Source organism: Mustela nivalis (genome assembly GCF_964662115.1).
Source record: "Mustela nivalis genome assembly, chromosome: 3".
Taxonomy (NCBI): Eukaryota; Metazoa; Chordata; class Mammalia; order Carnivora; family Mustelidae; genus Mustela; species Mustela nivalis.
The window spans coordinates 127876270-127948358 of NC_139022.1; the positions used below are offsets into that span (position 1 = coordinate 127876270).

General features: G+C 37.7%; 3 protein-coding genes across 3 annotated transcripts in view; 1 reads left to right on the plus strand and 2 right to left on the minus strand.

Annotated features, from left to right (window-relative positions):
- Positions 1-4101: 4101 nt before the first annotated feature.
- On the minus strand, positions 4102-43774 carry HMMR (hyaluronan mediated motility receptor). The gene is made up of 18 exons (XM_082724544.1): positions 43603-43774; positions 38367-38465; positions 37839-37918; positions 33551-33598; positions 33196-33384; positions 31927-32013; positions 31737-31837; positions 30053-30127; positions 29738-29916; positions 29150-29298; positions 25386-25600; positions 21148-21264; positions 14295-14441; positions 13856-14008; positions 13677-13776; positions 12213-12389; positions 5839-6001; positions 4102-4920 (listed from the first exon to the last, which is right to left on the minus strand). Exons 1-18 carry the CDS (start codon positions 43646-43648, stop codon positions 4901-4903), a joined length of 2145 nt encoding a protein of 714 aa, XP_082580670.1. The 5' UTR covers positions 43649-43774; the 3' UTR covers positions 4102-4900.
- A 174-nt stretch (positions 43775-43948) lies between these two features.
- Positions 43949-51167, plus strand: NUDCD2 (NudC domain containing 2). The gene is made up of 4 exons (XM_082724550.1): positions 43949-44485; positions 46506-46554; positions 46780-46931; positions 50675-51167. The coding sequence occupies exons 1-4, from the start codon at positions 44297-44299 to the stop codon at positions 50756-50758; spliced, it is 474 nt and encodes a 157-aa protein (XP_082580676.1). The 5' UTR covers positions 43949-44296; the 3' UTR covers positions 50759-51167.
- A 16142-nt stretch (positions 51168-67309) lies between these two features.
- CCNG1 (cyclin G1) overlaps positions 67310-72089 on the minus strand; it is a 7808-nt gene continuing 3028 nt past the window's right edge. The window contains exons 3-7 of the mRNA XM_082724549.1: positions 70871-71124; positions 70186-70264; positions 70008-70106; positions 69401-69595; positions 67310-68612 (exon numbers count right to left, since the gene is read on the minus strand). Of these exons, the coding sequence (XP_082580675.1) occupies positions 69404-69595; positions 70008-70106; positions 70186-70264; positions 70871-71124 (624 nt within the window). The 3' untranslated portion in view covers positions 67310-68612; positions 69401-69403. The remainder of the gene's footprint in view (positions 68613-69400; positions 69596-70007; positions 70107-70185; positions 70265-70870; positions 71125-72089) is intronic.

The following is a 72089-nucleotide window of genomic DNA, read 5'->3' on the forward strand; positions in this document are numbered from 1 at the left end:
AAAAAAGCAAGAAATACCCCCACATCTGGCTCCCTGCTAAGAGGAAGCTGCTTCTCCCTCTCCTTCTCTCCTTGCTTGTGTTCCCTCTCTGTCTCTCTGTCAAATAAATAAAATCCTAAAAAAAAAATGCAAGAATGCAACTTAATTTGATTTAAAACATTATTAACAAAAAATAACACATACAAAAATAAACAAGTCTTCATAAATAAAGCCATTTTAAGCCAGTAGTCCAAAAAATAATCCCAACATTAAGACTTTAGTTTGAGAATAAACTACTTAAGAGCTTTATTGAGGTATAAGTGACATATATTTAACTGACATGTATATATTAAAGATATACAATTTGATGTTTTGGCATATATATACACACACACACACCCATGAAACCATCACCATAATTAATGTAGTGAATATATTCATCACAAAAGCAATACCTTTTTTATTCCTAATATTGGCAGTTTTTCCCCTGATTAGTCTAGCTAGAGGTTTATCAATTTTATTGATCTCAATAAATAAACTTTCATTGACTTTTCGCTATTATTTTTCTGTTTTCTAGTTTATTGATTTCTGCTCTGATCTTTAGTTTTCTTTTCCTCTACTTAGTTTGGGTTTAAGTTGCTTTTCTGTTTCTCATTCCTAAATTAAAAGCTGAGGGCAGGGCACCTGGGTGGCTCAGTGGGTTTAAAGCCTCTGCCTTCGGCTCAGGTCATGATCCCAGGGTCCTGGGATCAAGCCTTGCATCGGGTTCTCCACTCCTTGGGGAGCCTGCTTTCTCCTTTCTCTCTCTGCCTGCCTCTCTGACTACTTGTGATCTCTGTCAAAAAAAAAAAAAAAAAAAGCTGAGGGCATTGAGACCTTTCTTCTTTTGAAATATAGGCACTCAGTGAGATAATTTTGTTCTAAATCTGCATTAGTAGATTTAGATTTAGCAGCATTCCCTATATTCTGATACACTGTGTCTTCATTTTGATTCTCTTCGGAATAGTTTCTAATTTCCCTTCTGATCTTTTCATTGACCCATGGTTTATTTAGAAGTGCATTATTTAGGGACGCCTGGGTGGCTCAGTTGGTTAAGCAGCTGCCTTTGGCTCAGGTCATGATCCCAGGACACTGGGATCGAGTCCCACATGGGGCTCCTTGCTCAGCAGGGATCCTGCTTCTCCCTCTGCCTCTGCCTGCCTCTCTGCCTGTGCTCGCTCGCTCTCCCTCTATCCCTGACATATAAATAAATAAAATCTCAAAAAAAAAAAAAAAGAAGTGCATTATTTAGTCTCCCAACTATCTATGTGTTTCCCAGAGATCTGTTATTTCTCAATAAATTCTATTGTGGAATAGAATATACCAGGTATGACTGGAATCCATTTACACTGAGAACTGGTTTTGTGGCCTAGGATACAGTCAATATTGGTAAATTTTGTATATTTACATAAAAAGAATGTATATTCTACAGTTGTTGGGTAGTTTTTATAGATGTCAATCTAATCAGGTTGGTTCAGAGTATTGTCCAAATCTTCAATATCCTTTCTGATTTTCTATATATTTATTCTACCACTTATTGAGTGGGGCTCCCCCCCTCGCCCCCCCCCCCCAACACAGGGCTTGAACTCACGAACCTGAGATCAAGAACTGAGCTGAGATTAAGAGTCAGACACTTAACCAAATGAACCATCCAGGTGCCCCAGAGAGAGGGTATTGATATCTCTAATTATAGATTTTTCTGTTTCTCCCCGCAAATCTATTTTTGATTTACATATTTTGAAACTATGAGTGGGTGCTTTGTTTAAATTTTGTCCTCCTAATGATCTGACCCATTTATCATTATGAGATTAACTTTATATTCCTGGTTATATTTTTTGCTCAGAAATCTGTTTTATTTGTTCTTAATATAGCCACTCTAGCTTTTTGCTTTCAATTGGTTTACATTATCCTGCCCCATCTTTTTTTTTTTTTTTTAATTTGTGGTAAGACTACTTAACAGATTTACTCTCTTAATAAATTTTAAGTGCAAGATACAGTGTTTTAAACCATAGGCATGATATTGTAGAACACATCATTACAACTTACTCACTTAGCATGACTGGATTAAACATTCTCCATTTCCCCCTTCACCCAACCTCTGGCAACCACAGTTCTACTCACTGCTTCTATGATTTTAATAATTTTAGATAACTCATGTAAGTAGAATCATATGTATCATTTGTCTTTCTTTGATTGACTTATTTTACTTAGCATAATATCCTCAGAGTTCACCCATGTTGTTGCATATGGCAGGATTGCTTGCTTTCTTTCTTTTTTTTATTTTTTTGAGGCCAAGAAATATTTCCTACGTTTTCTTTATCCATTCATTTGTCTTGGACATTTGTTTACACACCTTGGCTACTGTGAAAAATGCTGCAATGAATATGGAAGTGCAAGTACCTCTTGGTGATTCTCATTTCAGTTCTTTTGGATAAATACTCAGGAGTGGAATTCCTGATCATATGGTAATTCTCTTTTCAATTTTTTGAGGAACCCCTATACTATTTCCCATAGTGGCTGCTCTATTTTACATTCTCACCAACCATGTACATGGATTCCAATGCTTCCATATCCTTGCCAACACTTTTCTCTCTCTCTCTCTTTTCTTTTTCTGATAATAGCCATCCTAGCAGGGTGAAGTGACAGATCTGTGTGATTTTGATGTGCAATTCCCTGACAACTAGTGCCTCTGAGCATCTTTTCCTATATCTGTTTGACACTTGTATGTTTTCTTTGGAGAAGTAGCTATTCAAATTCTTTGACCATTTTGTAACAGAGTGCAGTTCCTTATACATCTTGGAAATTAACCCCTTTGATATAGAGTTTGCAATTATTTTCTTGAACTCTGCAGGTTCTTTTCACTGTTGTTAGTTTGTTATGCAGAAAAAAACACAAAGTCCCACTTGTCCAGTTTTGGTTTTGTTGACTTTTAGTATCATAACCAAGAAATCATTGCCAAGACCAGTATCATGAAGCTTTCCTGTATTTTCTTCCAGTTTTATAGTTTAAGGTCTTTGAGATTATTTTTTTGTGTGTGGTTTGTTTTGCATTTAGATATCCAGTTTTCCCAACACTATTTGTTGAAGACACTCTCTGATCCCTACTTATATTCTTGGCACTCTCAAACTAGTTTCTGGATTGCTCACAAAGGGAATTTGTCTCTGCATTATCGCTATTTCAGTACGTTTATGGGGGAGAGGAGGGTCCAAGGTTTCTATTCTGCCATCTTGCTGATGTCATGTCTCAGCACGGTATATCTTTTAACACTCAACGTTTTATGGGGCACCTGGATGGCTCAGTCAGTTAACCATCTGACTTCAGCTCAGATTATGATCCCAGGGTCCTGGGATTGAGTCCCATGTTGGGATCCCTGCTCAGTAGGGAGTCTGCTTCTCCCTCTCCCTTTGCCACTGCTCTCTCCTGCTTACTCTCTCAAATAAATAAAGTCTTAAAAAAAAAGTTTTAGTTTTCACCTATTTTTGTCTTTATATTTGAAGTGCATTTTTTTCTAGTTTCTAATTTTCTAGTTTTCAAATTTCTAGTTTCTATATCATATGATCTCCCTGATGTGAGGAAGTGGAGATGCAACGGGGGGCGGTGTGTGTGGTTAGGGGGGTAGGAAAAGAATAAATGAAACAAGATGGGATTGAAAGGGAGACAAACCAAGAGACTCTTAATGTCACAAAACAAACTGAGGGTTGCCGGGGGAGGGGTGTAGGGAGAGGGTGTTGGGGTTATGGACATTGGGGAGGGTATGTGCTATGGTGAGTGCTGTGAAGTGTGTAAACCTGGAGATTCACAGACCTGTCTGTACCCCTGGGGCTAATAATATATTATATGTTTATAAAAAAATTTTAAAATTAAAAAATAATTCTAGTTTCTACATTTCTTCTGAACTTGTGGCTTATAGTAGCATACCAACTTTGTAAATCAGTTATTTTAGATGAAGAATCACCATTTTCTAAATAATATACTACCATATATGATTCTGGATACAAGGTAGGGAGGGCAGAGCAAAGAAAAGAAATATACCTTAAATAAAACCATTAATGTAATTTTATATAATACCAGTTGAATAATGCATAAATGACTAATGTGTGGTTTTATTTCCTATTACACAAATATTAATCAAGCAGCCAGTTGTCAGAAGCCAAGCACACTAAGACAAATTCTCTTGAGGATAGTTTCTTAGATTTTTAGTGTATCTAAGAATTGACTGCACAGTTTATTAAAAATGCAGATTTTCAGGCAAAACTCTAGATTTTAATTCAGGAGGAATCTGCAAATTACTGACCAACTCAGTGTCCCTGGTAAGAGACAGAGATTACTGTGGAGTTCGGCATACCCTTTTTTCTTATTTCAACTGGATAAATGGATGATGGGTATGACAGAAGGAGCCTTATTAGACGATCCAAGTAGAGGCAGGAACAAACCAAGGTGTTTTAGCCTAGCTTTAGAGGTTCAGCTTAGAAAAGGCCTCCGGTATCCAGCTAAAAACCTATGATTAGAATCTGGAAACCATCTAAGGTTTCAGAGTAGGGGGATAATAATCTGAAAATTTTTTAAAGGAATATTGATTGGATGAGATGAGTTGTAAGTTGGAAAGCCTGTGAGAAGGTGTAGGATAAGGTGATAAAGGTAAGCATCGAGGAGGAGGTACAGACAATACAAAATAAAATATCAGAAGTCATGCTGGTAAATATTGAACTTCCCTTCACATACTTAAAAATAGGAAGTTAACATTAAATACATTAAAAACATTCATTAAAAACATAGTAACAGCAACAAAAGCAATAACAATAATAAAAATAGTAAGAATAAAATAATTTTTAACAGGTCTTTCTGATGTTTACTTGCATCATTCTTAAAAGTCCATAGGAGCTCAAGAGCAGTTTGTATTGCCTGGAAGAATCATCAGAAAGAGGTATTAGTCTTCTAAGTTAAAACTAATGCATCAGTCATTATAAATTAAAAATAGGCATTTCTTATCTTCTATAAAGTAGGTGAAGCAATGTTTGCGTTCTGTAGCATAATTATATTTCTATTTGAAAAATTTTTTAAAAGTTTTATTTATTTATTTATTAAAAAAAGATTTTATTTATTTATTTATTTGACAGACAGAGATCACAAGTAGGCAGAGAGGCAGGCAGAGAGAGAGAGAAAGGGAAGCAGGCTCCCTGCGGAGCAGAGAGCCTGACGCGGGGCTCGATCCCAGGACGCTGAGATCATGACCTGAGCCGAAGGCAGCGGCTTAACCCACTGAGCCACCCAGGCGCCCCTAAAGTTTTATTTATTTAAGTCATCTCTATACCTAATGTGGGGCTCAAACTCATGACCTGAGATCAAGAGTTGCATTCTCCTCCAACTGAGCCAGCCAGGTGTCCCACATAATTACATTTCTTCATTCACTATTTCAACCGATGTTAATTTATTGTCAAAGATAAAAAGATTCATAGTCAAAAAAGAAAACTTTACTTCTTCACACCTACAAATTCAACATTTAGGTTAAAATTTTGCGGGAATGAAAGAGGGAACAATTCTGGGGGTAGGTGGGGTTGGTGGGTAGGTAGAAGCAAAAAAGTCAGACAAGGCTTCAAGGAAGATGGGACATAACTGGGTTTGAAAGTGGGACCTAGACATGAGGAAAACTGAGAGTAAAAAGGAGGAAAGAAAAGGCATTTATACAAAAATCTTAGTATGGATTTAGTACTTCAGAAATTGTCAACAAATTCTCACAGTTCATAAAAAAGGAGAACTTGGGAAATGCTGTCAAAGCAAACCCAAAGGAAGATGTCACTTACACATTTATTCATTTCTTACCTTCTTTCAATGGTGTTTTGAGAGGAAAATTTTCTTTGCTTTCATGAAGAAAAGCCTTTGAAGGATCAAAATGTTTGATACCAAGAACTTTATTCAATTCCTCCTGAAGTTTTGTCTCATTTTGTTTTCTTTTAGCAAGCTGAGAGCGGAGTTTTGACACCTCCTATTAAGAAAAATATAGACAGTAAATAATTAAAGTTCATGTTGGTGAAGTGTGTTATCCACTTTACTGACGAATTCCAAAGTTGTTCTTTTACCAAATTAAAAGGCAAAAATCACTACTAGATACAGGCTTTAAGAATATAAAATAGGGGCGCCTGGGTGGCTCAGTGGGTTAAGCCGCTGCCTTCGGCTCAGGTCATGATCTCAGGGTCCTGGGATCGAGTCCCGCATCGGGCTCTCTGCTCAGCAGGGAGCCTGCTTTCCTCTCTCCCTCTCTCTGCCTGCCTCTCTGTCTACTTGTGATTTCTCTCTGTCAAATAAATAAATAAAATCTTTAAAAAAAAAAAAAAAAGAATACAAAATAAAAATGACTCTGAAGGGCTGTGACAAAATGAGACATTTAAATCTTCTTGTCACTCTACAATGACAAAGCTATGTTTCTGATAAAAGTTCATCTCTAAATTAAATGCAGAGATCAACCACTGGAACGACAGCTCCACTAACCTGCTTCCCAGTGAAACCAGGAGAGGCAAGCTGAGAGAACCGCAGGCTGTTCCCCTTTCCCCCAAGTCCACCAAATACTCAGTTCCTATGCCAGATGTGTCACTCAGAGAAAAGCTGGTCATTTTCTCCAACTTCAGCTCCAGAACCCTGTCTCAGAGATTTTTTCTGGGGGCCAGGGCCGGAGGGGAGAAAGTAGGCTATAAAACACATAGCTCCTAATTTCTTGCCAAAAGGGCTGATTTTACTTGGAATAGAACTGAGAGAAGTTCAAGCTGAAGGGTGCTGTGAATTATCACAGAGCTGGTGGTCAAAGGGAACTGGGTGGTGATTCAAAATGTAGGCTAAGGGGCACCTGCGTGGCTCAGTGGGTTGGGCCTCTGCCTTCAGCTTGGGTCATGATCTCAGGGTCCTGGAATCCAGCCAGACATCGGGCTCTCTGCTCAGCAGCAAGCCTGCTTCCCCTCTCTCTCTTTTTGCCTGCCTCTCTGCCTACTTTTGATCTCTGTCAAATAAATAAATAAAATCTTTTAAAAAATAATGTAGGCTAAATTGTAGGTTTAAAACTGATGAACAGGGGAGCCTGGGTGGCTCAGTGGGTTAAGCCGCTGCCTTCGGCTCAGGTCATGATCTCAGGGTCCTGGGATCGAGTCCCGCATCGGGCTCTCTGCTCAGCAGGGAGCCTGCTTTCCTCTCTCCCTCTCTCTGCCTGCCTCTCCGTCTACTTGTGATTTCTCTCTGTCAAATAAATAAACAAAATCTTAAAAAAAAAATAAAAATAAAACTGATGAATAAGACAGCTGGGAGGAGCCCTTCTAAGTCAGAACATAATCATTGACCTCAGATACAATTCCAATGAAAGAGCAAGAATTTAATTGGGTTAGTTTGAAGAGCAGTTATATACCAGGACACTGCTGAAGATAATAGAGCAATACCAACTAGTAATCTAGCAACTAGCAAGAATTTAACAAGTGATCAGGGAAATAGAGGAAGACAGCCCTACCAAAATCAGTGTCATGCCAGGATGATCGTGTGCATGTTCTAAACTAAACTGTCCTGAGTAGTAACATCAGAGGGACAACACTACTGGGGGTGGAGAGAAGGAACAGAATTCACTGGTATAATCCACCAATTATCAAACAAGTGAACAAGAAAATAACAGGCCTGGAAGGAGAGGGCTGTAACCAGAAGTGCTATAATATGTAACCTAAAATATCCACTACCTGACAAAAATGTACAAATACACAGGAAAGCATGACCTATACAATGGAAAAAAGCAGGTGACCAAAACTGCCTGCAAGAGTAACCAGATACTGGAATTATCCAAAAAAGATTTTAAAATAGCCATTACAAATATATTCATAGAGGTAAAGAAACATAAATAAACAAATAAATAAACAAAATGAGAATATTCAAATTATTAGACTCCGAAATGAAAGAAGGGATATGATACCTGACCTTACCAAAATTATAAAGATTATAAAAAAGTACTATGAACAGTTATATATCCATAAATCAGATAACTGAAATGAAATGGACAAATTCCTATAAAGACACAAACTACTGAAACTGTCTCAAAAAGAAAGTAAATCTGAATAGATTCATAGTGAAAAGACTGAATAGTAATCAAAAACTACCCACAAAGAAAAGTCAAGGTCCAGATGGCTTCACTATTGAATTCTACTGCATATTCAGTGAAGAATTAATACCAATTATTCACAAACTATTTCAAAAAGTAAAAAAGACAAAATTTTTCCCAACTAATTTTATAAGATCAGCATTATCTTGATACCAAAACCAGACAAAGATATTACATAAAACCTATAGACCAGTATCTGTTGGGAATATGGATGAAAAAAATCCTTAGCAAAAATTAGCAAAGTGAATCCAGCAACATAAAAAGGGAATTCTATACCATGACCAAGTGAAATTTATCACAAATGCAAGGTTAATTACATATCCAAAAATCAATTAATTTAAGAAATCATATCAATAGGGGCGCCTGGGTGGCTCAGTGGGTTAAGCCGCTGCCTTCGGCTCAGGTCATGATCTCAGGATCCTGGGATCGAGTCCGGCATCGGGCTCTCTGCTCAGCAGGGAGCCTGCTTCCTTCTCTCTCTCTCTGCCTGCCTCTCAGTGTACTTGTGATTTCTCTCTGTCAAATAAATAAATAAAATCTTAAAAAAAAAAAAAAAAGAAATCATATCAATAGAATGAAAGTCATGTGATTATGTTATAGACACAGAAAAGGCATCTGAAAAATTTAACACACTTTCATGATAAAAACACTAAAAAAACTAGTAATGGAAACTTACTCAACTTGATAAAGAGTATCTATAACAGACGCAAAGCTAATAGCATACTTAATGGTGAAAGTGTGAAAGCTTTCCCCCAAATCAGGACCAAAACAAGGATGTTCACTCCTATCACTTCTATTCAACATTGTCTTGAGGTCCTTTCCAGGGACTTAGGCAAGCAAAAGTAATCAAATGCATTGTTAGAAGTAAAACTACCTCTATTTATGAAAGACCTTCTATACAGAAAATCCTAAGGAAGCCACTAAAAAAACTCTTACAACAAATAAATGAGTTCAACAAGATTGGAGAATACAAGACCAGTACACAAAAATCAATTTTATTTCTATATACTTGCAACGAACCATCTAAAAATGAAATTCATATATAACTTCACATACAATATCATTAAAAAGGATAAAATACTGAGGAATAAATTCAACAAACGGAGTGTAAAACTTACATTTTGAAAATGCCAAAACATTGTTGAAAGAAATTAAAGATCTAAATAGTTGGAAAAACATCTGACTTTCATGGATCAGAAGATGTAACATAGTTAAGATGGTAATACCTCATGCCTATCTACACACTCAACATAATTCCCATATGAATCTTAAATGACTTCTTTGTAAAAGTTGAATAGCTGGTTCTGGAATTCATATGGAATTGCAAGGGACCCAGAATAGTCTTGAAACAGGAGAAAGTAGGATGATTCATGCTTTCTGGTTTTAAAATTTATTACAAACCACTAGTAATCAAGACAGTATGGAAGTACAAGGATAGATCAGGGAATATATTTGAGAGTCTAGAAATAAACTGTAAATAAACGGTAAGTTGATTTTCAAGAGGATGTTAAGACTATTCAATAGGGAAAGAATAGTATCTTTTAACAAATGGCAAGGGAACAACTAGAGGGGTGCCTGGGTGGCTCAGAGGGTTAAAGCCTCTGCCTTCGGCTCAGGTCATGATCCCAGGGTTCTGGGATTGAGCCTTGCATTGGGCTCTCTGCTTGGCGGGGAGCCTGCTTCCTCCTCTTTCTCTGCCTGCTACTCTGTCTATTTGTGATCTCTGTCTGTCAAATTAATAAATAAAATCTTTGAAAAAAAAAAAGAAAAGAGAACAACTAGATATCCACATGCTAAAGAATAGTTAGACCCTTACTTCACACTGTATATAAAAACCTCAAATGGATCAATGACCTAAATGTAAAAGCTAAAACTGTAAAACTCTTAGAAGAAAACAGAGATAAATCTTCATGACCTAGGATTTGGCAAAGGATTGTTAAATGCCAAAGAACAATAGACAAATGAAAAAAGAGACATGTTGGGCTTTGGCAAAAATTTTGTGCTTCAATCAACATCATTAAGAAAGTGAAATGACCGGGTACCTGGGTGGCTCAGTGGGTTAAGCCTCTGCTTTCAGCTCAGGTCATGATCTCAGAGTCCTGGGATAGAGCCCCACATTGGGCTCTCTGTTCAGCTGTGAGCCTGTTTTCCCTTCTCTCTCTGCCTGCCTCTCTGCCTACTTGTGATCTCTCTCTCTGTCAAGTGAATAAATAAAATCTTAAAAAAAAAAAAACCCAAAGTGAAATGACAATGTACAGAATGAGAGAAGATAGTTTCAAGTTTCAAGTAATAAATCTGATAAGGAACAAACACATATAAAGAACCCTCATAATTTAATTAAAACAAACAAACAAACAATAATCCAATTAAAAACGGGCAAAGGACATGAATAGATAGTTCTTCCAGGAAAGAGATACAAATGACTGATAAGCACATGAAAAATGGTCAACATCATTAGTCATCATGGAAATGCAAGTCAACCATAATTAGGTATCCTTTCACAACCACTACTATGGTCAGAATGAAGAAATAAGGTAACAAGAAGTGTTGATAAGATGTGGAAAAACTGGAACCCTCATATATTGCAGGTGGAATACAGAAAGATATAGTTGCTTTGGAAAATAGTTCTTCAAACCAACACAAAGTCACCAAGTTACCAAGCAATTTCACTTTTAAGTATTACCCAAGAGAAACCAAAATATGTCCACACAAGAACTTGCATATGAATGTATATAGTAGTGAGTTATACAATAGCTCAAAGGTGGAAACAAGTAAAATGTCTATCAACTGAAATGGATAAATAAAATGGGAGATATTCACAAAATGAAGTATTATTTGGTCATAAAGAAGAATGAATTACTGATACACGCTACAACATGCATGAACTTTGAAAACACTGTTAATCAAAAGAAGCTAATCACGAAAGACCTCATATTATTTGAGTGCACCAATAGAAAATATCCAGAACAGAGAAATTTATGGAGACAGAAAGTAAATAAGTGATGGGAGGGGTGAATGAGGAGATGGGGAGATGACAGTTAAAAGGTAAACGGTTTGGGGCGCCTGGGTGGTTCAGTGGGTTAAAGCCTCTGCCTTGCGCTCAGGTCGTGATCCCAAGGTCCTGGGATCGAGCCCTGTATGGGGGCTCTCTGCTCAGCAGAAAGCCTGCTTCCCCCACTTTCTCTCTGCCTGCCTCTCTACCTAGTTGTGATCTCTATCTGTCAAATAAAAAAATAAAATAAAAAAATCTTAAAAAAAAAAAAGGTAAGGGGTTTTGGGGTGGCTGGGTGGCTCAGTGGGTTAAGCCTCTGCCTTTCGCTCAGGTCATGATCTCAGGGTCCTGGGATTGACCCTCGAATCGGGCTTTCTGCTTGCCTGCTTCCCCCTCTCTCTGCCTACTTGTGATCTCTCTATCTGTGTCAAACAAGTAAGTAAAATCTTAAAAAAAAAAAAAAAAAGTAAGGGGTTTCAATTTTCATTTTGATACAAATGTTCTAAAACTGTGGAGATGGTTGCATATCTGTGAATGTCCTAAAAACCACTGACTTGAATACTTTAACTGGGTGACTTGTATGGTATATGAATTATATCTTAATAAAGCTGTTAAAAAAAAAAAACTTAAAAAATACTTAACTATCTTTTTCTTAAGTAATCTCTACGCGCAATGTGGGCTTGAACTCATGAGCCTGAGATCCGGAGTCACATATTCTACCAACTGAGCCAGCCAGGTACCCCAAATGCTTAAACTATTTTTGTATACTGCTTGTCTTTATATTTATTTATACCAAGGACTTTGCTGTTTTGTAAATCGAAATGGATGTGTAAAGCTTTACGAAGTCTTCCAATTACACTAGTGATTTCCATTATACTAAGGAAGTAGTTGGAAACCTGAGAACGTTAATAGCCATCTGGTCAACACTCTAAAATAAATCTGTAATTCTCAGATGGATGTTCCTCTATAAACTTAGTTTTTTCTGATACCAAAGTCCTTCCTTTAACTTAAATTTTATAGTTAGAATAACAAATGCCCCACCCTAATACCTTCAAGAGAATGAAGTGTTATTTTACAAACCGATTTGAGTTGGCTGTTTTCATCTTTCAGTTTCACAACATGCTTGATTTTTTGCTTTAGATTTTGATGACCCAGTAATTTAGCATATGAATCTCTTAGTTTATTTAGTTGTTCCTGAGCTGCACCATGTTCATTCAACAAAGCCTGTTTCTCTGCTTCAAATGCATCCAGTTGTAGCTGAAAAAGAGTTTTTTAAAATAGACTTAGAAATAATAAATTTACATGTCTCATATGAACTACAAAGGAAACTCAAATACAAAAATAAAAAACAAAATGATGGATGAAAACAGATCATATTCTCAGGGCTCTCCTTAAATTCAGTGAGACTCCTTAAAAAAACTTTGGTGTATTTCATTTCCAGGATCACTAAAACACAGGGAGAGAAGGCAAGCTAGACAGCCTAATCTGTGTGTCAGCTGGATCACCATGTTATAATCAACACTCTCACTTTTTTAAGTGGTAACATTAGTTTTTATCTTTTTTTTTTTTTAAAAAGATTTTTTATTTATTTACTGACAGGCAGAGATTACAAGCAGGCAGAGAGGCAGGCAGAGAGAGAGAGGAAGAAGCAGGCTCTCTGCTGAGCAGAGAGCCCGATGCGGGGCTCGATCCCAGGATCCTGGGATCATGACCTGAGCCGAAAGCAGAGGCCTCAACCCACTGAGCCACCCAGGCGCCCCAGTTTTTATCTTTTTTTAAGATCAGTGTGTGTGTGTGTGTGTGTGTGTGTGTATGTATTTTTTTTTAAAACTTTATTTTTATTTATTTGACAGACAGAGATCACAAGTAGGCAGAGAGGCAGGCAGAGAGAGAGGGGGAAGCAGGCTCCCTGCTGAGCAGAGAGCCCGATGCGGGGCTCGATCCCAGGACCCTGAGATCATGACCTGAGCGGAAGGTAGAGGCCCAACCCACTGAGCCACCCAGGCGCCCCTTAAGATTGTATATTAATTTGAGAAACACAGAAAGAGTGTAACAAAATTAAGGATCACAGATTTACATAAATTATCAAAAACTTATATCAGGACAGCCTGCTAAGCTATTACATCTCTTATTAGAAAGTAATTTTTAGGGGCGCCTGGGTGGCTCAGTGGGTTAAGCCTCTGCCTTCAGCTCGGGTCATGATCCCAGGGTCCTGGGATCAAGCCCCAAGTTGGGCTCTCTGCTCAGCGGGGAGTCTGCTTCCTCCTCTCTCTCTGCCTGCCTCTCTGCCTACTTGCGATCTCTATCAAATAAATAAATAAAATTTTTTAAAAAAGTAATTTTTAGCCTATAAAAACTACACAAAAAAATGTATGCATAAGAATTAAAAAAAAATGTATGTCTCCTTTAGTAGGAGTTAAACTGGCACTGTAAATATAAAGCAAAGTGATCTTTCAGAGAAACCAAGTCACTGTGTTGACTGTGACAGGGAACAAAGTGAATGCCTAAAAGAAACAAAAGTGAGCATAGTCCCAGCTGACAAACCTGAAAAGGTTTTGTTTTATTATATAGTTCTTCATAAAGGAGACGCCACTTATTCATTTCCTCAGTTAACTCTGCCACTGTGTTTTCTTTTCCAGCTTTTCTGTAAGGAGAAATGAAATTTTAAAACATAGTATATTAGAATAAATAACTGAGGCAGTCAGGTTCTAAACCTAGATTACCTTGCTTCTTCCTCTTCGAGTTGTTTCTTGAACTCTTCACCTTGTTGCTTGAGTTGGTTCTGCAAATCAGTTATTGTTTTAAGAGACGAGATTGTGATTTCTTTGATTTCTGCTTCTTTAAGTGCTGACTTGGTCTGCAGATCTAGAAGCATCCTTCAGTTTGAGAGAGAAGAGTCCTTTAAACATTTTATGGCCACTTTAGTAACATTTCCTCTTTTTTTTACTTAACAAAACAAACCAACAAAACAAACTCAAGGAACTCTCCAAAAATTGTACTTTTTAAACCATGTAAACCTTTAATTTGTAATTGAAGATCACCCAAAGCAAGTCATGAAATTACAATTCCCTGCAACACTTAGTAGCTGGCTTTCAACGACATTAAATTATCTTAACAGTTGTAAGGCTACAAGTGTGGGCAGGTTTTAGTTCTCTCACATACCTTGCATATTCCTGATTTGCATTCTCAGTTGCCAATATCTGATGATGAATGTCCTCTGCACTTTTCTCGGCCTTGGCCACTTTTTCCTGAAGTGATGAATTCTCCAGCTTAAGATCTTCTATCTCACTAGCTGTTAATGCTTTATAACTTATTAAAAGGAAAATAAAAAGTTGAAGGATTTTTCTAACTATTGTATGCATGATAAACATATAGCTCAGTAGTTTTTATTTTATACAGTTTAAGGTAACACAAACAAACCCCTTATAAAATACCATGCATTTACGGAGGTAAAAATTCAGTATTCTGAGGTCAGTACTAATGAGCTTATATGGCATATGCTGCTCATTCAAGGATAAAAATATTGAGTGCCTACTATGTGTATGAAGTATACAAAACATGAAAATTACTCCAAAACAAATATATGATCCCTGCACCTACTGTCACAGGGTTTATGCTCTTGTGGGGAAGACAAGGAAATGCCTCTCCAGGTCTTTGCAAAAAAAATGGGAAAATATATGTATAATAAAATTTATGTCATGAAGAAAACTAGAGGGGTTATGTGTGGCTCAGTTGGTTAAATGTCTGCCTTTGGCTCAGGTCATGATCTGAACCCTGGGATGGAGCCCTGCAAAGGGCTCCCCACTTAGCTGGGAGTCTGCTTTGCCCTCTCCTTCACTCTCTCCCACACTTGTGCATATGTGCAAGTGTGCTTTCTCTCTCTCTCATAAATAAGAGTATAAATAAATCTTAAAAAAAGGAAAAGAAAACTAAAGCACACCTTAAGCTGAGCTTAAAGGCATTCCCATATGAACCTTTCAACAGAAGCAGAAAAACATTTAACAAAGTACAACATCCATTCATGATAAAAACTCTCTGCAAAGTAGGTCTAGAGGGAATATACCTCAACATAATAAAGACCTTTTATGAAAAACCCACAGGCAACATCATAGCCAATAGTGAAAAACTGAGAGCTTTTCTTTTAGGAAGAGCTCTTCCTTTTTTTTTTTTTTTTTTAAAGATTTTATTTATTTGACAGAGAGAAATCACAAGTAGGCAGAGAGAGAGGGGGGAGTAAGCAGGTTCCTTGCGGAGCAGAGAGCCCGACCTGGGGCTCAATCCCAGGACCCTGGGACCATGACCTGAGCCGAAAGCAGAGGCTTTAACCCACTGAGCCACCCAGGCGCCCCAGGAAGAGCTCTTCCTTTAAGAAAAGAGCTTTTCCAGGGCACCTGGGTGCTCAGTGGGTTAAACCTCTGCATTTGGCTCAGGTCATAATCTCAGTGCCCTGGGATCAAACCGCACTGGGCTCTCTGCTCAGCAGGGAGCCTGCTACCCCTTCCCCCTTTCTGCTTGCCTCTCTGCCTACTTGTAATCTGTCAAATAAATAAAATCTTTAAAAACAAACAAACAAACAAAAAAAAATAAAAGAGCTTTTCCTTTAAGATCAGGAACAAGACAAGGATGTTTACTCCACCACTTTTATTCAACATAGTACTGCAAACCCTAGCGACAGCAATTAGACAACAAAAAGAAATAAAAAGCATCCCAACTGGTAAGTAAGTGAAACTCTATTTGCAAAGTACACGACATTATGTATAGAATACCCTAAAGATAGCACCAAGAAACTACTGGAACTGATAAATGAATTCAGTAAAGTCACAGGATACAAAACTAATACACAGAAATGTGTTGTATTCCTTTACACTAATAGTGAAGCAGAAGAAAGAGAAATTAAGAAAATACAATTTACAATTGTACTAAAAACAATATCTAGGAATAAATTTAACCAAAGAAGTGAAAAACCTGACTCTAAAAACTATAAAACATCGATGGAAGAAATTCAAAATGACATAAGGAAATGGAAAGGCATTCCATGCTCATAGGTTGAAAGAAGAAATATTGTTAAAACGTCTATAACTGCCCAAAGCAATCTACAGATGTAATGCTATCCCTATCAAAACAACAAAAGCGACAGTATGTGACATGGTAAGTGCTGTGAAGTGTGTAAGCCTGACAATTCATAGACCCATACCCCTGAGGCAAATAATACATTATATGTTAATAAAAATTAAGAAAAAAAACCCAAAACACTAAAAGCTTTTGCATAGAACTAGAACAAACAATCCCCAAATGTGTATGGAACCACAAAGACCTCAAACAGTCAAAGCAATCTTGAAAAAGGAAAACAAAACTTGAGGTACTACAACTTTAGATTTCAAGTCATATTACAAAGTGGTTGTAATTAAAACAGTATGGTACAAGTATAAAAATAGACACAAAGATCAATAAAACAGAACAGAAAATCTGGAAATAATCCCACAATTATATGGACAATTAATCTTGGACAAAGGAAGAAGGAATATACAATAGGAGAAAGACAATTTCTTCAATAAATGTTGTTGGTAAAACTGGATAGCTACCTAAAAAAGAATGAAACTGGACCACTTTCTTTCACCATACACAAAAATAAGCTCAAAATTTATTAAAAACCTATATGTGGACCTGAAATCATAAAAATCCTTGAAGAGAGCATCACATTAATCTGACATTGGTTATAGTAATATTTTTCTAGATATAGTCTCCTGAAGCAAGGGGAATAAAAGGGAAAAAAACTACTGGGATCACAGCAGAATAAAAGGTTTTGGCACAGCAAAAGAAACAATCAATACAACTAAAAGGCAACATACTGAGTGGGAGAAGATATTTGCAAATGACATATTTGATGATGGGTTAGCATCCAAAATATATAAAGAACTGATACAACTCAGTATCTAAAAAACAAATACTGCAATTAACAAATGAGCAGAAGACATGAACAGAAATTTTTTCAGAGATCCAGATGGCCAACAGACACATGAAAAGATGCTCAGTATGACTCATCAACAGAGAAATGTAAATCAAAACTACAATGAGATATTACCTCACACTTATCAGAATGGCTAACCTCAAAAACACAAAAAACAACAAGTGTTGACAAGGATGTGGAGAAAAAGGCACCCTCTTGCACTACTGTTGGGAACGCTAACTGGCACAGCCACTGCAGAAGACAGTATGGAGGTTCATCAAAAAATTAAAAATAGAAATATCCTATGACCCAGTAATCACACTGCTGGGTATTTTCCCCCTAAATACAAAAGCATTCATTTAAAGGGATACATGCACCCCTATGTTTACGGCAGTATTATCAACAATAGCCAAACTATGGAAGTGGTCCCAGTTTCCATTGATAGATGAATGCATACAGAAGATGTGGTAGATATATACAATGGAATAATATTCACTCATAAAAAAGAAATGAAATCTTGCTATTTGCTATAACATGGATAGAGCCAGAGAGTATGCTGCTAAATACAGTAAGTCAGAAAAAGAAAAATCCCATATGGTTTTGCTCATGTGGAATTTAAGAAACAAACAAGCAAAAATAAATAGATTAACCAAGAAACAGACTCTTTTTTTTTTTTTTTTTTTTTTGTCAGAGAGACAGCGAGCGAGAGCGAGCACAGGCAGACAGAGAGGCAGGCAGAGTCAGAGGGAGAAGCAGGCTCCCTGCGGAACAAGGAGCCCGATGTGGGACTCGATCCCAGGACGCTGGGATCATGACCTGAGCCGAAGGCAGCTGCTTAACCAACTGAGCCACCCAGGCGTCCCAAGAAACAGACTCTTAATTATAGAGAATAAACTGATTGTTACCAGAGGGGTGGGTGGGGGGGGATGGACGAAATAGGGGATGGGGATTAAGGAGTACACTTATAATGATGTAAAAAGATAAAATGAAATAAATAATAAAAGAAATGAAAAACCACCCAAAAGCCCAAAGTGAGAATGGGTAAATTATATTAATAAAATCAAATATTCTACAGCAGTTATTATGAACAAACTATAACCTCAGTCAATAATGTGACTCAATTCTTGAAACATACATATTGCAGAATATAAAGACAAGTCTCAGGAAATGACATAGAGCATAATGACATTTTTTGGCAAGATTCAGGAAAAAGGCAAAATTATAAAATATATTTGTATGGAGACACATGCTATAAAATTAGACACAGGAAAAAAGTGAGGAAATTGTTAATGTATGCTTTAAATGGTGTTATTTGTTGGTGGAAAGCAGCCAGATGGGATAGTAGTAGAACCCCTATATAATACCAAATTGTTGAAATGTTTTGGCTTACTGGTTTGGTTGTCTTTTATTGATTCATACATTTTTTAAAAAATATTTTATTTATTTATTTGACAGAGAGATAAATCACAAGTAGACAGAGAGGCAGGCGCTAGAGAGAGAGGCAGAAGCAGGCTCCTGCTTAGCAGAGAGCCTGATGTGAGGCTCGATCCCAGGACCCTGAGACCATGACCTGAGCCGAAGGCAGAGGCTTAAGCCACTGAGCCACCCAGGTGCCCCTGACTCATACATGTTGATTTTATCTTTATGTTTTATAATTTATGTGTTGTATATCATTTGTATTTATTAAATATACTAAAATAGATATAAGAAAAAGAGACTTCATTCCAAAATGCTCTAAATATAATAAAAATGTTTGTATCAATATGCTCTTGGTGTGAGATGCACACAAATTTCTTAAATTATCCCTGAAATTTATAGTTTCCCCCGAAATAAATTTTTTTTTTAAAGATTTTTTTTTTTAAAGTATTTTTTTAAAAGATTTTATTTATTTATTTGACAGAGAGAGATCACAAGTAGGCAGAGAGGCAGGCAGAGAGAGAGGAGGAAGCAGGCACCCTGCTGAGCAGAGAGCCCAATGTGGGACTCGATCCCAGGACTCTCAGATCATGACCCGAGCCGAAGGCAGCGGCTTAACCCACTGAGCCACCCAGGTGCCCCGAAATAAAATTTTTTTTTTTTAAAGATTTTATTTATTTATTTGTCAGAGAGAGAGCGAGCGAGAGCGAGCACAGGCAGACAGAGTGGAAGGCAGAGTCAGAGGGAGAAGCAGGCTCCCTGAGGAGCAAGGAGCCTGATGTGGGACTCGATCCCAGGACGCTGGGATCATGACCTGAGCCGAAGGCAGCCGCTTAACCAACTGAGCCACCCAGGAGTCCCAAAATTTTTTTAAAAAGGGAAGTAGGTAGATAGAATAGGAAGTGAGGAAATGAATACAGTAGATATAATCTTCTATCAAGACAATCTATAAAGATGAGTACAATTTTGGATTAAGAAGGGTGTTGTGAGTGAGAGGTGTTACTGGATAGCTGCAAAAGGAAGTGGAGGAGTGAAAGGAATTAATATAATTTATGTATTTTAAAGATTTTATTTATTTATGTGTGAGAGAGAGAGAGAGAATGTGTGGGAGTGAGTGGTGGGGAGGTGAGGAAGAGACAGAGAGGCAGGGAAAGGAAGAAGGAAAGAATCTCAAGCAGACCACATCTTGAACACAGAGCCTGAAGTGCGGTTTGATCTAATGACCCTGGGATCAAGACCTGAGCTGAAACCAAGAGTCTGATGCTTAAAAGACTGAGCTACCCAGGGACCCCTAAAGCTTAAGTATTTTTTTATATATAAAAATTTTATATAAATATATATATATATATTTATATATAAATATATATTTTTAAGATTTGAGTGAGTATGCTAGAGGGAGAGAGAGAGAAGCAGAGAGAAGGAGAGAGAAGCAGACTCCCTGCTGAACACGGGACTCTATCTCATTACCCTGAGATCATGACCTGAGCCAAAATGAAGAGTCAGACGCTTAAATGATTGAGTCACCCAGATGCCCCTATAATTTATGTATTTTATTTTTAAGATTTCATTTATTTATTTGAAAGAGAAAAAATGAGAGAGAGAAAGCACGAGAGTGGGAAGGGTCAGAGGGAGAAGCAGACTCCCGCTGAGCAGGGAGCCCAATGTGGGACTGGATCCTGGGACTCCAGGATCATGACCTGAGCCAAAGGCAGTCACTTAGCCAACTGCCACCCAGATGCCCCTAAAATTTATGTATTTTATTTTATTTTCTTAAGATTTTATTTATTTATTTGACAGAGAGAGACACACAGAGAGAGAAGGAACACAAGCAGGGGGAGTGGGAGAGGGAGAAGAAGAGCCTGATGAGGGGCTTGATCCCAGGACTCCGGAATCATGACCCAAACAGAAGGCAGACACTCAATGACTGAGCCACCCAGGTGCTCCAAATTTATGTATTTTAAAGATAAATGCACATTAACATTTTTTTATACTGATTGAGACAAATTCAGTAGAAAAGTTGAAAAGGACAAATGGAATAATGTTACTGAAGGCTAAAAGACTGAACACTCCTCCTGTAATAGGTGAGATGATGAGTAAGCATAAATGCAGGTGTGTTTACAGGTTTGGTAATGAGGAGATAAAACCTTAAAAATTCTTTGTGAGGTGGGACGCCTGGGTGGCTCAGTTGGTTAGGCAGCTGCCTTCGGCTCAGGTCATGATCCCAGCGTCCTGGGATCGAGTCCCACATTGGGCTCCTTGCTTGGCAGGGAGCCTGCTTCTCCCTCTGCCTCTGCCTGCCATTCTGTCTGCCTGTGCTCGCTCTCTCTCCCTCTCTCTCTGACAAATAAATAAATTAAAAAAAAAAAATTTTTAAAAAAAATTCTTTGTGAGGAAAAAGATGGTGTCAGGAGAGTAAGACAGAAGTGCCAGTGGTTTGAGAGTACATGAAATTTGATGGAAATGGCAGGAAAGGAAATTTGTATGCATAGTAAGATTACCTGGTGATAATCCTAAATGCCCATTTATGGCTGGGAATTATGGAATTTAGAGTAAAACCAACGCCTCTATTAGTGTGGTTATATTTTCAGATTTCGCTAAACACACCTCCCCACTCATATTATATTTGAGAGTGCCGGCTCCCGAGAAAAATACCTTTCAAACTGAGCAGTAACGTCTCCAAGGTTTTGCACTGTACTATCATACTTCTCCTGTAAAAGCAGGGTAGTCTGACTGTGAGTAGCATTAATTTTTTCCAGTTCAGCTTCTTTCCTAGGGAACAATTAAAAGATAAAACACTAATTACAAATCATTATTCTAAGGAAGGGATTAGTATTTACCTTTTGATACTGTGAATCATGTGTCCAAAGTCTGCGTCTTTGTATCCACTACTGGATAGCTTAGATCTAACGTTACAGTCTGCTTCTTTTTTTTTTTTTTTTAATTTTTTTTTAATTTATTCATTTGACAGACAGAGATCACAAGTAGGCAGAGAGGCAGGCAGAGAGAGAAGAGGAAGCAGGCTCCCCGCCCAGCAGAGAGCCCAATGCGGGGCTCGATCCCAGGACCCTGGGATCATGACCTGAGCCGAAAGCAGAGGCCTCAACCCACTGAGCCACCCAGGTGCCCCTACAGTCTGCTTCTAATAGCATGTTTACTTATGCACTAACTTCTCTTCTGGCTTCATCTTATCTTTCCTTCCCCCTTATCTTACTTTTGTTTTTATCCTAATTTATTCATTTCTAAATTTATCTTTCAATATTACATGTACTTATATAAATACTTAAAACATTCTTTTTTGAAGAAGGTAGGGTAAAAAGACTAAAACAATCTTAACAACAGCAACCAAAACTAAAGAAAAATTACCAGTTAAAAACACTTGGATTGAAAAAGGTCCCTGCATTTAAATATTTAAGAAATACTAAGTGTCTTTAACTTCACTTGGTATTTCTTTGAAAAAAGTTCATAGGGATCCCTGGGTGGCTCAGTCAGTTAAGTGTCTGCCTTCAGCTCAGGTCATGATCCCAGGGTCCTGGGATTGAGCCCTGCATTGTTTCTTCCTCTCCCTCTGCCAGCTGCAGCCCCTCCCATGTGCTTTCTGTCAAATAAACAAACAGAATCTTGAAAAATTAAAAAGAAAAGAAAAGAGTTTTTAGGACTATATAGATTTATTCCAGTAATCTTCATAATAAATTGTTATTACTTAAAGATTCAATAAGTCATTTGGTAGATTATTATTCATTTATAGGCTGTCAGACACAGAAAATAAACAGCTAATCAAATTCCTTCCCTTTTTTTTTTTTTTTTTAAAGATTTTATTTATTTATTTGACAGAGAGAGATCACCAGTAGGCATAGAGACAGGTCGGGGCGGAGGGAGGGTGGGGAAGGCTCCCTGCTGAGCAGAGAGCCTGATGTTGGCTTCAAGATCCCAGGACCCTGAGATCATGACCTGAGCCAAAAGCAGAGGCTTAACCCACTGAGCCACTCTGGAGCCTCAAATTGCTTCCTTTTTAAAAATTTTAAATTATTGGGGCGCCTGGGTGGCTCAGTGGGTTAAAGCCTCTGCCTTCGGCTCAGGTTGTGATCCCAGGGTCCTGGGATCGAGCCCCACATCGGGCTCTCTGCTCCGCAGGGAGCCTGCTTCCTCCTCTCTGTCTGCCTCTCTGCCTAGTTTCTCTCTGTCAAATAAATAAAATAAAAAATTATTTAAAAAATTTTTTTAAAAATTATTTATTTATTATGTTCAATTAGCCAGCATATAGTACATCATTAGTTTTTGTTGTGGTGTCCAACGATTCATTAGGTGCATATAACATCCAGTGCTCAGCAAAACACGCGCCCTCCTTAAGATCGATCACTTGGTAACCCCATCTCTCCTCATCAAATTCCTTCTATAATGAGTATGGGATTTCAAAAGTATATACAGCAATAGCCGAAAGCAATCACATAGTAGTATAGGATTTATGACAAAAATATTCTCTTTCCTGTCCCATAGAGAAATCACTTTCAATTTTCTTAGTTTTTTCTTATGCTTCTAAAATTTCCAGGCTGGAAGGGACTTTAGAGAGCATGTCATTAAAACCTCTTTTTTTTTTTTTTTTTTAAGATTTTTAATTTATTTATTTGACAGCGAGAGATCACAAGTAGATAGAGAGGCAGGCAGAGAGAGAGAGAGAGAGAGGGAAGCAGGCTCCCTGCTGACCAGAGAGCCGGATGCGGGACTCGATCCCAGGCCCCCAGATCATGACCTGTGTTGAAGGCAGCAGCTTAACCCACTGAGCCACCCAGGTGCCCTCATTAAAACCTCTTAATTTTGTGTCTAATGAAATAGAAAATCAAAGAAATTAGAATTGTCTTGCTTAGGATCACAGAGCTGGTTAGCAGATCCAGCAATAAAATCCTTATCTCCTGATCTCTGTACCCAGTTCCTTGAGTTCGCATAAATGATTGTCTCAACATTCTTTCCTCCCCGAAACTGACATCATCTACTCGGTTTCTTTTCTTTTCTTTTTTTTTTTTTGACAGAGAGAGATCACAAGTAGATAGAGAGGCAGGCAGAGAGAGAGAGAGAGAGGGAAGCAGGCTTCCTGCTGAGCAGAGAGCCCGATGCAGGACTCGATCCCAGGACCCTGAGATCATGACCTGAGCCGAAGGCAGCGGCCTAACCCACTGAGGCACCCAGGCGCCCCATCTACTCAGTTTCTTAAAGTGCCTGTTCCCTGAGCCTGGCTCCAGCATAGAATAATTCCCCTAATAACACTTTGGTACTTACTGCTCCCCTCAAAAGCAGGTTATATATAAAAGCTTTGTTTCCTTTTTATCTCTGATTACCACAAGAAAACAGAAAAAGGATTGTAGTAAAAATATGTTAACAGGAGAGAGATACACAGTTGTTAGATACATTATAATACTGCGGACTCATGTATAGTTCTTGGTTCCTTCTTAGAAATATTTTTAGTACGGAAATCCCAAGGACTAAAATAACAATTATTTTAGGTGGAACTTGAACTTAAGAATCAACCTGGATATTTTAATTTAAATAATGTGGTGCAGAAGGATGCATAATGTAATAAAAATAGGGGATTAGAATTAAAAGCAAAGTCCAAGGCAAACCTGGCTGGCTGTCAGTGGAGCACGTGACTCTTGATCTCGGGGTTGTGAGTTCAAGCCCTATAGTGGGTGTGGGAAATACTTTAAAAAAAAGAAAAAAGAGGGGCTCCTGGGTTGCTCAGTGGGTTGGGCCTCTGCCTTCATTCAGCTCGGGTCGTGTTCTCGGGGTCCTGGGTCTGTGCCCCATATTGGGCTCTCTGCTTGGTGGGGAGTCTGCTTCACCCCCTCTCTCTGCCTGCTTATGATCTCTCTCTGTCAACTAAATAAAAATTTTTTAAAAATCTTAAAAGAAAAATTTAAAGAAAAAGAAAAAAAGAAAGAAAAGAAAGAAAAAAGATGGGTGCCTGGATGGCTCAGTTATTATACATCTGCCTTTGGCTCAGGTCATGATCTCAGGGTTCTGGGATCGAGCCCCACATCAGGCTCCCTACACAGCAGGAAGCCTACTTCTCCCTTTGCCCCTTGCTTGTGTTGTGTCTCTTTCTGTCAAATAAATAAAAAAAATCTTAAAAAAAAAAAAGAAAAAAAAAAAGAGAAGTTTGAGATCTCTTAAATTTCTTTTTTTTTTTTTTTAAGATTTTATTTATTTATTTGACAGATAGAGATCACAAGCAGGCAGAGAGGCAGGCAGAGAGAGAGAGGAGGAAGCAGGCCCCCTGCTGAGCAGAGAGCCCGATGCGGGACTCGATCCCAGGACCCTGAGATCATGACCTGAGCCGAAGGCAGCGGCTTAACCCACTGAGCCACCCAGGCGCCCTTAAATTTCTTATTTTTGAATATTTCCCAAGGTTTGGTTATTCTTTTCTATTCTTTTGCTTTTTTGATTGCTACTTCTGAGAGCACAGGTACTCAGTAATTAAAGGTGCAACTTATGCAACATAAACTAATGTACGCATAGGTGAAAAGCGGAAATGTTTCTTGTTCAAGGTAGGATTCAGACCTTTGTTTTCTTTCTACATCTGTTATTGCTATAATGTTGATATCCAATAATTTTAGACAATACACGAGCAGTAAGGGAACCCCAAATTTTGGCCATTTATTAACATCCTTTTAAACTTTTGGCCTGAAAAAAAAAAAGAAGCTATGCTTCTGACTTCGGCTGTCATACTTGTTTGCATAAACATTCTATGGATATACTTTACTTCTCTCTATTCCTTATTTGTGAAATAATTCCAATCTCACTTACTTGCATGACTGACCTATGTATCCTGACAGAATGTACTGGAAAACACTTTTTAACATCTGAAGTCATATCAGACACAAGGTCTTATTAATACAAACCCTCTCAGCTTTTCTTCTAGGAGTTTCAGTTCTTCAGCTCGAGATTTTGTTTCTTCTTCCAACTGTCTGACTAGCCTTTCAGATTGTTCCTCCTTTTGCTGTAATTTATCTAGTTCATCCAGTGCTTGCTTTAATTCTTCCTCAAAGAGATTCCTCTCTTTCATCATTTCCTCTTGAAAAGAACAGAGCTTCTGTTGAAGACTGGAGGACAATTCCTACATCCAAACAGAAAACCACTGAAATAGTATGAAATGGCCTTCTGAGGCTTTTACTAAGCACAAAAAAGAAGTACAGATAATCAAGTATGAATACTTAATTCGAGAACTTCAAAGAAACTTGAAAAGTACAGATGTCACCTGTGTGTCGTCATGGATTATATCCTGCACTGTGTTAACACTGGGGTAAATGTTGTTTCAGGCTTTATTCTATGTATCGCACACCCACAACACATTTCTTGTAAAATTAAAATTATAATTTACAACTGAATTTTAGCATTTATCTTTCTCTGATGATACTATTTGAAAGGTATACTGTGATTTCAATAGTATAAAAATGTATTTTAATGTTATACTATAAATCATTACTGTCAAAAAATTCTGGCGCCTGGGTGGCTCAGTGGGTTAAGCCTCTGCCTTGGGCTCAGGTCATGATCTCACAGTCCTGGGATTGAGCCCTGCATTGGGCTCTCTGCTCGCAGGGAGCCTGCTCCCCCCCCCTTCCCGCCTCTCTGCCCACTTCTGGTCTCTATCTGTCAAATAAATAAATAAAATCTTTAAAAAATAAAAAATAAAGAAGACACAAATAAATGGAGGGATACTCTGTCCTTGTGGATTGGAAAATTAATATTGTTAAAATATCCATACAACCATAGCAATCTATAGATTCTACGCATTCCCTATCAAAATGGGAAATTTTACAGAAATAGAACAATACTAAAATTTGTATTGAAACATAAATGACCCTGAATAGCCAAAGTGATCTTGAGAAAGAAGAACAAAATTGGGGGCATCATGCTCCCTGATTTCAAACTCTCTTACAAATCCATAGTACTCAAAACAGTATGGTATTGGCATAAAAACAGATACATTGAGGGGTACCTGGTGGCTCAGTTGGTTAAGTGTCTGCCATTGGCTCAGGTCATGATCCCAGGGGTCCTGTAAACAAGCATTCTCTCTACACTTTATACTCCTAACAATGCATTTAGGATCTTTTTTTTTTTAAAGATTTTATTTATTTATTTGACAGAGAGAGAGATCACAAGTATGCAGAGAGGCAGGCAGGGGAGGTGGGGGTGGGGGAAGCATCTCCCTGCTGAGCAGAGAGCCCGATGTGGGGCTCGATCCCAGGGCCCTGAGACCATGACCTGAGCCAAAGGCAGAGGCTTAACCCTCTGAGCTACCCAGGGGCTCCCTGCACTTAGGATCTTAAATACTAAGATACAAAAAAACATCTGAAAGGTCTGCCAACAATAACTGCAGTTGCAGGATTAGATGGCAGAAAAAAATAACAAAAAACAAAAGAACCCAGGTAAAGTGAAAATTGCCTCTGATTATATGCCACCTCAGTCTTAATGTTTTCTCAATGTGGAGATAACCATTAGTTTGGTATATATGCCTTCTGGTCTTTTCCTACACACTTATGTACTTAAAAAAATACACACACACACACACACACACACACACACACACATACATATATAAATAACAAATTACATATGTAAAGATCACACAAAAAAATCCTAAAAATGATTGCTGAAATCTTTAAGTCAGTATATACAGATCTACTTAATTCCTTCAGTTGTTGCAGGTTGCCTAACAATATTTCCTATCAATGCATTCGAGTATCTATTTGCTCCACTCTCACTAACATGTTATATATTATCAAATGTTTTAATTTGTACCAATCTTATAAGGGAAAAACAATTATTTCCATTTTCCATTTCTTTGATAATTACTAAGGTAGAACATCTTTTCATATTTACAGATTATCTGAATTTTGACCTCTGTGAATAATGAATTTCCATGCTTTGCTCATTGGTTTTTAAGAACTGTTTTTCTCACTAATATGTTTATTTATTTGTTTATTTTTAAAAACTATTTTATTTATTTATTTGACAGAGAGATCACAAGGAGGCAGAGAGGCAGGCAGAGAGAGAGAGGAGGAAGCAGGCTCCTGGCCGAGCAGAGAGCCCGATGTGGGGCTCGATCCCAGGACCCTGAGACCATGACCTGAGCCGAAGGCAGAGGCTTTAACCCACTGAGCCACCCAGGTGCCCCACTAATATGTTTATTCTTTATGTAATCTAGATTTTAAAAAAATGTTGCTTTTGTTTCACATGCATTTAGATACCATTTTAAAAGATAACTGTAAATGCCTAAGTAGTAATCTAACACATGTGCCAGGAAAATACATATTTTTTTAAGATTTTAGTTTTAAGACTTTATTATTATTATTATTTTTAGAGATTTTATATATTTAAAGTCAATCAGAGAAAGACAGTTATCATATGATCCTCTGATATGAGGAATTTGAGAGGCAGGGTAGGGGTGTTTGGAGGGGTAGGGAGGGAAAAAATGAAACAAGATGGGATCAGGAGGGAGACTAACCATAAGAGACTCTTAATCTCACAAAACAAACTGAGGGTTGCTGGGGGGTGAGGGGGCAGGGAGAGGGTGGTTGGGTTATGGACATTGGGGAGGGTATGTGAATTGGTGAGTGCTGTGAAATGTGTAAGCCTGATGATTCACAGACCTGTACCCCTGAGGCAAATAATACATTACATGTTAATAAAAATAATTAAATAAAAAAGGTTTTATTTATTTATTTGACAGAGAGAGACACAGCAAAAGAGGGAACACAGCAGGGGGAGTGAGAGAGAAAGAAGCAGGCTTCTCACTGAGCAAGAAGCCTGATTCAGGGCTTGATCCCAGGGCTCTGGGATCATAACCTGAGCTGAAGGCAGAGGCTTAAAGATAGAGCCAACCAGACACCCCAAGATTTTACTTTTAAGTAATTTCTTAACCCAAGGTGGGGCTGGAACTCACAATCCTGAGATCAAGAGTCATATGCTTGACTAAGTCAACCAGGTGCCCCACAAGAAAAAAAAAGTTTTTTTTAAGATTTTATTTATTTATTTGACATAGAGAGAGAGACAGCAAGAAGGGGAACACAAAGTAGGGAGAGTGAGAAAAGGAGAAGCAGGCTCCCCACTGAGCAGGGAGCCCGATGCAGGACTCAATCCCAGGACCTTATGATCACCGCCTGAGCTAAGGCAGATGCCTAATAACTGAGCCACCCAGGCGCCCCAAGAAAAAAAAATTTTTTTTAAAGATTTTATTTATTTGACAGACAGAGATCACAAGTAGGCAGAGAGGCAGGCAGAGAGAGGAGGAAGCAGACTCCCTGCTGAGCAGAGAGCCTGATGCGGGGCTCGATCCCAGGGCCCTGGGATCATGACCTGAGTGGAAGGCAGAGGCTTTAACCCACTGAGCCACCCAGGCGCCCCCAAGAAAAAATTTTTAAACAATTTTCTTATTTTGGTTCATTAGTTGCTTATAATTTTTTCACATTATCGATAACCCTGTCATAAACATCTCTGCAGATAAATCTGCAGCATAGACAGGACAACTTACTCAGGATAAGATTCTAAAAACAGAACTGTCAGAGTGAAGCACATATACAATTGAAAGGTCTTCTGATACACAGGGAAATGTATGACTTAATAAGCACAAGTTGTTTTCTTTTCTTATACTATAGTAAACTACCTTCTCTTGTTGCAGAAGTGAATCAATCTGTAATTCTTTTTGTTGTAGTTTTTCATGTTCCTGTTTTTCAAGAGTAAGTTTCTCCTTTAAGTTTTGCATTTCAGAATTTAGAATTTCAGTCCGTACTCTATCCCTCTCGACAAGGTCTTCTATAAAAGTGAAAAATGCTGAAATTAGATACTAACTTTGAGAAACCAGATTTCCATATTTCCTGCTATTAGCATGTTACACAGATCAAGTATTTGCAAAGAAATAAAGCCAAAACATAATTTAGAAGTTTGTATCATTTACTATATAAAATATAGTAATTCCATAATAAATAAATAAATTCTATAATAAAACCTTGAAAATTGGTTCTGTATCTTCTCATTTTAAATGGCCACCTAATGGGGAAGTCAAAAACTGCACCACTGCATGTACTTCAATGAAGACAAGCAATATATTGAAATAAACAGAGAACAAACATTATAAAAGATAAAAATTCTCACATAGAGAACAGGATTTTTATGTTGTTTTCATAATTATTAAAACATGTGTTCATATAGCAGTACTTTCCTTAAATATTGTACCTATTATTTCTTTAAATACCTTTTTCTTTCTCGAGCAGCTGACACTTAGCATTCAAGTCTTCTACTTGTTTAGAAAGTAAAACAACATTTTCCTCAAGAGACTGCTTAAGGCTTATAACTTCATGATTCTTCTCTTTCAAATCTTCCTCTAACTGGGCAATATCCAGCTTGTATTTTTCCACTTGATCTGATGCACAACTGCATTAAAACAAATTATTTTGAACAGCACATGATTTAAGCACAGGGAAAATGAGAAAACTGAGAAAGTATGAAATGATGTACTCATCACTATTCAACAAACTAAGGTCTATTTAAAAACTACTACTCATATTACCTAATTTCTTCGATGTATTCTAAGAGTTTTTCTGTTTCGGATTTTTCGTCAATCTTTTCCTTCTCTATTGAAACACTGAAAAAAAATGGCATATGTGAATAAATACAATAATCACACATAATGCTTAATCTGTACCAAATACTGCCATATTGGATATGCTGTTTCAGGAGTCCAAATTCTTTTTTTTAATGTGGGTTTTTTTTTTTTTTAAGATTTTATTTATTTGACAGAGAGAGACACAACGAGACAGGGAATACAAACAGCAAGAGTAGGAGAGGTAGAAGCAGGCCTCTTGCCGAGCAGGAGCTTGATTCTAGGACCCTGGGATCATGACCTGAGCCAAAGGCAGACACCCAACAACTAAGCCACCCAGGAGCCCCTAATGCATTTGTTTTTATTTTTAAGATTTTATTTTTAAATAATCTCTACACCAAATGTGGGGCTCAAATTTACAACCTTGAGATCAAGAGTCACATGCTCTACTGTAGCATCCAAATTCTAAACCATTATTTTATGTGACCTCTCAGGTTGACAATTTAAAATATACAAATAGGAAACTGAAGTTTTTTTTTTAAGGTTTCCAAATAAATTCTGATAAAAGGGCTAAGATGATGAGAATTATCACCTATAACAACCTAAGTGTTAGAAATGATCTTCCCTATAGCTTTCCTGGCTTCCCAACCCACAACACGTAGAAAACAGCATTTTATTGATATAAAGCCTTTGTTTTAGGTTGACTTTTATCCAATTACTCATGTGTTACCTCCTCCTCACAATTCAATTTAGAAAATGAGCAAATGAGGGACGCCTGGGTGGCTCAGTGGTTAAGCCGCTGCCTTCGGCTCAGGTCATGATCTCAGGGTCCTGGGATCGAGTCCCGCATCGGGCTCTCTGCTCAGCAGGGAGCCTGCTTCCTCCTCTCTCTCTGCCTGCCTCTCTGCCTACTTGTGATTTCTCTGTCAAATAAATAAATAAAATCTTAAAAAAAAAAAAAAAAGAAAAAGAAAATGAGCAAATGATTTAGACACCTTATAAAAAGATTTTTATGAATGGTCCACGAGCACAGAAGGAGAAGCTTGACACTTATAGTAACAAAATTACGAATGAGACATTACTTCCTACCTACTAGAAAGGCTAAAATCAAATAGACTGACAATATCAAACCTTGGAGAGGAAGTGGAACTGGAATTATATCATATACTGCTAAGTACAACTGTAAAATGTGACAACCACTTTTGAGTTTTTTAACACATTATATGTGTTACCCTATGATCAGGAATTCTAATACTAGATGTTTATTCAAGAGAAATAAAAACCTATGTCCACAAAAGACATACATAGTAGTCTTATTCACAATAGAAACTGGAAATCCAAATAATGATCAACAGAGAAATAGTCAACAAATGGAGGTATATTCAGGAGGTATATTCATGGTGCTACTAAAGATTATGAGGCCTTTCCTCATCATTTATACAGAAGATAGACAAAATTACGACATTCATACATCTTTTCAGCATAAAATGCTTGGGAATCATCAGGGCTCAGTTGAAGAAGAGAAACAGGGCAAGCAGGGAGCAGTAAGTTAAGTGAAGGAAGGTTTAGTCTTGGTAAACAAGAGCAAGGTGAGAGAGGAAAATCAAGAGTTAGTTACACTTAATAATTTCTTTCTTTTTTAGTCACTCACAGTTTCCCCTCAAGTTGTGCTATTTTCCCCTGAGACTCCTCAAGATTCTTCTGAGTGACCTGTAGCTTCACCTCCATGCCTTCCTGTTTAGTCATCATACTCTACACAACAGAAATATCTGTTTTAGGAAATGAGAGATCATTCAGATCCCCAGATCCAGACACAGCAAACTCACCAAGATATCACTCACCCTTATCTTCATTTCTCTTTTGTTTCTAAGTTTCATTAACTCAAGGCTTAGAAGTCTCATAGTCTTCTGGTTATTATCTTCAGAAAACTAAGTACAAGAAACATAAAAAATTCAGAAATATTTTTTACAAGGTCCTATATAAAAATCACAGAAATATTGATTATTCTTTACCTTACATTATACTCTGGTAGAAAAAACAGGCTTTGACCACACCCAGATTACTGATTTTACACTATTACTGTTCTTGTCCCTCTCTTTGATTAATGTGACTTTCTGGTTCATTTATTTCATTTTTGGGGAAGATTTTATTTTTAAGTAATCTCTACCCAATGTGGGGCTCAAACTCACAACCCCAAGATCGGGAGTTGCATGCTTTACAGATTGAGCCAGACAGGCACCCCTTTCTGGTTTATTTTTGGGAGTGTTTGGGTGGTCACCTATCTCTGCATGCTGCAGAGTCCACTGCAAGCCTCGATAACAAGCTTCTTGGGGAGGATTCTGTCAAGTGTGCTTACTTAATAAAATGCATCTGAATTGCCTGATCTCTTTGGAAATATGTAGATTACAGGGTCCACCCCAGGCCTACCAAATCAGAATCTCCCTCAGTGGGGTCCAGGAATCTGCTGCCTTCCACAAGCTTGATTCTTATGCACCCTTGATCTCTTTGTGATCAAAGAGCTCAGCACATTACAGGCCCTGATTATATGAGTGTTATTAAACTGAACAGTGATTTACAGCCTCCTTATATTTCAGACAAAAGCAGATGACCATATGATGTCCTTTAAGATCTATTAGTATGGCAATACTAATAGACAAATTTAACTATTAAATATAGTTAGTCCACAAATTTATTCATTTCCCACTTCATTTCCAAAAGGATTTGCGATGGAAGCCTGCTGTTCTGCTATTATTTATTTCAGAGAAAGATCTTTACAGTGGCTTCTAGGTGTAAATTTTGTTAAGTTTTATTAATGGCCTTATTTACTGGGGGTGACTTTGAAGAAGGAAGAGAAAATGTCAGACATTAAAACAAAAGTAACTTGTTTATCACCTCTTATACGTCAAAAGTAACTTGTTTATCACCTCTTATACGTCAGGTACCATAACAAAAAAGACTATAATAATTCTTCTTGGAAGCAGTTTAACATTTAAGATACATTTGCTGAAGGAAAAATACTAAACTAGAGCCTAAAATTCCCAAACAACTATATAAGAAAAAAAATGTTTATAATTTATTCCATAGTAAATATTATTGTCAGGTTCAAATACCTTTGATTTTAGCAGTTCATTAGTCCTGGTTAACTCAATAAGCTGTTTTTCTAGTGAAGCATTACTTGCAGAGAGAGATGTTTTCTCCCTGACTGCAGCATTTAGCTTGGCCTCCATTTTTTCCAATTCAGCTTCCAGATCCTGGATTCGCTTGTCCTGAACACCACATTCTTGCACAAGAACACGAATCTGGACAGAAACAAGGTGATAAATAAATGAATCACCAATACAGTGCCAACATAACTATATGCTATTGATAATGAAAACAATGCTTAACCTATAGAGCCACCAGGTGTTCCAACTCTTTCCATTTTACAGTACATTTATTTTTCAGTTAAGTTGAAGCACTGCTTACCTCTTTTTCTAATATCTTCAAATCTTTATCATTCTTTTGAGATTCCCTCTATTTAAAAGTCAAAGAACAGAGATAAATTTAAATGCCACAAATATCACAAATTTGATTTTCAGCTGTAAAAAAAATTAGTTTAATTCTTCTTTCTTTTCGTTTTCTTCTCTTTCTCTCTCTCTTTTTTTTTTTTTTAACTAAACTCTACCTACCAATGTGCAGCTTGAACTCACAACCCAAGATCAAGAGTCGCATACTCTAATGAGTCAGCCAGGCACCCCCTTCTTTTTTTTTCTTAAAGATCTAATTGGCTTTGGGGCACCTGGGTGGCTCAGTGGGTTAAGCCTCTGCCTTCGGCTCAGGTCATGATCCCAGGGTCCTGGGATTGAGCCCCGCATCGGGCTCTCTGTTCTGCAGGGAGCCTGCTTCCTCCTCTCTCTCTCTCTCTGCCTGCCTCTCTGCCTACTTGTGATCTCTGTCAAATAAATAAATAAAATCTTAAAAAAAAAAAAAAAAGATCTAATTGGCTTCATTAAGTGATTCATGAATCAGGCAGCAACCTACCTAGCAAATGGAGGGGAGCTCCTCATCAAACAGCTAATTTCTACTTAAAACATTTTACTTAGCCTAGTAAACATTTTGTAGGAGACTTATCTGGTACAAGAAGGAAAATGTTCTTTAAATCTTAAAATATTTCAGGTTTAAGTTTTCACCCTACTAGATTATTACTAGATTATTAGGCTTTTTTTTCACCCTACTAGATTATTAGGCTTTTCCTAATAAGTCCAGGGAAAAGAACAGGTGGAGCTTCATGAATAAAGTTACTGAATGCCTTCTTTCTAATGTTAAACATTAATACATTTTGAATATTTAATTATGTTATTCCAGAAAGAAAAGAATCTTACAAAGAGAAATAAAGTTAAACCTTAATACCCAAGGAGGGAAAAAAAGCTACACATCCGAAGACATAAAAATTAAAATGCTGTAAGCGGATTTTTTTTAAAGGTTTTATTTATTTGGGGTGCCTGGGTGGCTCAGTGGGTTAAAGCCTCTGCCTTCAGCTCGGGTCATGATCCCAGGGTCCTGAGATTGAGCCCAGCATTGGGCTCTCTGCTCCTCGGGGAGCCTGCTTCTTCCTCTCTCTCTGCCTACTTGTGATCTCTGTCTGTCAAATTAAAAAAAAAAAAAAAACAACTTTAAAGATTTTATTTATTTATTTGAGAGAGAGAGAACACAAAGGAGGTAAGGTCAGAGGGAGAAGCAGACTCCCCACGGAGCAGAGAGTCAGATATGGGGCTAGATTCCAGGATCGAGACCTGAGTTGAAGGCAGACGTTTAATAAACTGAGCCACACAGGTATCCCTTGTCAGCTGATTCTAATTTACTTATTGCCTTTATTCTAAATAAGACACACAATTTTGCTCTATGTATTTTTATATCCAACAGCTTTTCTGACACAACGGCCCTAAACAGAATATCCATCTTTTCCACCTAAAATGGAAGAAAATGGATAAACATACTGCACACAACTTGTTTTATGTGCTTCTAAGTTGAGGGGGCCTACATCAGTCTCATATTTATTAATTTTCCACAGGATGGCATTTTCTATCAAGGATGGCCAATTATTTAGGGTTTTTTTTTTTAAGATTTTATTTATTTATTTGACAGAGAGAAATCACAAGTAGATGGAGAGGCAGGCAGAGAGAGAGAGGGAAGCAGGCTCTCCGCTGAGCAGGGAGCCCGATGCGGGACTCGATCCCAGGACTCTGAGATCATGACCTGAGCCGAAGGCAGCGGCTTAACCCACCGAGCCACCCAGGCGCCCTATTTAGGGGTTTTATACAAACCTGTATGCAATTTAGTTTTCTAAGAGTTTTAGAACTGTTTCTTTAAGAAATTCAAATTAGGGGGACGCCTGGGTGGCTCAGTTGGTTGGACGACTGCCTTCGGCTCAGGTCATGATCCTGGAGTCCCAGGATCGAGTCCCGCATCGGACTCCCAGCTCCATGGGGAGTCTGCTTCTCTCTCTGACCTTCTCCTCGTTCATGCTCTCTCTCACTGTCTCTCTCTCAAGTAAATAAATAAAATCTTAAAAAAAAAAAAAAAAAAAAAGAAATTCAAATTAGGAAATTTAAATCAACTTCTTAAAAAAAATTTTTTTTAACTTTAATTCCAGTACAGTTAATATACAGTGTAATATTAGTTTCAGGTGTACAATATAGTGATTCAACACTTCCATACAACACCAGGTGCTCATCAAGACAAGAACACTCCTTAATCCCCACCACCTATGTCACCCATCTTTTCACCCTCCTCCTCTCTGGTAACATCAATTTGTTCTCTAAAGTTAAGAGACTGTTTCTTGATTTGTCTCTCTCTTTTTGACCCCCTTTACTCATTTGTTTTGTTCCTTAAATTCTACGTATGAGTGAAATCATATGGTATTTGTCCTTCTCTGACTTATTTCGCTTAGCATTAATCTCTCTAGGTCCATCCATGTTATTGCAAACAGCAGGATTTTATTCCTTTCTATGGCTGAAGATTATCTCATTGTATATACATTTAAATCACTGTGTAAGAAAAGACTGTCTATATCAGTGCTGCCCTATAATATATCACAGACCACATACATATTTTCTTCTAGAGAAGAAATGGGGAGGAGGGGGAGGGAGAATCAGACCCCGCTGAGCGGGGAGCCCAATTTGGGGCTCAATCCCAGGATGCTGAGATCATGACCTGAGCTGAAGACAGGCGCTAAACCAACTGAACCAACCAGGCACCCCCACATATGTATTTTCAAATTTTCTAGTAGTTACATATATGTTTTAAAGTTATTTATTTATTTAAGCAATCTCTATGCCCCATGTGGAGCTCAAACTCATGACCTCAAAATCAAGAGCTGCCCACTCTTCTGACTGAGCCAGCCAGGCACCCTTCTAGTAGTCATATTTAAAAAGTAAAAATTTTAGTAATATATTTTATTTTACCCTAAATGTAATAACTATTATTTCAATTATTGTCATTAGTATAAAATTATTAGTGAAACATTTTATGTGTTTTGTATTAGGTCTTCAAACCTTGCTGTGTATTTTACATTTATGGCACATCTCAATTCAAATGCTAGATTTTTATCAGAAATAGCTATCTATGGGCCACCTGTGTGGCTCAGTTGTTTAAGCATCTGACTCAATCTCAGCTCAACTCTTGATCTCAGGGTTCAAGCCACACACTGGGCTCCAGACTGTAATGCTGGGTGTAGGGACTACTTTCCAAAAAAAAAAAAAAAAAAAGAGAGAGAGAGATTGAGAAATAGCTACCTATATTTAGATTCCATAAACTGTGCAGATGAAGAAGTAGGTTCATATCCCCAATATGTTAAAAAAAAAAAAAAAAAGAGAGAGAGAGAGAGAGAGAGAGATTGAGAAAGAAATAGCTACCTATATTTAGATTCCATAAACTGTGCAGATGAAGAAGTAGATTCATATCCCCAATATGTTAAAAAAAAAATTTATGTTTTCCAACAAGAGAATCAAGTACTGGTTTATAAATATATATTAATTAAAATTAAATAATATTAAAAATTTAGCTCTTCAAGTTCTCAATAGCCACATGTGGCTAATCACTTCCATACTGGATAATGAAACCCTTTATTATAAAATGAGAGACTTAGGTAATTGCTGAACAAATGAACAAGACTAAGCTTAACCTACAGTCTTGGTTTCCTAACTTTGAATCTTTTCCATATTAACAAATTTTTTTGGTAACTTCTTAAGAAACTACAACTTGCTTTATGAACTAATGGAAACAGTACAACATGTAGGCTATTGCACAAGCCATAACATGAAGTTAAGAATTTAATCTCCCACCACTCAAAAACTGAGAGTTTTTGAGCAGCACAACTCTTTAAGGCATTAGAATTCTTTTTCCTTTTTCTTTATCAATACTTACCTTTCCACACAAATAAAAAAACTAAAACAACTCAAAACCAAATCAAAGAACTGCAAACTTTTTAAAGGCTTACAAGGTGTTAGACAAATTACCTAGATAGAGAAATGACTGAGAAGTGGGTACCATATTGTAATTCTGAGCTATGCGCATGTTTAAACAATATATTTAGTAATGATGCAGCCAGAAATAAAATCTTGGTATAGTCCTAATGATAATATTTTTTATTAACTTATAGGTTTACTAATAACCTTACTTTATACACTTAATGCATTCTAGTCAAATAAAAAACCTTTCAGAAATATTTTCATGATTTAGGTGATAAACCAGCTAGAATATCAGAGTTCCTCACCTTTAATCCCAAAGTCTTAACTTTTCTTGCTGAAGCAGGCAGGGCAGCATCTTTGTCAACATTAAGATTTTGTTGAGATTCTATAATAGAATAAATTGTACAGATTCTGGTTGGTGCTTACATGTTTGAAACACAAACAAAATCCATTTCTAAATTTCTTATTGTAATTATTAGTGAAGTACAATTATTTGTACAAGTCCAAATAATTAGTTGCACAACACAATTTTCACATCAACATTTTTCTGATTTTCCTAATATTCCCTGACAGAAAGTTAAGGTGATTACCAAAAGGAAAACTATATATATGTGAGTATCTTGCTTAATTTTTCTGGTTATACAGTAGTGAAATGATCAAAGCATTATTTTATAGTTGACTCATTTGTAAATGCATCAAATAAGAAAATTAAAATATAACTGTAACTCCACCTTTTTACAAATAGTATAGAATCTTCTAATTTAAATACTATTAGTCATAACTTTAAAACTTAAGAGATCATATACCCATTATTTTACTTTGGAATCCATTACCTTTTTGTTTTTTAAATCTTTGTGATTTCTCAAAGGATACTGGTCCTTTCAATACTTCTGAAGTCTTAACATCATAAGCACCTGGAGATGGTGCACAACCTAAAGGAAACATATAGAACATTAATGTCTCATCTAATGTTCCTTATGATCTTACATGGTGATGAATGTAAAACAGTTATTGGATGTGAAACAGTTAAAAACTGTGTCATAGTAAAGTAATACAAATTTAAAATGCCATTAATAAATTGTTTATTTTTTCAAATGTAAAAATAGCACCCATCTGATAATACAAATAGGTCTCTCTATGAAAAACATCATTATCTTCCCAAATGCTCTTTATTTCAATGAGTCAAAGAAACACAGACAATTCAACAAAACAGCAAAGACAGTCTTGAGATAAACATCATTAAGAACAAGCAACATGGGGCACCTGGGTGGCTCAGTGGGTTAAAGCCTCTGTCTTCAGCTCAGGTCATGATCCCAGGATCCTGGGATGGAGCCCTGCTTTGGGCTCTCTGCTCAGCAGGGAACCTGCTTCCCTTCCTCTCTCTCTGCCTGCCTCTCTGCCTACTTGTGATCTCTGTCTATCAAATAAATAAATAAAATCTTAAAAAAAAAAAAAAAAAAGAACAAGCAACATGGCTTTGTTACTAAGGATTAAATCTAAGAAAAAAATATTTGGAATCAATTCTAACTCCAAGAGCATTAATGAGGCAACTACCATCAGAGTCTAGAAATGAAGCAACTAAAAGTCTAGCCTTCAAGGTTTAGTATGGAATAAAAATTTATAGTGATAATTCATCTCTGGCTAATACTGTCACAACAGGAAACTTATAAAGTCATGTTATACAAAGTACAAACTACTAGACAATATTTCTTTCTCTCTCTCTTTAAAAGATTTTATTTATTTATTTGACAGAGAGAGAGAGCGTGCATGCGAGAGACAGCGCACGCACAAGCAGGGAGAGCAGCGGGAGCGTGGGTGGGTAGGAAGCATGCTCCAGGCTGAGCAGGGAGCCTGACCTGGGACTTGACCCCAGGACCCTGAGATCATAACCTGAGCAGAAGGCAGCCATTTAACTGATGGAGCCACCCAGGCATCCCTGTACTAGACAGAAATTTATACAGTATAACCTCACTTAACTGGAGTCTCAAACTGAAGGCATTTTGGAGTGTTTATGCATAGTCAACTTGAGATCTTACTCTCAGGACTTAATAATAAAAATATCATTTTTATTATTGTTAGCAGAAGGGGAGCCTGGGTGGCTCAGTCAGTAGAGTATGGGACTCTTGATCTCAGGGTGTAAGTTTAAGCCCCATATTGGGCATAGAGCCTGCTTAAACAAAGAAGGTAAAAATATCATTAACATAAAGCTTTAACTGGTTGAGAATAGATTCATACTATTCACTGAAAAACTATTTTCTTCAGCATAGAGTTTCATGCAAATGAACATGAACTAAAAGGAGTTTGAACATTTGAAGGTAATTCCAGCTGTCCCTTAAGTGTTTTCTAAATGGAATGATAGGGGCGCCTGGGTGGCTCAGTAGGTTAAAGCCTCTGCCTTCAGCTAGGATCATGATCTCGGGGTCCTGAGATCAAGCCTCATGTGGCGGTGCGGGGTGGGGGGAGGGTCTCTGTTCAGCAGGGAGGCTTCTTCCTCCTCTCTCTCTGCCTGCCTGTCTACTTGTAATCTCTGTGTCAAATAAATAAATAAAATCTTTAAAAGAAATAAAAATAAATGGAATGATAGATAAGAACTTGTTGGTATACCTTGACTAGCATTGAAAAAAGTGAAACAGAGGCTCAGTGGATTAAGCCTTTGCTTTCAGCTCAGGTTATGGTCTCATGGTCCTGGGATTGAACCCTGTATCTGGCTCTCTGCTCAGTGCGGAGCTCTCTATGCTTGCCTCTCTGCCTACTTGTGATCCCTCTCTCTCTGTCTGTCAAATAAATAAATAAATAAAATCTTAAAAAAAAAAAGTGAAACACAATAGAAAATATCAGCATGACTCAAATGTAGCAAAGTGAAGCACTTTTTGTTTCAATGATAGCTGTATAAATATTAAAAAATCTATCCTGGATAGAGATACACAATTTATTTCTCACTCTAGGACACAATTAAAAAGTATTAAAATCATCCCTTTCATTAATTCTTAGAGGCCATAACAACATCAAGGAAGTTTCCATTCCTATACCTGGAATTAAGGTAACAAAAATAATGACACAAAAATTCCAATTCTGGGAGCTTTTTGATCTAAATGTGGTCAATAAGGAATTGAGATAGTGGGTTTCTAATCGGAAGAGAGTCTCAAAATGAAATACAGAATTCAATGAAGTATCTAAGGTAAAGACAGACTTACCAAAAAACATTAATCTTGGTTAGTTCAAATCTCTCACACTTTACAAACTGTTTACAACCTGGGATGAATAGGAGGCTGGCAGGGGTTTCCCTAAAATCAGCTTAAGGATGGTGGCACATCTTAGAGCACCTATGTTACTCATTTGCGATAAGGGTTGAGGGAGGCAGTGGGGAACATATTGTGTTTTAAAACAAACGAGAGATTTCCACCATTACTGTTAGCAATGCTTTTGGGGGGAAGAGGGGAGGAGGGTATGCAGAGCCTACGGTTATTCTGTGCTCTCTGCTTTCATCATCATTATTATTATTATTGTTAGTTTTAAAGTTAAGCTCTAGGCTCAACATGAAGCTTGAACTTACAATCCTGAGATCAAGAATCACATGTTCTACCTACTGAGACAGCCAGGGGCCCAGCTTTCTGTTTTTAGGAATGCTTCTGTGGGAAAGCAGGAGAAGCACCAGTCTAGACTCGTCAAAGCAGCCAGAAAATAAAATGATGTTGAAATCTTATATTTTGGGGCACTTGGGTGGCCCAGTGGGTTAAAGCCCCATATCTGGCTCTCTGCTCAGCAGGGAGCCTGCTTCCCTTCTCTCTCTCTGCCTGCTTGTGATCTCTGTCTGTCAAATAAATAAAATCTTAAAAAAAAAAAAAGGAAAGAAATCTTATATTCTGGTTCATCATTAGGTTTACACTCTCAAAAGGGGATATGGGCCAGCAAACAATGGGATGGTGGACACTGACTAAGCAGCATCAAGAGTTGAAAACAATTATAACCACACTTAACAAAAACTTCCTTAAAGACTAAAGAATCAAATTTGGTTGTTAGATTTAGGATTTAGATTGAAGAACTAGGTTGAAATCCAGCCTGTATGTCTAGCTTTTAATATACTTATCCACCTCACACCTCAGATAATGTACTTATCCATCTTCCATGTTAGACAAAACTGCCTGAAGTTAGGAACTCTCTTGATCATGCCGGTACCCCCAGTATTTAGCTTAAGGTTGAGTTGGGGAATGTGGTAAAGAAAACATACAAAGTCACTGGGATATGGGAATGGAAATAGAGTTTTGTGATTATCCCAGTCAGGATTCAAATTCATCTTTATATGCCAATTAATAGACATTACTATGGGCCAAGTACTTTTTAGCCAGAGGGAGAAGATCCTGAATAAGAACATTATACTCTCTCCTTTTCGAACCTAGTTTCAAGACCTCTGGAGTTACTTATTTATTTTTTAAAAAAGATTTTGTTTACTTATTGACAGAGACAGAGAGAGGGAATAAAAGCAGGGGGAGCAGCAGAGGGATAGAGAGAAGCAGGCTTTCTGCTGAGCAGGGAGCCCAATGTGGGGCTCGATTCCAGGACCTGAGATCTTGACCTGAGCCGAAGACAGATGCTTAACCGACTGAGCCACCCAGGAGCCCCTGGAAAGTTATTTTTATTTGAGGTTATGATTCTCCACTTATGAAACGGGAATAAAAAAGAGTATCCACCTCATAGTTGTTGGGATTACTGGAGTAATTGGAGAACTCACTACAGTGCTCACATATGCATAAAGCATCAAATAAATGATAATTACTCCTGAAACAGTGAACTTGGAATATTGTGCATTGGTAAAACCACTTTCATCTATTATAAAGAAAATAAACTCTCCTTAAAAGACACACTGCTGAGAGAACTTAGAGAAGGTTCTCTCAATATCCAGGAAACAATATATGCTTTGGTCTTTCAATTAAGAAAATAAGCTTGTAATAAAAAAGAAAGAAAATACGCTGTGCTGATCCGTTTGCTCTCTTGGCCTTCCTATGTGAGCAGAGTGATTCTTATTTACATTTGCATTTTGGCTAACAAGTTAAAGATGCAACAAGTGACCGCTAAAAAGGGTGTATTATAATGGCTAAATCATAGGCTTTGGTGTTCAATCAAACCACTTACTGGATGCTCAGAACAGTGACAAAACCGCTTTCCTCACATGCAAAATGAGGACAGTATCAATACCTTCCTCACTGGGCTGTTGGACTAGATAGAATAGGGAACCAGTCAGAATAGGGAACACCGTAGCATACAGTTTGCATGCATTCAATGATGTGTGCCTCACTAACCATATCAGTCTTCCAGGTGAGTGTGCTGACTATGAACCGCAGTGGTTAAAAAAAGCACACGATGGATTCATGGAGGCTTGATTTCTTGATTTCCTGTCTCAGTTCTGCTGGTTTGGTTCTGTAACACTGCGCAAATCTATGTCTCGGCTTTTTTATCAGTAAATAATGAATAATAGGATAACCTCTCAGGGATGTTGGGGAGTTTAAAAAAAAAAAAAAGAACTAATAATCAATGTAAATACTTACTATGGTGTTATTACTTCATTACTAATGTTTTCAGTAAGTGCTGCCACCATATTCTCACCCATAAACTGCTTTTTTTTTTTTTTTTAACCAATCATCCTTCTTTTATTCCCGAATGGAATATCCAAAAGAAATCCACAAGTTCATGCGGAAAGCCGCTGGTCAAAGGTCTCATCAGCGAGGTTTCCGCACTTGACCATCACACAGCTGCCAGCCGTTTCCTGATCCCGACTCCCTCTCCTCCGCTTTCCTTTCTCCACCGCACTAACTGTTCATTGGCTGTATTCTCCAGTCGAATGTAAACTCCACGAGGCAGGGGTTTTGCCTCATTCACTGCTGTATCCTTATCACTCTGAATAGTACTAGGCACGTAGTAAATGCTTAGTATGGCTTTTAGAAAAACTAATCAATGGAACGAGACCCATTGCGGCCCTAAAAGTTGCCTATTAGCCTCGGATGAAGGGCACCAAAAAGGGCAAGTGCGTCGTGACAACAAATCCCGACCCCCAGCTCCTTTCCCCGTACGCACCGGAAGGGTCATTGAATCGTTTCAAGGGCGCCTTAGGAAAAGACATGCTGACGCTCAGCTCCACAAACAGAAGGTCACTATCGCCCCTCCGCCACTTTGTGCCGCTTATTCCAGCCCACTCACTCCGAATTCAAACCTCCCGGCTTATTCCCCGCCCATCTCTAACGTCAGCAGATTTGAAAACCAAAATCCTGGGCACACCAATCCAGGACGGGAACACCTACGAGCATGCGCACCTGTCCTCGCCGCGCCCAATTAGGGCTTCTGTGAGTTTAGGTAACCAGCCAATAGAAGACTAGTATTGCCTTCCCCACCCTGGTCCAATCAGTCCTGGCGTTACTCAATTGTAATATACGTACTAGCAACATTTGCGCAAGCGCATTTTATAGCTGAGAGGTTCGAGGGTACGCTTTTGGCGTCATATTGGTGGCAGTGCAGGGAGTTCTAGTTTCACAGGTTCCGACCTTCTTCCACCGTTCTTTGGGTGTAAACTTCCCCGGATTTTAATTCTTTTAAACTGCCAGCGTCCTAAATGGCCACTGAAAAGGAAAAAGGAACATGCTGAGACATCAGCCTGCATCCCTGCGCATGTGCAGTGACCTGAGCTGCGAGTCCTGGGCGTGGCCTGAGCGTGGATACTTCGCGCTTGCGCTCCTCTCGCTCCGTGCGGCTGCTGCCGGGAGGCTCCTGGAGTATGTCGGCCCCGTTTGAGGAGCGCAGTGGGGTGGTTCCGTGCGGGACGCCGTGGGGCCAGTGGTACCAGACCTTGGAGGAGGTGTTCATTGAAGTTCAGGTGCCGCCTGGCACTCGCGCCCAGGATATCCAGTGCGGCCTGCAAAGCCGGCATGTGGCGCTGGCCGTGGGTGGTCGCGAGATCCTCAAGGTAGTGGCAGGTCGGGGCTTGTGCTCAGTTTCTTCCCGGCCTCTAAGTCCCAGGGTCCTAAAGTGCATTTTTTTTTTTTTTTTCCGTGAAAAGACTGTTGGAAGGCCGACTAGCTTCTTTGGTCGAAAGAGCGGTATCATTGGCCTGGTTTTGGTCTGCTCGGAGCCCCCTCTCTTAACTAGTCCCGAGTTAACGTAGAGATTTGAGTTTTCCGGCTTTATTTCTAAATCAAATGAAGCTGCTGCTTTTGTGCCTCTGCGGGTCGTCACTTAGATCTTTAAAGGAACAACTATTTATAGGACGTCTATTCCAGGCACTGATGAGTGTTGAGAGGTCAGCGGTGAACAAGACAAGTTTCCTGCGCTCAGGTCATGTTCTTGCAAGGAGGCATAATAAAGCTAACCTAATAAATGTTCAGGCAGTTACAGGACAGTAAAGAAGAAAAGAATAAGGATATCGGGATGAGGATTCAGAGATGTTGTCAGGTGGTTTATTTTTTTCATCAAACTTAGAAAAATTTTGCATGTTCGTGGAGTGGTTAAGGAGATAGTTTCAGAGGTGTTTGAAGAAAATACCACTTTTATTCTCATCATGTCTGTTGGACCTGTTAAATTCAATAACGTTGAAGTTAGATTTCTTTCCCACGTTAGATGCTCAAGGTGTTTGATGACAGTGTAGTGAAGTGGTGAAGGGAGATTCCTCAATGTAGGATACCTGGCTGTGTCATTTTTATAATTTTGTGACCTCGGGCAAGAGATTTTTCAGTGTGTCTATGCCTTCACCCACAAAGTATGGTAATTTTTTTTTTTAAAGATGTTATTTATTTATTTGACAGAGATCACAAGTAGGCAGAGGCAGGCAGAGAGAGAGAGAGAGAGAGGAGGAAGCAGGCTCCCTGCTGAGCAGAGAGCGGGATGCAGGACTGGATCCCAGGACCCCGAGATCATGACCTGAGCGGAAGGCAGAGGCTTAACCTACTGAGCCACCCAGGCGCCCCCAAAGTATGGTAATAGGATGATAGGATTGTTTTGAGCATGACATGGTATCCAGGGGAATTAAGAGCTTGGACTTGTTTCTGTCATGTAAGGAGTATACACTACATATGGAAATGCTTTAAGTGCCTCAGAGGAAAGGAAGATTCATGTGAAAGACATTTGATTTGTGTCAGTTTGGATCTTACTGACTTTTCTGGATAGTTGTGTGAATCATAGTTTCCTGAACAGTGGTTTAAGATTACAGTTCAAATTTCTTTTAGTAATTCCAGTAACTGTGGGAATTTAGCAGTAATTTCAGGATTTTAGGTATACATTTAAACCAGTAGGATTTTTTCACACTAATACTGACATATTGAAAAAATGTGTGTTTTTTTTTATATGACCTTTTAATTTAATTTCCTAAAACTTAAATTTGACAAGTAGCAGCAAATCAAAATGGATTTGAGCAGGTGTATTCTCTTTTTAAACTTAACGTTTTCCTGATTTCTTTCTTAAAACAACAGTTTCTGAAAAATCAGTCACAGCTAATCTGTATCAGAACTACAGTATGCACTTTAAAATTTTTTTGGTGCTGGATTGCCCAACAAAGAGTTTGAACCAGTTTTTTAAAGTTTAAGAGATACCATTTATTAATTTCAGCCAGAAAGCTCTTCTAGGAGTTCTTTTCAATAGGTAAAGTTAAATCATTTCAGATATTAATTCACATTTGGCTCTCTGATGAGTAATATTTATTCATCTTCTAACAATTAAGAAGCCCTGATCTTTCTTTAGAGGGCTCTGTGTTTTTTGTCATAGTAAATATTTCAAGCAAGGTAAACTTGGTTTCATTCCATTTTCTAGGAGGAAAGATAGGGTTATGCACCCAGCAATATGTTGGAAAGGTATAAAGTTTTATCTCCTTACTAACCAAACTAGATAGTTACATGTGGATTAGACAGAAAATTAGGAAAGTCTTAAATCATGAAAACCTTATAAAAATTAATGAAATATCAATGTTTTTAGTACTTTATGTATTTATTTTTCAGGGCAAGCTCTTTGATTCAACAATAGCTGATGAGGGAACATGGACTTTGGGTAAGGGTAATCTATAATTCTTGGAATGTTTTTTAAAAATTAATTTTGTCTTAGAACTTAGTAGGTTTCCCTCTGTTGTATTAGGTCCTTTGTCTTTGCAGCTTTGGAAGAGAATAGTAATGGAAATGTATTGAAAATAATTGTATGTCAAGATTACCTAATGATGTTTGAAAATACGAAATCCAATGATGAACTCTAATTTATTTGTGATTCTTATTTGTTTAGAGGACAGGAAAATGGTCCGTATTGTTCTTACAAAGACAAAGAGAGATGCAGCAAATTGTTGGACTTCTCTTCTGGAATCTGAATATGCAGCTGATCCTTGGGTGCAAGACCAAATGCAGAGAAAACTTACATTAGAGAGATTCCAGAAGGAAGTAAGTCAGAAGAATGTATGAATATGTATTGTTAAACATCTTAAAATCCTAGAATAATTATTATTGAAATTAAAACTCAAATGTAGTTACAAAAATTACAAAAGCTCTTTAGAGGTGGGGCGCCTGGGTGGCACAGTGGGTTAAGCCGCTGCCTTCGGCTCAGGTCATGATCTCAGAGTCCTGGGATCGAGTCCCACATCGGGCTCTCTGCTCAGCGGGGAGCCTGCTTCCCTCTCTCTCTCTCTGCCTGCCTCTCCGACTACTTGTGATTTCTCTCTGTCAAATAAATAAATAAAATCTTTAAAAAAAAAAAAAAAGCTCTTTAGAGGAATTTAAGTGAAATTGTTATAAAAATGACTGGTCTTTCTTTGTGTGGATTTTATTTTTTCAAATTTTCTGTAAAGGAATTTATTCGTACTGTCTTGATTTCAAAGTTTAAATTTATTTAATGTACACCAGTAGGGTAAGTGAACTCAAAAAATTCAGTCATTATAGGGGCGCGTGGGTGGCTCAGTGGGTTGGTTAAGCCTCTGCCTTTAGGTCAGATCATGATCTCTCGGGGTCTTGGAATCAAGCCCCGCATCAGGCTCTCTACTCAGTGGGGAGCCTGCTCCCCCCCCCCCCCCCCGCCTGCCTCTCTGCCTACTTGTGATCTCTGTCAAATAAAAAAGTCTTTACAAAAAAAATTTAGGGGCACCTGGGTGGCTCAGTGGGTTAAGCCTCTGCCTTCAGCTCGGGTCATGATCTTAAGGTCCTGGGATCGAGCTCCGCATCGGGCTCTCTGTCCTCGGGGAGCCTGCTTCCCCTCCTCTCTGCCTGCCTCTCTGCCTACTTGTGATCTCTCTTTCTCCCTGTCAAATAAATAAAAATCTTTAAAAAAATTAAAAAAAATTCAGTTTATAGACTTACATAGTGTAATGAAGTAAAAGTCCCTTTCATCAACATCTCTCCATTATGTGCTTGTCTTTTTTTTTTTTTTTTTTTTAAGATTTTATGTATTTATTTGACAGACAGAGATCACAAGTAGGCAGAGAGGCAGGCAGGGAGAGAAGAAGGGAAGCAGGCTCCTTCTGAGCAGAGGGATCATGACCTGAGCTGAAGACAGCTGAGCTGAGGGCAGAGGCCTTAACCCATTGAGCTACCCAGGCACCCCCTTTGTGCTTCTGTCTTATTTTTATCTCATTGATGTATTGGTTTGCTACTCTGTCTTTAACATAAATGCAGGATTACACTATGTGCATTGTTCATTTTGGTTTTTTTTCCATTTAATAATACATCTTGGGTCTCTTTTTCTACCAGTACATATAGATAAAACTTGTTCCTCTTAACTGCTTTAGAGTGTTTTCTAGTTTGAATGTACCAACATTATTTAGCTAATTTAGCTATTGCTTTTTGATAAGATTTGGATTTTTCAGTTTGTATCTTTTTGAAACAAAATTTGTGCTTTGATCTCTATAGAACTATCCCATGTTCTGTTAATTTATGTAGGAGAAGAATTACTGGATCAAAGCACTGTTAAAAGTTTTGATGGACAATTTATTTCTATCTGATGGTGATTTCCAAATACGTATCTCTAGTCTAGATTTTTTTCCCAAATATTGGAGTCACATTTCCAATTCAACATCTCCACTTCACAGTCTGACGGACATATCAGACCCGACATATTCAACATGAACTCTCTAACTTCCTGCTACCATTTCTACCTCTAGTCTTCTAATCTTGGTTGATGGAAACTACTTGATCAGACCAAAAAACAAAAATGGGGAGTTATCCTCCACTCCTGTCTCTCTCTCACACAATGTGGCCAATTTGTTAGGAAACCTTACTGGTAGTACCTTCCAAATATATTCAGAATTTGTCTACTTCTCACCACCAACTCTACTACCATTCTGATCTAGACCATCTGTAATGACTTGCCTAGATTACTCTTAAAACCTTCTAATTGTTCTCTTTTACCCTTGCCAACTACAGTGTTCTCAAAATACTGTAATAGTCCTTTTAGCATGCAGGTCAGAACACATTGCTTCTCTTCTCAGAACTCTTTCATTCTATCCAATCTGGTCCTCCATGATCTCTCCTTCTTCTACTAGGCTCCCCTTACGTTATTCTGATCTAGCCATACTGGTCTTTTTGTTATATTTGAACATTTTAGGCCATTCCTTTTCTGTCCTTTTGTCTACAGTGTTATCCCAAAACTTGGCTAACTTCTTCACTGAGCTCAATAAAGTATACTTTTGGGACGCCAGGGTGGCTCAGTGGGTTAAAGCCTCTTCCTTTGGCTCAGGTCATGGTCTCAGGGTCCTTGGGATTGAGCCCCGAATCTGGCTCTCTGCTCAGCAGGGAGCCTGCTTCCCCCTCTCTGCCTGCCTCTCTGCCTACTTGTGATCTCTCTCTCTCTCTTTAAATAAATAAAATCTTTAAAAAAAATGTACTTTATCTTTCATCATCCTATTTAAGTACTTAATCTTCTCATGTTCCTTACTCTACTTTGGTTTTCTTTTCTTTTTTCATCTTCTGTAACACTTAAACACCAACTTTTAACACTTTGGATCAGGGGCTCACAAACTGACCTACAGGTGAAATCTAACCTGCTGGTTGTTTCTTTGTTTTTCTTTTTTGATTTTTTTATTTTTTGAGAGAGAAAGAGAAATCACAAGTAGGCAGAGAGGTAGGCAGAGAGAGAGAGAGAGAGAGAGAGGAGGAAGAAGCAGGCTCCCCACGGAGCAGAGAGCCCGATGTGGGGCTTGATCCCAGGACCCTGGGATCATGACTTGAGCCGGAGGCAGAGGCTTAACCCACTGAGCCACCCAGGTGCCCCCTGGTTGTTTCTGAAGTAAAGTTGTACTGGAATACACCTGTGCTCATTCATTTGCATATTGCCTATCTTATAGTAATACCAGACTTAAGGAGTTATGGCAGAGTATATGGCTTTCAAAGCCTAAGATATCTAATTACTTGGCTCTTTACAGAAAACTTTGCCAACCTCTGCATAAAGTTCTGGTTTATTATTTGTGTCCTGTAAGAATGTCAGTCCACCAGTGCAGGGATCTTTGTTATGTTCACTCTTGAATTCCACATGCCTCTAATGGTGTCTTTTAAACAGTAGGAACTCTTTTATTTATTTATTTGACAGACAGAGATCACAAGTGGGCAGAGAGGCAGGCAGAGAGAGAGGAGGAAGCAGGCTCCCTGCTGAGCAGAGAGCCCGATGTGGGGCTCGATCCCAGGACTCTGGGATCATGACCTGAGCCGTAGGCAGAGGCTTTAACCCAGTGAGCCATCCAGGCGCCCCAGTAGGAACTCTTAATAAATGTTTGTTGAATAAATGAAATGCCCTCCAAAAAGACTAAAGTATGAGATAGTATTTCCTAGAATTGTTATGAGGATTGAATATGTTGATAAATGCATAGCTCTTAGAACGCTGCTTGGCATGTAATAAACTTAAAATTATGCTAGTTATTAAAATCTGTTTTTGCACTCATACTAAAGTATATGTTTGCCCATACACTTGTCAACTTGTAATATACATACTGATCTTTTAAGTATTTGTAGATCTGAAAGTTGAAATATACATCCTAGTTTTAAGTTCTATTTTGGTGATTACATCTTTTGACATATTTATTGGCCATGTAGATTTCTTCTTTTGTCAATTGCTAGTTTATATCTGTACCATTTCCCTTTTGAGTTACTTACATTTTTCCTTAAAAGATTTATTTTATCATAGTTTTTTTCATGTCTTTTAGAATCCTGGTTTTGACTTCAGTGGAGCAGAAATCTCAGGAAACTACACTAAAGGTGGACCAGATTTCTCAAATCTTGAAAAATAACTACTGCTTTTCTTTTGCTGCATTCTGTGGATCCCAGCAAAGTTGCCAACATAAAGGAACAGATTATGTGGGGGAAGGAAAATGTGGATACCTGCAGTTAACAAATTGCAAAATAGATTTAACTATGGTTCTAAAATTGCATTCAAATATCATTTACATAGGAAACATCTTAAATACTATGGAAACTATTCTACTGATATAGAGTAACTTTTTTTGGACTTGTTTTTTTGCTCAGCATGAAGTTTTATATGCTGCATTTTACTAATTTCATATTTAACCTGTATTTTTAATACAAAAAACATTAGGGTATAGATCATGTGAAATGACCGGTGCCTTCAGGGACAATTAAATTTTTCTTTCAATAAGTGTAATGCAGGAGTAATGTTCAATAAACTTTTCTAAATAGGAATTGTGCACCCCTTTGTGTAAGTATGCCAGTTCACACCAGGAGTTACATTACTGAGAAAAATTTTAAGGAAGGAAAAAGCCCACAAATATATTCTGAGTAAGTTCATTTTAAGAGTTAATGAAAATTTCTGAAGTAGTACATTATTCCTTGGGAGATGAATTTGTCAAGAAATTGAAAAATAGAAACTTAACAATCGGAATCAATTAATATAAAACAAACAGTGAAGTGAATGGGATTATTGGGTGAGTCCTTTGTATAAGACAAAAAAGCAAATAATTGGGACGCCTGGGTAGCTCAGTTGGTTGGACGACTGCCTTTGGCTCAGGTCATGATCCTGGAGTCCCGGGATGGAGTCCCGCATCGGGCTCCCAGCTCCACGGGGAGTCTGCTCCTCTCTCTGACCTTCTCCTCGCTCATGCTCTCTCTCACTGTCTCTCTCAAATAAATAAATAAAATCTTTAAAAAAAAAAAAGCAAATAATTAATGTTTATAAATCAGGAACATAATTTTGCTCTTCAGTGATCCAGACATATAAGGAAGGATTGTCTTAAAATTTTATTTCATTATTTTTATGTCCTTTTGAATTTTAAAATCTCTCTTAAAGATTTTATTTTTAAGTAATCTTTACACCCAATATGAGACTTGAGCCTGCAACCCTGAAATCAAGAGTTCCACACTTTACAAACTGAGCCAGCCAGGTGCCCCTGAAAAATATTTTTAATAATCCCAAATGTATAGCCAAGTTATATGTAAAGTAAAAAGGACTTTTCTTCCTGACTTGTTTGTAAGTTTATGATATGACACCGCATCATCTCTGAGTACCTTAGTATATATTTCCTTCAGAGGACATGCAGTTACATCACTACAATACAACCGTTAAAATCAGGAAATTAGCATTGGTACGTTATGACCATCTAATCCTCAGATCTTTATTGCATTCAAGTTTAACTCATTGTATCAGTAATGTTCTGTATGGCAAAGTGGTCCAGTTAGAATCATGTGTTGTCTTTAGATGTCAGTTGTCTGGTCTGCTTCAATCTGGAACAAGTCTTCATTTTTTTCTTGACTTCTACAACCTTGGCACTTTTGAATATTATAGGCTAGTTTTGTACAAAATCCTCATTTTGAGTTTTGTCTGGTACTTCTTCATGATTAGATTCAGGTTATGCATCTTTGGCAGGGATGTTACTGAAGTGATGCTGTGTTCTTACTGCATCCTATCGTGAGTTAGTAATTTTGGTACATCTTTTTTCTGTTAGTATGATCACTCAATAAGTGGTATCTGTCAGTCTTCTCCACAGTAAAGCTATTCTTTGTAGATTTGTAATTATTTTGTGGGAAGGTAGCTTCAGAGTACTACCCTCTTTCTCATCAAACTTCCAGTTTATTTGTATCTTTATTGATGCATAATTTCCTACTTTATTTAGTAGATTAGAATCTATTACTTGCATTATTGTGATGCTAAACATTTTTTTCTTGACTTAGCTAGTGGAAAACTATTTTAGATGACTTCTATGCCCTTTTGACATGTCCCATCATTATTTGAGTAATTTCTTATTTTCTGGCACAAGTTATACCAGACTTATGCTTTCACTGCCCTGATTGAAGAGTAAGCCATGTTTATAAGGTGCCATGCATCTCTTAAATGGAGAATTGTATTTAGAAGCCAAGATTTGGGGGTGCCTGGGTGGCTCAGTTTGTTAAGCAGCTGCCTTTGGCTCAGGTCATGATCTCAGGGTCCTGGGATTGAGCCCTGCATAGTGCTCCCTCCTCAGTGGAGAGACTGCTTCTCCTTCTCCCTCTGCCTGTCGCTCTTCCTACTTGTGCACTCGCTCTCTCCCTCTCTCTCTCTCTCTCTCTGTGTCAAGTAATTAAAATCTTAAAAGAAGTCAAGATTACTGTGCTAGTGAACAATTGCTATTTGTGTATAATGCTTATATATACAGCTATATTTATTTCTATATATCGAGAACCACGAGTTCACACAAACTTTCATGTCTAATCCCATGGAGTTCATTTTTCTTTTCTCCCTTTCTATATTTATAACAACAGTGAGAAGTTGATTCTGATTATCCTCAATATATTTGGTTCTTTGTTCTCGGTCATCTCAACGTGAGTGCCTTCCTTACTCTACTCAGGCTCCAACATCCTGCAGTGAGCAGGGATAGCCTCACTGTCTTGGACTCAAACACCCCATTGTGGGCCACTGAATCTGTCATACCCTTTGGCAAAATGGCCATCTTGTTCACTTTAACCAATAACTTTAGGAATAAGTTTTTGGGGAAGAGGCTTTTTTTTTTTTTTTTTTTTACATTGGCTTCTCTTCTTGACTTTCAAAGAAATTTATATTTTGAGTAAGCAGAATAAAATTAACTCTCCTGTTCATAGTATGTTTTTTGAATTTTTAGCATGTAGTTTCTGTTTATAGTTTTGTGAATTTTTAACATGTTAAAGGTATCTGTAAGCACCTTCAAAGTCAGGTGATTGAACAGTTAACAGTTAACAGTTACTTTTTTTTTTTTTTTTTTAAGTGAACTCTACACCCCACATTTGGCTCAAACTCGTGATCTTGAGATCAAGTGTTTCATGCTCTACCAGCTGAGCCAGCCAGGTGCCCCAAGAGTTTTAATAGTTTAATCACTACAAAAGCTTAATGCTCTCTCTTTGTAGTCATACCACACTCCTAGCTAGCCTCAAATGCTGGAAACCACTGATTAAGACGTGTATTTATAGTTTTGTCTTTTCAAAAATGTTTATCAGTGGAATCATATGTAATCTTTTTTTCTTAAAGGTTTATTTATCCATTCTAGAGAGAGAGAGTGAGCGAGCTTGGGGAGATGGGGTGGAGGGGCAGAGGGAGAAAATTCCCCAAGCAGATTCCCAACTAAACATAGATTCTGATGTGGGGCTCAATCCCTTGACCCATGAGCCCATGACCTGAGGGGAAACCAAAAGTCATGCCCTACTGACTGAGCCACCCAGGCACCCTTTTTTTCTTTTTAAACAGCTTAATTGAGATATAATTCATATATCATACATTTTGCCCATTTAAAATATATTAATTCAATGATTTTTAGTATAGTCATCTATTCAACCATCATTATAGTCAGTTTTCATTCTCATCATCTCAAGAAGCCCCATACCTTTTAGCTATCAACTCCCTCCACCCCCAACCAAGTGATAACTAATTTGTTTTCTATCTCATAAATTTCCCTCTTAGTGATATTTCATATGCATTGAATTATGAATTCAATAATAATAATATAATAATAATTATAATAATTATTGAATTATTGAATATGTGGTCTTTTGCTGCTGGCTTCCTTCATTTCGCACAGTGTTTCATCCATGTTCTAGTATGTCAGTATTTCATTCCTTTTCTATGGCTGGGTAATATTCCATTTATCCATTATCCATTTGTCAGTTGATTGACATTTGGGAGAATTCTACCTTTTGCCTATTATGAATCATGCTGCTATAAACATTCAAGTTAGGGTACCTGAGTGGCTCAGTTGCATAAGTGTATGCCTTCAGCTCAGGTCATGATCCTGGAGTCCCTGGATCAAGCCCCAAGTTGGGCTCCCTGCTTAGCAGGCAGCCTGCTTCTCCCTCCAACTCATGTGCCTGTGTGTATGCTCTGTCAAATAAAATCTTTAAAAAAAATAAACATTCAAGTATAGGTTTTTATGTCTATGCATATTTTTCTTATCTAGTAATAGAATTTGGAGTTACATGGAAACTATGTCTGATCATTTGAGGAATTTCTAGATTGTTTTCCAAAATGGCTACACAATTTTACATTCCCACCAGTAGTATTTGAAATTTCTAATATCTCCACAAATTTGCTGACACTTCCTACATGATTTTTAAAATTTTAGCCATTCTAGTGGATAGGAGGTGGTATCACACTGTGGTTTTGTTTTCTGTTTCCCTGATGACTATGTTGAGCATCTTTTCTTGTGCTTATGGACTATTTATGTATGTTCCTTGGAGAAATGTTCATTAGTATTTCCTATTTTTTATTGGGTTATCTATTATTGAGTTGTAAGAGTTCTTTATATATTCTGTATACAAGTCTAATATAATTTGCATTTATTTTCTGTTGTGTAGGTTTTTTTCATTTTCTTGCTGGTGTCTTTTAAAGCAAGATTGTTTTAAATTTTGATGTTTTAAGTTCATTCTAGTTCATCATGCTTTTGGTATTCTAGTTCATCATGCTTTTGGTATCATGTCTAAGAACATGGTGATCCCAGGTTATGAGGATTTTTTTCCAGTGTTTTTTTCCAAAAGTTTTATTATTGTGTGTTTTACATTTAGATATATGACCCATTTTAAGTTATTTTTTGTCTAAGCTGTATAATATAGGTGGAATTTCATTTTTTGCATGTGGATGTCTATTTGTTTGAAAATTTGTTGAAAAGACTGTTCATTCTTCAATAAATTGCTTTTGCACTTTTGTCATAAATCAATTGCTGTTTATATGGGTCTGTTTTTGGTCTTTCTGTTCTACTGATCCATGTGTCTATCCCTTCACAAATACCAAATTGCCTTGATAATAATTATAGCTTTATGGTAAGTCTTAAAATTGGGCAGCATGAGTCCTTCAATTTAATTCTTTTTCAAAGTTGTTTTGACTGTTTTAACTTTCTTTGCCTCTCTGTATAAAGTTTAGGATCAGCTATTTTCAGTCTGTCTCCAAAAAGTCTTGCTAGGGTTTTCACTGGTATAGCGTAAGTCTTACAATCCATTAGCATGGGGCATTTCTTTATTTAGGATCTCTTTGATTTCAGTCATGAGCATTTTGTGATTTTCAGCTTATAGAATACTTAGATCTTTTCTTAGATTTATTCCTAAGGGTACCTTTTCTGGAGCTGTTGTAAATGATATATTTTTTTGAAATTTGTTTCTAATTGTACATAGCTAGTGCATAGAAATGTTTGATTTTTGTTTATTGAGCTTCCTGTGACCTTCCTAAACTTGCTTATTCTAGAAGTTTTTTTGTTATGAATTCCTGGAATTTTCTTCATAAACCACAAACAGGAGGTTTTATTTAATCTCTACTACTCCATATGTCTTTATCTTTTCTTGCTTCATTGCACTTGCTAAAGAACAGAAGTGGTGTAAGTGGCCATCCCTGTCTTGTTTGGTTTTCAAATTTTGATTTGATTGCTTCTCAAATTTTGAAACTGCTTATATTTTAACACATCCCAAACTTGGTCATGGAGGTTTCCTGCCATTTATGTATTTAGATTTGTTTGTTGAAGATTTTCATGTCTATTCACTGAGATACTGGTCTCATTGATTAATTTGAGATATTGGTCTCATCAATTGTTACCTTTGTCTTGGTTTGGTACCAGGGTAATGCTACCCTTATAAAATGAAGTGGGAAGTGACTCTTCTACTTCCTAGAAGAGATGTGTAGAATTTGTGTTGTCTTCTTTCAGTATTTTATGGTATTTGCCAGTAAGATTTTAAACAACAAATTCAGTTTTTTAAAAAAGAGCTTACTTAGGAATTCTAGTTTATTTGTTTTAGTTTGGTTTAGTAAAGTGCGGTAGTTCTTCTATTTCAAGGAATTAATTTATTTAACTTGATGTGCATTGTTTGTGTTGTTTCTTTAGTGCCCTTTTAACAGCATTATCTCTTTCAGTCCCGAGATTGGTCATTTCTTTTTTTGTCATTCTTGCTAGAGATTCATCACTTTTATTGCTTTTAAGGAAGAATTACTTTTTGGCTTTATTGATTTTCCTTATTTTCAGTTTCATTGATTTTTTTAATCCCTCCCTTTTTTATGACCTTTTCCCATCTGCTTGCTTTGTGGGTTTATTATGCTCTTTTTCTAGTTTCTTTATGTGGAAGCTTTGAGACTTTTTTTTTTTCTTAATAAAAGCCAATTGATAATGTGAATTACTCTAAGCATTCATTTAGCTACATTTTATACATTGTGATATTTTCATTCAGTTCAAAATATTTTACTCTTGGGACGCCTAGGTGGCTCAGTTGGTTAAGCAGCTGCCTTCGGCTCAGGTCATGATCCCAGCGTCCTGGGATCGAGTCCCACATCGGGCTCCTTGCTCGGCAGGGAGCCTGCTTCTCCCTCTGCCTCTGCCTGCCATTCTGTCTGCCTGTGCTCACTCCCCCCCCCCCTCTGATAAATAAATAAAATCTTTTTAAAAAAAAATATTTTACTCTTTAGAATTCCCCTTAGAGCCCTGAATTATTTGAAAGTATGTTATCTCCAAGTGTTTATAGATTTTTCTTTTACCTGTATTAACTTCTAATTTATGATCAGAGAACATACGTTATAATTTTAGTTCTTTTAAATTTCTTAAGGATTGTTTTGTGGCCCAGGATATGGTCTGTCTTGGTGAATATTCCTTGTGGATTTTTTAAAAACTAACATATAATGTATTATTTGCCTCAGGGGTACAGGTCTGTGAATCATCAGTCTTACACAATTTATATCACTCACCATAGCACATACCCTCCCCAATGTCCATAACCCAGCCACCCTATCCCTACCTCCAACCCCCTAGCAATCCTCAGTTTGTTTCCTGAGATTAAAAGTCTATAGTTTGTCTCCGTCCTAATACCATCTTGTTTAATTTTTTCCCTCCCCAACCATCATGACCCCCGCCCTGCCTCTCAAATTCCTCATAGCAGAGAGATCATATGATAATTGTCTTTCTCAATTGACTTCTTTTGCTTGGCATAATGCCCTCTAGTTCCATCCACGTAGTTGCAAATGGCAGGATTTTTTTTTTTTTTAAGATTTTATTTTTTTATTTGACAGACAGAGATCAGAAGTAGGCAGAGAGGTAGGCAGAGAGTCAGGCAGAGAGAGAGGAGGAAGCAGGCTCCCCACTGAGCAGAGAGCCCGATGCGGGACTTGATCCCAGGATCCTGGGATCATGACCTGAGCCGAAGGCAGAGGCTTTAACCCACTGAGCCACCCAGGCGCCCTTGTTTTTCTTTTTCTTTCTTTCTTTTTTTTTTTTTGCTGGCTGCATAGTGCGTGTGTGTGTGTGTGTGTGTGTGTACATATATATGTGTGTATATATACATATATATATGTATATATACACCACATGTTTATCCATTCATCTTTTGATGGACATCTAGGTTCTTTTCATAGTTTGGCTATTGTGGACATTGCTGCTATAAGCATTAGCATGCACGAGCCTCTTTGCATCACTACATTTGTATCTTTAGGGTAAATACCCAGTAGTGCGATTTCTGGGTCGTGGAGTAGCTCTACTTTCAACTTTTTGAAGAACCTCCATACTCTTTTCCAGAGTGGCTGCACGAGCTTCCATTCCCACCAACAGTGTAGGAGGGTTCCCCTTTCTCCGCATCCTCGCCAACATCCGTTATTTCCTGACTGGTTAATTGTAGTCATTCTGACTAGTGTGAGGTGGTAGCTCTCTGTGGTTTTTATTTGTATTTCCATGATGCCAAGTGAGGTTGAGTACTTGTTCATGCGTGTTTTGGTCATCTGGATGTCTTCTTTGCAGAAATGTCTGTTCATGTCTTCTGTCCATTTCTTGATTGGATTATTTGTTCTTTGGGTGTTGAGTTTGGTAAGTTCTTTATAGGTTTTGAATACTAGCCCTGTCTCTGATACACCATTTTCAAATATCTTTTACCATTCTGTCAGTTGTCTTTTGGTTTTGTTGACTGTTTCCTTTGCTGTCCAAAAGCTTCTGATCTTGATGAAGTCCTGATACTTCCTTTTTGCCCTTGCTTCCCTTGCCTTTGGCGATGTTTCTAGGAAGGAGTTGCTGCCTGTGTTCTCCTTAAGGATTTTTTTTTTTAAGATTTTATTTATTTATTTGCCAGAGATCACAAGTAGGCAGAGAGGCAGGCAGAGAGAGAGAGAAGAGGAAGCAGGCTCCCTACAGAGCAGACAGCCCGATGTGGGGCTCCATCCCAGGACCCTGGGATCATGACCTGAGCTGAAGGCAGCGGCTTAACCCACTGAGCCACTCAGGCTCAAGGATTTTGATGATTTCTGTCTCACATTTAGGGCTTTCATCCATTTTGAGTCTATTATTGTGTATGGTGTAAGGAAATGGTCCAGTTTCATTCTTCTGCATGTGGCTGTCCAATTTTGCCAACACCATTTGTTGAAGAGACTCTTTTTTCCATTGGACATTCTTTCCTGCTTTGTCAAAGACTAGTAGACCATAGCGTTAAGGATCCATTTCTGGGCTCTCTATTCTGTTCCATTAGTCTATGTGTCTGTTTTTGAGCCAGTACCATAGTGTCTTGATGATGACAGCTTTGTGATAGAATTTGAAGTCTGGAATTGTGATGCCACCAAGTTTGGTTTCCCTTTTCAACATTCCTCTGGCTACTCAGGGTCTTTTCTGGTTCTGTATAAATTCTAGGATTCTTTGTTCCATTTCTGTGAAAAAATTGAAGGTATTTTGATAGGGATTGCATTAAATGTGTAGATTGCTTTAGGTAGTATAGACATTTTCACAATATTTGTTCTTCCAGTCCATGAGCATGGAACGTTTTTCCATTTCTTTGTGTCTTCCTCAATTTCTTTCATGAGAACTTTATAGTTTTCTGTGTACAGATTCTTTATTTCTTTGGTTAGGTTTATTCCTAGGTATCTTATGGTTTTTTGTGTGACTGTAAATGGGATTGACTCCTTAATTTCTCTTTCTTTTGTCTTGCTGTTGGTGTATAGAAATGCAGCTGATTTCTGTGCATTGATTTTTATATCTGGACACTTTACTGAATTCCTATATGGGTTCTAGGAGTTTTGGAGTGGAGTCTTTTGAGTTTTCCACATAAAGTACCATATCATCTGCAAAGAGTGAGGGTTTGACTACTACTTTGCTGATTTGGATCCCTTTTATTTTTTTTCTTGTCTGATTGCTGAGGCTAGGACTTCTAGTACTATGTTGAATAGCAGTAGTGACAGTGGACATCCCTGCCATGTTCCTGACCTTAAGGGAGAAGCTCTCAGTTTTTCCCCATTGAGAATATTTTCATAGATGGCTGTGAAGAGTTTTGATCAAGAAAGGATGCTGTACTCTGTCAAGTGCTTTTCCAGCATCTATTGAGAGTATCATATGGTTCTTGTTCTTTCTTTTATTAAGGTATTGATTGATTTGTGGATGTTGAACCAACCTTGCAGCCCAGGAACAAATCCCCCTTGGTCATGGTGAATAATCCTTTTAATGTACTGTTGGATCCTATTGGCTAGTATTTTGGTGAGAGTTTTTGCATCTGTGTTCATCCGGGATATTGGTCTGTAATTCTCCTTTTTGATGAGGTCTTTGTCTAGTTTTGAGATCAAGGTAATGTTTGCCTCATAAAATGAGTTTGGACATTTTCCTTTCATTTCTATTTTTTGGAACAGTTTCAGACAAATAGGTATTGATTCTTCTTTAAATGTTTGGTAGAATTCCCCTGGGAAGCCGTTTGACCCTGGGCTCTTGTTTGTTGGGACATTTTTGAAGACTGCTCAGTGTCCTTACTGGTTATGGGTCTGTTCAGGTTTTCTATTTACTCCTGGTTCAGTTTTGTAGGTAGTTTATGTGTCTCTATGAATGCATCCATTTCTTCCAGATTGTCAAATTTGCTGGTGTATAGTTGCTCATTATATGTTTAAAATTTCAACTTGGTTAGATTTTAGTTCTTTTATTTCTCCAGAAAGGGATTCTCTAGTATCTTTCATGCTTTTGTTGAGTCCAGCTAGCACCTTGATAATCATCATCTGAACTCTAGTTCTGACATATTACTAATGTCCATATTGATTAGGTCCCTAGGTGTTGGTACTGCCTCTTGTTTTTTTTTTTTTTTTTTTTTTTTGAGTTTTTACACCTTGTTTGTATCTTGTTGATGCTGGTTGTGATCTCTCTTCTTCCATTCATGATTTTATTCATTTTAGTCCTTTCTCTTTTCTCTTTGATAAGTCTGGCCAGGGTTTTATCAGTCTTATTTATTCATTCAAAGAACCAGCTTCTTGTTTCGTTGATCTGTTCTGTAGTTCTTTTGGTTTCTAGTTCATTGATTTCTGCTCTGATCTTTATTAATTTCTCTTCTCCTGCTGGCTTTAGGCTTTCTTTGCTGTTCTTTGTCCAGCTTCTTTTGGTGCAGGGTTAGGTTGTGTACCTGAGAGCTTTCTTGTTTTTTGAGAAAGGCTTGTATTGCTATATACTTTCCTCTCAGGACCTTTGCTGCCAAAGATTTGAACAGTTGTGTTTTCATTTTCATTTGTTTCCGTGAAATTTTTAAGTTCTTTTTTAATTTCCTGGTTGACTCATTCTTTAATAGGATGCTCTTTAGCCTCCATGTATTTTAGTTCTTTCCATCTTTCCTCTTGTGGTTGAGTTCTAGTTTTTAAGCACTGTGGTCTGAAAATATGCAGGGAATGATCCCAATCTTTTGGTACCAGTTAAGACCTGATTTGTGACCCAGGATGTGATCTGCTCTGGAGAATGTTCCATGTGCAGTAGAGAAGAATGAGTACTCTTTTGCTTTGGGATGGAATGTTCTGAATATATCTGTGATATCCGTCTGGTCTAGTGTGTCATTTAAAGCCTTTTTTTCTTGTTGATCTTTTGCTTAGATAATCTATTTCAGTGAGGGGGGTGTTGAAGTCCCCTACTCGTGGTCCAGTAGTTGTCTTCTTTTGCTCAGCTTCTTTATTCTCCATCATTTGGTCTTCTGTATCATTAATTTTCTCTTCTGCCTCATTTATCCTAGCAGCGAGAGCCTCCATTTTTTCATTGCACCTCATTAATAGTTTTTTTAAAATTTCAACTTGGTTAGATTTTAGTTCTTTTATTTCTCCAGAAAGGGATTCTCTAGTATCTTTCATGCTTTTGTTGAGTCCAGCTAGCACCTTGATAATCATCATCTGAACTCTAGTTCTGACATATTACTAATGTCCATATTGATTAGGTCCCTAGGTGTTGGTACTGCCTCTTGTTTTTTTTTTTTTTTTTTTTTTTGAGTTTTTACACCTTGTCATTTTATCCATATGAGAGTAGATGAATGAGAGAACAAAATATAAAAAGGGTAGCAATGACCCCAGAAAGATATACCTAACCAAATCAGAAGAAACTGTAAATGGGGGGGGGGGGGAGAAGAAAGGAGGAAAAAAAGAAAAAAATATATATATATTAGGCTGGTGAATATAATAGAGCCACACACTTGATTCTGGGTGTATTTTGGTCTGTTAGAAGAAACTGCCTCCCAACATTTTAAAGAAAAAAGAATATATATATGTACAAAAATAAGGTTAAACATGATGAAGGGATGGAATATGATTGTAAAGATGAAAATTTAAAAAGATTCTAAAAAGGGAATTGATGAGATAAGAAGTTGGTTGAAAAAAAGAAAAAAAAGGAAAGAATCTTATCAGTCTAGAGACTAGAACAAAACCATGCACTAGGTTTAGGGTCTATTTTGATCTATTAGAAGAAACTCTATCCCACAATTTTAAGGAAAGAAAAACCTATATGTATATAAAAAATAAGATTAAATACAATGTAGGTATAGAATATGACTATAACAATGAAAATTATAAAAGATTTTTAAAATGGTATTGATAAGATAAAATAGTTAAAAATGTTAAAATAGAGGAAAAATTTTTAAAAATAGAATAAGAAAAAATAAAATTAAAAAATTTAACTTTGAAAGACTAAAGAATCATAGGAAAAAAGCCATGACTTCTTTGTACTGTATTCCTGTATTTCTGAGGTTTTGCATTTCTCATTGATCGGTGGTGGTTTGTCTTGGCTAGATGTTCTTGCTGATTTTCTGTGGGAGGAGCCTATTGCAGTGATTCTCAAACATCTTTCCCCAAGGCGGAACTGCACCGCCCTTGGTAGGGCCCAGGCTAAGTAATCTGCTCAGATTCGCTCTCGGGAACTTTTGTTCCCTGAACGCTTTCCATAGAGCTCTGGAGGACGGTAATGAAAATGGCGGCCTCCCGGACTCCGGCCCAGAGTAGCCTAGAGCCGGAGCCCCATTCCTCAGTGTGCCTTCAGAGAAAAGCAGTCAATCTCCCCCGTCTCCTTGGTCTCCGCCTGCACTTTGTGCTCACTCAGCCTCTGACCGAGCATTTCTATCTCCCGCGCACCGCCCCTTTTGGAGTCTCCAAACCCAGCAGATTCCAAAGCGGGTTCCTGCTCCCGGAGGAGGAAGCAGGGGATCTCCCCAGATCTGCCACTTGTGAGGTCCATGCTTGAAGAATACTGGCCTGACTGTGCTTTGGATCATGGTTTAAGGTAATCTGAGCTGAGAGCGCACTCCTCGGCTGCATCTCTGCAGCTGACTTCCCCCTCCGATACCTGGGCACTCTGCTGCACTCAGACAGCCCTAGTCTTTTTGTGACCCTGCGGGTCCTGAGATCACACTGTCCCTGCCAGGGCTCCAACCCCACTTAGCCTCTTGAGTGATGTCCCTGTGGAGTGGAGTCCACTTCTGAAAGTTCGGGTTTTGTGCTCTGCTGCTCTATATCTTGCCGGGAGCCTACCCCTCCCCCCGCAGTTTCTCTTTCACTATATCACCTCGGATTCACTTCTCCTATATCCTACCTTCCAGAAAGTGGAAAGTAGTCGATTTTCTGTTCCTAGAATTGCTGTTCTTTTTCCCTTCAATCTCCTGTTGAGTTTGTAGGTTTTCAGAATGTTTTGATAATTATCTAGCTTAACTCCTGGGACATGATGATATTTAAGTCTCCTACTGTTCCACCATCTTGCTCTCCCCCACCCCATGTGTAATTTAAGGGAATGCTTATTCTGTTGTTTTAGGGTGAAGTTTCTTATGTTAAGTAGATCCAGATGGTTATTGGTGTTCCTCATTTTTTTCTGTTCTTGCTGATTTCCTAGTAGTTCTATAGATTACTTAGAGAGTATTTAAGTCTCCAGCTGCAGTTGAAGCTTTGTGTATTTGTCTTTTCAATGCTGTGTCTGCTTCTTGTAAATGAGGCTCTGTTGTTTGGTTCATACAAATTTAGGATTGTCAAGCCTTTTTGGTGAATTGATTTTTTAAAATTTAATTTAATTTTTTTGGTGTCTGTTCCAGAATTCATTGTTTATGCACCATACCCAGTACTCCATGCAATACGTGCCTTCCTTAATATCCACCACCAGGCTCACCCTACCCCCCTCCCCCTTTCCCCCCCAAAATTCTCAGTTTGTTTCTCAGAGTCCACACTCTCTCATGGTACGTCTCCCCCTCCGATTTCTCCCAACTCACTTCTCCTCCCCATCTTACAATGTCCTCTGTGTTATTATGCTCCACAAATAAGTAAAACCATAGGATACTGGACTCTCTCTGCTTGACTTATTTTACTCAGCATAATCTCCTCCAGTCCCATCCATGTTGATACAAAAGTTGGGTATTCATCCTTTGTGATGGAGGCATAATACTCCATTGTGTATATGGACCATATCTTCTTTATCCATTCGTCTCTTGAAGGGCATCTTGGCTCTTTCCACAGTTTGGAGATTGTGGCCATTGCTGCTATGAATATTGGGGTACAGATGGCTCTACTTTTCACTACATCTGTATCTTTGGGGTAAATACCCAGGAGTGCAATTGCAGGGTCATAGGGTAGCTCTATTTTTAATTTTTTTTAATTTAAAGATTTTATTTATTTGACAGAGTTCACAAGTTGGCAGAGGCAGGCAGAGGGGTGGGGGAAACAGGCTCCCCGCTGAGCAGAGAGCCTGATGCGGTGCTCAGTCCCAGGACCCTGGGATCATGACCTGAGCCAAAAGCAGAGGTTTTAACCCACTGAGTCACCCAGGCAACCCCTATTTTTAATTTTTTTTTTAAAGAATTTATTTACTTGACAAACAAAGATCACAAGTAGGCAGAGAGGCAGGCAGAGAGAGAGAGAGAGAGGAAGAAGCATGCTCCCTGCCGAGCAAAGAGCTGGATGCGGGGCTCGATCCCAGGACTCTGGGATCATGACCTGAGCTGAAGGCAGAGGCTTTAACCCACTGAACCACCCAGGTGCCCCTGTTTTTTTCTTAAGGAATCTCCACACTGTTTTCCCAAGTGACTACACCAACTTGCATTCCCTTGGTGAATTGATTTTTATCATTATTTAATGATCTCTTTTTATTCCTGATAATTTTAATTGCTCCAAAATCTAGTTTTTCAAATTAATGTAAAACTTTATTATTTTTTTTAGGATTTTTTTTTACACTCTTCCCTTACTGTGGCGTTCGAACCTAACCACCCTGAGATCTTGAGTTGCATGCTCTACTGGTTGAGCCAGCCAGGTGTTCCCCACCAAAATTGGCTTATCTTAATCCATCTCATTTGACTTATATTTACTGGTTTTGGTTTATGAAAATTTACAGGTTTTATACTTAGTAAGCAGTAACAAATTTTTTTTTTAAGATTTTATTTGAAACAAAGAGAGATCACAAGTAGGCAGAGAGGTAGGCAGAAAGAGAAGGAAACAGGCTCCCCGCTGAGCAGAGAGCCCGTTGTGGGGCTCTATCCCAGGACCCCGAGATCATGACCGAAGCCAAAGGCAGAGGCTTTAACCCAATGAGCCACCCAGGTGCCCAGCAGTAACACATTTTATAAAAATTATTCTACTATTATAAAATAGGGAAAGTAAATTCCAAGGTGTTACTCTTCTTATACGATTGTGATGGTAGCACGGAAATTAATGTGGCTAGAATGCAGTTTTGTTTGAAAATTATTCAATTTCATAAGTCCACTTAATTTTTTATTTTGGGAGCTAATGTGCAGAGTGGCTGAGAACAAAGTTTTTGCCTGAATCTGAATCCTAACTCATACACATACCATATCCTAACACATACCAGGTATGGGACTTGGGCTAATCAGTCACCTGTGTGACTCCAGTTTATTTGTAAATTTGGATATCCTCATTCAGTTTGGAGGATTACATAAGAGGATTCATATAAAACATGACAGTAGTACCTGACAGTAAAAAGCCATTATTGCTAGTCACAAATATTATAGAATTGTTATTGTTATTATTTTTTTTTAAAGTAAGCTCTATGCCCAACATGGGGCTTGAACTTAAGACCTCCAAGATCAAGAGTTGCAAGCTCTTCAGACTGAGCCAGCTAGGTACCCGTCTTAGAAGTATCTGGTTTTTTTTTTTTTTTAAAGATTTTATTTTTATTTATTTGACAGGCAGAGATTACAAGTAGGCAGAGAGGCAGGCAGAGAGAGAGGAGGAAGCAGGCTCCCCGCTGAGCAGAGAGCCTGATGCGGGGCTCGATCCCAGGACTCCGGGACCATGACCTGAGCCTAAGGCAGAGGCTTTAACCCACTGAGCCACCCAGGCGCCCCTGTTTTTTTTTTTTTTAAGATTTATTTGAGGATGAAAGAGGGCACAAGGAGGGGGGTTCAGAGGGAGAGGGAAAATCTCAAGCAGACCCCATGCTGCGTGCAGAGCCTGATGTGGGGCTTGATCCCACAAGACTGAGATCATGACCTGGATGAAAACTGAGAGTCAGATGCTCAGCTGACTGTGCCACCCAGGCATCTGTCTGTTGTTTTAGATAGCATGTCACATAATTAGAAACATTAAGGTTCAGGTGCCCTTTTAAAAAATTACACTGAAAAGAGGGATTATTAAGTATATATAATCTTACTCAAGTGCAAAATAAATTTTCTTTTTTTAAATTTCAGTAACTCTTTGCAGTGTTCACTCTGACGTCTTAGTTTAACTGAACATGAACACCTCAAAAATCCCATTTTTCCATTCCAATTACCAATCTAAGCTGACTAACACAGTACCTGTCATTACCAACACCTTGCTGGGATACCTTTTAAGGTAGGACAGTTTGCATAGAACTTCAGGTGGGCAGAATGTAAGGGTGAATTTGTATTGAGAATATCCATAGTAGTGATGAATCTACAAATTACCAATACTGCATCAACACCAACTTTTTAATGCAACTTAAACATATTTGTCCTCATCTTGTGTCTTCTGAAAAGCCACTGGAAAGTAAAGCATCAGTTAGGTCATAGCCATACTATTAATTGAGATTGTGTTTCTGCTATCATGCATCTTCCTGCTAAATTTAAATATACTGGGTGGAGATAGCTTTTTATCGTGTTCCGGTATCACACTGCCAAAACAGTTAAATCAGAACAAAAACTATCCAGCAAAGGAATGCATTTCAATGACTTTATTGAAAGGTATATCCCTTAGTACCAAAACATAATGGTAGTTGGTTAGGCTACCTCTGCCAACTCAAAATTAACCCTGATGTAGTCAATTATTGAAATATATCAGCCTTTTGGGAAAATTGAAGTTATCCACAAAACACAGTTCACAAAACTGTAAGATATATTGTGGTTCTTTGGTTTATTTTCTAGTGCACATTTACCCACAACATGATGTCAGAACTGGGTACAGCCATTATGGATGAACTCAGGCTACTTGCTGCACTGAGTAACTGTCTACAACACTTTTAATGCCGTAGATCTCCTTACAGTCACTGACTTAATAGAAAATCTTGAATACTACCTTAACAACTTCATAATTATGAAGATGCCTACTTACATTTTTTTTTTTAAAGGTTTTACTTATTTATTTGACAGACAGAGAGAGATCATGAGGCCTACTTACATTTTTAAAGACTTTCTTTTGGCACAGGAGGGGCAATTAGTGAAAGTATATTCTTTTCCTTTAAAAAATTCTAAATTAGAAGCAATAGCAGTTTTTATAAAAACAGCCCTCAGTAAAAGTTTCTGGAGTGTTAAATCAGCAAGTTTTTGAAGTGAAGTTATTTTGAACTACTCACACAATAAAAACAAATTTTCTTGATGGGATTAGATGGAGGCAGTAGATATGTAATTATTATCATGGATACAAACATTACCTATTTTTTAGAAAAAATCTTAAAGACAACTTAGTATGCCAAAATGACTAGGCCTGTAGTTTTACTTTTATAAAATGCCTTCAAATTTAAGTATAATTCCCACATATCAATAAAGTTCAATCTCTTGCACTACAGGTACCAAGAAACCATTTTCACTGCCTCGAATAGTGACCCTTGGTATGCCTTAAAAGTGCATTTGTGAAATGTTGGTTTTGATGTCTACCTCCTAATTTAGAATTTAATTAGGTTACCACTTTTAATACCATCTAAATACAATATACTGACCCAATATAGAAGGTTGGGTCAATGTTAGAAATGAAGATTCACAGTTCACCTTCCCAGGCTTGTTATTAACATTTCACATTTATGCTCTTAGCTTTGAATTGTATGCCTCACAGATGAATTCAAATTTATTTTAATTCCCCTATAGCTTATTAATTAGGTAGTTTTGCCAAATCTGAGAACATCAATGCTAATCTAGTTGTGATGTTCTGAGGCTTCACAGCTTAAATCCGTTAAAACATTATGGAATCCATAGCTCAGGATTGTGGAGAAAGGCTTCAGAGAAGAGCTTTTTGTTGCCGTAACAATCCTATTTAAACAAACAAAAAATTAAATTATTAGAATTCTATCAAACATAAATATTAAATTTTAAAATGAACTGTTTAATCGAAGATTTAGAGTCATGTCATATGTAGATGTGTTAACATTCAGTTTGAATAGGAAAAAGTTAAATCACCACTCAGTTAAATTCACATGGCAAGAATTTATATCCTATGATAGTGATGAGATACTCATTTTTTATGCATATAACTACTTTCCAGTATTCCAAATGCTGTAGCAATGGTATACAAATATAGTGTAGAGATATCTGCAGTTTGCAGATACCCAATATGGAGACTATTTGCCATAAACTACATTAATTGTACATCCAAGTTCATACTGATTTTGCTCATAAGCTAACAGTCTCAGTTCGTTTATGGTTCAAACTTTTGGTTGTATTGCCCTGCTCAGGCTTGTGTTAACTTTAGATGTGCCATAACTTGAGAATACATACAGCAAAATGATGTAAAATAGTGTCTTAGTGCTTCTTTTAAAATTTAGGTTTTTAAGGAAGATGTAATTTTCTAAGTGGTAATTTAATGAAGTGGCTAATGTACATTTCAAAGGTTGGATAATTCCTTATTCTTAGGTATTGTCTTAGATATAGCAAATGCCCTCAAAATATTAACTGATTAGATCAGTGAAGTCATTTCCCCCCTTGCCTCTTCTAACTCTTATTCTGAAATTAATTCAGGTTTTTAATTCTTGAATTATAGAATAAAACTATAGCATTGTAAAATTTGCTTTACATGGAGAGTAACTGTGAACCACATTTACCAATTAAGGGACCATTTCGGGAATTGTTGGAAGGTGGGTTATTCTGTAGTAACTATGCTTCAGTTGCCGTGCAGTACGTCCAGAAACAATCCATTTCAACTTCTGAACATTTGGTTTGGAACACTTGTTAGATGAATATTCAGTTAAACACTTGGATACAAGTTCTTGCCAGAAGGTCAAATCTCTGCCATTTATCTGTACATAGATTAAAAAAAACCGTATTAGTCAATAAAAATAAGAGTTCTACATGGGGGGCCTGGGTGGCTCAGGTGGTTAAAGATCCACCTTGATTTCAGCTTAGGCCATGATCTCACGGTCATGGAACTGAGCTCCTGGTCAGGCTCCATGCTCAGTGGGGAGTCAGCTTGAGATTCTCTGTCTCTCCTCTCCCCACCCCCATCCCTGATCTCTCTCTCTCTGTAAAATAAAAAGTCTTATAGTATTTAACCAAAGCAATAAATTGTGGTCTTCTAACATGTGTCTTTCCTTGTTAAAGAAATTTGAGGATAAGCTACTCAAGTTTCATCATTTTACTTCAGGAGATAGTACAAGTGGTTTAGTTTCTTTCACAGCTATTAACACCATTTAGGATATGACCTTGACATACCTTGGAATGTGTCTGAAGACATTCTATTCCTTCTGTTAACTCTACACACTTCTGTGCTTGGATCTCCAGTGCAATGATAGACAATGCCAACACAGAAGGCTAAAAGAGATAAATTCTAAATTAAGTGTTGAATAGAAAATAGGTATAAAAATAGGTTTAGTCTTTATAAAATATTTACCTTTGCTTTAGAAAATATGATCCTGCAGTGGCATGCCTTAAGTTGAGCTTCTAGTCTTTCAAAATTAAGGCTATTCCTCCTTTAAAAAGAAAATGAAAATGAGATTAATTTTATGTAGATGTTACGTGTAGTCAAAAGACAGATGTTTAGAATGACATTGAAATCATTTTAAAATGAAGTTTATGCACACTTATCACAGAAAATAAATTATTTGAGGAATTCCCCTTCCTTCAGGGGAATTAACTTCTTAAAGATACTGTACATGAATTTGAAATAATTTGCTACCCCTCCCCCAAAGTATCATATCATAACTCTCAAGCTTTTTTTTCTTTTCATTTTAATGTACTTCAGCTACTAAAGTTCTTTTTTGATAAATCTGTTAGGTGCTTACTTACTAGGTTCTATGAGTTAAGTAGTCTATAAGTGGAAAATGTAATACAAAAATGTTGAAATGTTCTTTAATCCCAAGAATTAGCCTTCACAGACTTCAAGAATCTGTTGACAACTGGAAGTCTCACTTCTGCGGGACAGTTAAGTGGAATCCAAGGAGCTGCAGCTGTCATTTTATCCCTCCCCCCATTTTACTTATTTTGATTGGAATTATCCCAAGATACTGATTTTATGCAATATCCAGAATACCAGTCTGATTTCCCAATCTCCTTTGGTCAAAACAAAGATTACATACCTTTCAATTGGTAAGTTCTCTTGAATGAGTGAATAGTAGAGTTGCAGAAACTGAAAGGCAGTAGTAGCTTTGACTTTCCAACACACCTTCTCCAATACAATCTTTTCCATTCTCATCAAATCTGAAACCGTGAACCTATACTGGCTTATTCGGATCAAGTCAGTTGCCAATGGGACATTCCTTTCCTCTTCTATTGATTTAACAGCCAAATAGAAGCAGCTCAGCCCAACACACCCAAGGTGCTTGGGCTGTACCTAAAAAGACAGTAAGCCCATGTTTTTAGCTTATTTTAATTAAAAAATAAACAAACAAAAACCACCATAAAGGACAATCAGATCCATTATTATGCAACTGTATCTCTGAGATGTAGTTCTCAATTGTGAAGGACTTAATGAGATCTAATCATAACTGTAGCCTGTCAATGCTATGTACCCACTTGGAACCAATTTTGGAGAAAGTGGACCAAGTTTCAGTATAATGTTTGACTTCAGCCCGTAAAAAATTCCTTTTTCTCTCTTTTTTTTTTTAAAGATTTCATTTATTTATCAGATAGAGATCACAAGTAGGCGGAGAGGCAGGCAGAGGGTGGGTGGGTGGGTGGGACCAGGCTCCCTGCTGAGCAGAGAGCCTGATGCGGGACTCAATCCCAGGACACTGGGATCATGACCTAAGCTGAAGGCAGAGGTGCCCCAGATGTTCTTTTTTTTTTTCCTTCCTAAATCATTGTAGAACTGTAAGCACTATATTCTCTTTGGACCAAATAAATTAACTTGTCAAAGGTTTACAGAAGGACTGAAACTCCTCACGGCTTATGCACAAAAATTTCTTTCTAGGATGTTGTGTTTCTCCAGACTTTGTAGTAACACATAAAATGTTTTTTAAATACTTTAGAACACACTGTTTATACTCTGCCTGTAAAACTCTATCCATATATTAGGAAATATCCAGATATTTCCTAAATATCTATAATGTGACAGAGTCAAACTTCTATCCATCCTAAATTCCAAGTTAAATGAAACTTTTACCAGTGTTTATATGCTCCTTTTCTTGGAACCTGTTCAGCAACATACTTACTCCTCTTTAGGGGTTTAATTATCTTTCTTATCATGCCTTGCATTGTTTGACAGTTACTGGTACAAATACTATTTTCATATAAGATTGTAATATACCTAAGGGACGGATATATATTATTAATCTGTGCAGCATTTATAGATTCAAA

Bases quoted from the DNA above. Each gene is read 5' to 3' on its own strand.
- HMMR (XM_082724544.1), bottom strand. From the start codon at position 43,648: ATGTCTTTTCCTAAGGCGCCCTTGAAACGATTCAATGACCCTTCCG. The intron at 37,919-38,366 runs GTAATGGATTCC...ATTCTATTATAG, and splicing joins AAGATTTAAAAAACAAAAAG to AATCTCAACAAAATCTTAAT. The intron at 4,921-5,838 runs GTAAGAAATGAA...TGATTCTTCCAG, and splicing joins CAAAACACCATTGAAAGAAG to GCAATACAAACTGCTCTTGA.
- NUDCD2 (XM_082724550.1), top strand. From the start codon at position 44,297: ATGTCGGCCCCGTTTGAGGAGCGCAGTGGGGTGGTTCCGTGCGGGACG. The intron at 44,486-46,505 runs GTAGTGGCAGGT...TTTATTTTTCAG, and splicing joins GTGGTCGCGAGATCCTCAAG to GGCAAGCTCTTTGATTCAAC. The intron at 46,555-46,779 runs GTAAGGGTAATC...TTATTTGTTTAG, and splicing joins TGAGGGAACATGGACTTTGG to AGGACAGGAAAATGGTCCGT.